Raw genomic sequence first — 72,089 nt, 5'->3', positions numbered from 1 at the left:
CCTGTGCTTTTCGTCCACCAGTATTCTAAGCTTCTTTTCGTCGTCTCGACAGCCTTGAAGTTTACTCCCCATGTGCTACCCTTAGATCCTAGGGCTTCTGGAAGCCGAATATTTCCCTCTAGATTTGGATGGATATCCTCGCATTCTAAAACCATGTGCCGCATAGTTTCCGTTTCTTTTCCGCAGAGAACGATGGATACCCCATCATTTTGTGTGTACTTCCCTACAAAGCTCTTAGTTCGCAAGTAACCTGCTGTAGCCTCAAAAGGCAAACCACTGCCTTTAAAATTATCCTAGAAATTTTCCTTTCTGATGTCTCATTTCTCAGCCCTGTACATCTCTAACGACGTTTTAGCTTTCATTTTTTCTCTCCATTTATTCGTTTCTATCTGCCTTGGTTCTTTTCTGGTTCCCTTGCCTGTCTTTGATTCTGCACTTTTCTTTCCGTATTTCATCGTTAGCCTTCTAGCCCTCCTTAGCCACTGCGTGTCCACTCTTTTCATGTATAGGTACTTAAAAAAATTTAGCTGTCCACCTACGTTGATTCATTGCTCACAACCTCCTCTCAAAACATATTCTGCCCCCCCCCCTCCCCCTGACGCTGCGCAATGCCACGTGCTGTTTGGCGGCCACCGGTGCGGCGAACTATAAGCCTTCGCCATGGTTTACGTAGCCGCGGCGTAATAAAACGCCGTTGCCTCGAACCCACCAATCGTGTATGTCCCTAGTCTGTGGCGTAGAGATGCCGCCGCTGACCCTATCATTCAACATAGAAAATCCTCGATGTAGCTATAGCCCGACATAGCAAATCCTACCAGAGTGCCAGATTCGCTGAACTTCCCTCTCCGCATGGTGGATGGGCTCTGATGTTCTTGCGTGCCCTCTTTCCGGCCGTTCCTGTTGAAGGCGAAACTCCGCAACCGCTCAAGAAAAAAAATTGGGCCCATCTCCCCGCGAGGGGGACTCGAGTAAATGCGTCGCATAGGGGGTGGGTGTATTGCGTTAACGTTTAGTGTTTGGGGAGTTGGTGGTAGTGAATGCGTTGTATCAGCAGCTTCTTGACGTAGTTTGAATGAGTCAAGCATATAAAGCGCGTTCGTAGCCTCCCATTCTGTGTCGGCTTTGTGGCGCAGTTGGTAGAGCACCATGTACATTGCGTTCCGTCCGCAGGGTCGAGGGATCGAAACCAGGCCCCAGATAGTAATTTTTTTATATAGTGTAGGGGGAGGGGTGCGGACTACGACTACGGACGTCAACGCGGGTGACATCGTGAGTTACTGAAATGCTCTGCATTTAAAAGATCGGAAGAAACGAAGGTGGATAGGGAAAATCTTCCTGCGACAAGTAGTGGTCACCGAGCACTAGAGGCGCGTGGGTCGCAATGCTGGCCGAGTTTTATGTATCCTCATGTATTCGACCTACAGTTTTGGTATCTGTGTGTTGAGAGGTAACTGCCTGCTGGCGCAAGGTGACCGGCGCCGTTGCGACATAGGGAAATTCCGTTAATGTCAGTAAACTAATAACTGAAATCAACCATCGTTTTCGGAATTTGGGCTTTGCTCTTTCGCGCGACTATACGCTACTGCTTGGATTAGCTTTGCATTATGGAGTAAATTGCGTGGGAATGACGATCAGAGGGAGCCGAAACAAATTTTACGCTTCGGCGCCGAACACGGACACCTCGTCCTCGTGCAGGCACTCGTGTTGGGCGTAGAAACTTGAAATTTGCGTTTTTATTCGCAGTAATTTGTATGCATTGCCTGTGCGTATGTGCCCGTGGACAATAACCCCTCCTGACCATGCGGGTGTACGCTGGACCATTTATTTCATCCCGTTGTAGTCTCTTGAAGAGCCAAGTATTTCAAAGACACCTCGTGTTTTTTTTATGTAGATAGTATTCCGACCTTACTGTAACTATCTTTCGGTGTCTGAACATAAAGTCGTATGTGACCTGCCCTATGCTAGTTTCTACTACATCCTGCTCACAACACAAGTAGTATCGAAGCTGCTATAGAAAATATACCAGGCAGCACCTGGACTCGCCTTACATTTGAACCCGTCCTAGCACTTTTTTTTAATTTACTGATTTACCAACAAGCCCGAATCAACACACATTGCCTATTTCTTTTGAAACTGAAACTACCTACCATATGTGCCATTTACTGCTTTTCATTTTCTGCAGGCGCACAGATTTCTCTCGTTCTCCAGTGACCAGCGCATAGCTGGAGTAAATATCGGCGTATGCATCACTGACGACTGCGGGAAGCAAGACGTTCAAAAGATTGCCGATGCTCGTGAGTCATCCTACTCTCTCCCCTCTTGATTTAGCCCAAACAAGCACGACGCGGTTCCCCATGTCATGCTTGTTTGGGCTCACTTACTTTTCTAGCTGTGCAAAGCCACAATCCTACTTATGAGACATACGCCAAGAAGCGGTACTGAGGAGTTAAGAAACTGCGGTAGGGTTTAGGGGGGGGGGGGGGGGGCGGAGTTGGAGAAATCATGCTCGTCATCAAAGTTTAGTGTTGGTTTATCGTGAACTTAGGGTATCGGCAGGACTGAAGTGGGGTGGTATTTCCTGACATGTGGCCGCCGTGCCTCCGGAATTCGTCTGTTAAGCATTACAACGGATATTTTCGGGACAAAGTGCGGAGACCTGAATCCGTGACGGTTGCGTTTACGCGAGCAGATTCAGTTGTTACTGAACCCATGTCTGTATAACGAACCTGCAGACGCGTGGCGATGAATATCTTCGGGCTAATTAGTTCGGGCATGCTCGTTATTCATTGAAGTGTGTACGATGTGTCTGTATTGGGCCGTCACTATGAAGGATGGACCCTGACATTCTCTCTCCGGAGTAGAACACATTACCGACAATATCGGAGTTGGATGCTAGGGCGCTTGATTCCGGCTAATTGATCTGATTCAGTTTGTGGCGCAGGTGTATTGGTCAGAGAACGGAATGATTAGAACTAGGGCTTAATACCTGAGAATTTCACTCCTAGTTTCGAAAAAAAAGTATACCATCCAGTTCACATTCGTGACTCCTTTCCCCAAGTGAACTGCCCACTTCTATCGGTAGCATGACAGGGCTACCATGGCATTGTTTGCACCAGTAAACTTGATTTGGTATTCCCATAAGGGGAGGCCGAAAACATTTTAATGGGCTCAAAAGTGAAGGCGTAACTATAGTCCTGGAATCTATGTGTTGCCTTAGTTTTCATCACGCGTGTCACGAGAAGAGTCTGGTCCTCCAGTCGACAGCTGGTCAGCAGTGTCTCCCCCAGCTCAGAAACGGGAAGGGTAGAAAGGGGGGTGGAGGTGGTAAGGCTAGGTTGTGGGCGCATAACGAAGACTAACTGGAGTCCATTTTTGTGGCTTTGCCTGTACATTATTTAATGAAAATGTTCTTTACGGCATGAAGTTTCTCATAGTCCTCCTTTTTTCTCCTCTCAAGTCTCAGGAGGAACAGTCAAAATAAATGTGGAGAATTGCGTGACCAGTCTTCCTCGCCCATTCAGCAAGGTGGAAATAGCAATCATGTGAGTACAAAAATATGCGTACCTCGTATAATTTAGTTGCATCCATTGGCGTTATCGATGATGGTTTCGGCCGTTACTAACCCAAGGTTTCAGCCGCGAGATTTTTTCTGACATGTCTCCATACGCTGAGTGGGCTGTCGCGTACTTACTCTTCCGTCATTTTATTTTGAAGTCCAATCGTGAACGGAGCCTGCGTGTATGTCTTCTCTTAAGCAACTATATAGAAACACTTAACTGTGGAAAGACGGACTCATGCTTTCAGGCAGAAATCAGCCTCTTTATAGGATACGAGTGTTTCTGCTGGATATGTATCAACGCAAGAGCCGTATGTGTCCCATTACAAAAAAAAAAAAAAGAAGAAGGCGGCGTCTTCAAGCGAAGCTTGCAACAACTGACTTGAACGTGTGACTTGTGTATAAGCGACATACACTTAAAGCCCACCTGACGGACCTTTGATGATGATGATGCTGATGACCTGAATTCACGTTCGCAGGTCTATAGGTAGGCCACGGGTGATTCGTTCTGCCGGTGAGCAGGCGGTTTTGGGGGCACGCGCCCGTGAGCGTGATCGTGAGCATGATCGTGAGCGTAATTGCACCCGTGCTCGAGAGCGTCTTGAGGAACCCAAAGTTCGTGAGCTGGAAGTAGAAGCAAACAAGATACAAAGAGTTTCGTTGCAATTGTGCATTGCGTGTTCACTATCAAGCTTCGCGGTTTTACCTTTTCGATGAAAATAGAACGAGTAAGTTTTGCGTTTTTTTTTTTTCTAGCCAGGCTTCTTTTCTGACTGAAAGATGGTAACAAAAACCCGTCATCGAGCGCTCGCGCGCACCTAGAAATAGAAAGAAACGAAGTTTGCATCTGTATTGCTAGGCAACGCCCGGTAATGCGGAGACCCTCGGGGAGGAGCGACGTGTTGCCAGTTGTGGCGGGCGGCAGCCGCACTGCCGCTGTGACTGCGGCTGCCGCTGTCATCGATAGCACCTAGGCCGGTTTGATACGGCTAGGTTGGCACCGTGCTCGATGTCCGACTTTCTTAGTGCTCGCCGGGAATACTCATTACACCGCAGTTGCAGCCGCTTGCGTTTTGGTGGAGACGCCGAGGTCAGCATCCTGGCGGGGGCCTGAGATGGGGTCATGGTGTTGGGGCCGAGACAGCGCGGGTAATCACCATTCACCAACGATTGTTGGTGACGCCTTCAAACTCGGGGGTGGTGCCAAGGCGTAAGTGAGGGGTCCTCGAGCTGCCGAGGATACATGTTGTGACAGGCGTGGCCAGGGTCTGCGATTCATCTGCGTGTTGCAGGGAAGGTGGTGACAATTAATTCACGTGTGGGGGCGCTGATGGGATCGAGTGGGATGCGGAAGCCATGCCTGGCTCACTCCGATGATGGAGTCGAGGCATAATTGGGGATTAGACGATACATACTGGTATTCTCGGGCAGCCGCGGGAGCTGTGGCGCAAAGGGACGACGATGGAATCCGTTGCCCAGGCGCTGAATCGTGCTGAGGAAAGCAGTGGTGTTCGATTCATGGATGGCTCATTTCAAGACCGTGTACTGGAGAGGGATCGAAGCTGCAAGGAATACGCCATAAATGGCGGAGATGGTGCCGCGTGGCAATTCCCCGACTGCCTTGTGGTGCCGTGGGCAAAGAGCTAGGGCAGGGCAAGTCCGACCTACATGTCTGGAGCATATAATTGTGAAAGTTGCGGCAGGGCGTCCTCGGGCATGGTTGTATCTGTTGTAGGTCTAAGTCCGCAATGGGAAGAGGGGCACACGTCGCGTATGGTGACGCGAAGCGAAGTGGAGTGAAGAATGTTTATTCAGAAAAGGAAATGGAAAAGGAGAGAGAAAGGGTTAGGAGCGGTGGGTGGCCATCCTATTCCGGTAGGCCACGCAGAGTGTTCGCTGCCTCCGCCCGAGAGATTAGAGATCAGTGCTTCCAGGTCCTCGAGCTGGAAACTGCGCAACACGCTCTCCCATCGCTCTATAGAAGGCGGATCGGGGGGGGGGGGGGGGGGGGGGGTTCAGTGGGCCCATCCAGACAATGTGCGGGGTCGTGTTGGGGGTGTCTCAACGTGAGAAATTGGGTGCACAGCAGGTGGGGGAGGTGCGGTGGAGGGCTACGTGGTTGTGCTATGAGTGAGTTTGTAGTCTTCGCCAGATGCGGACTTTGAAAACAGAGAGCGAAGGGTGGGGAGGGGAACAGGTGCGTCGGGAGGCCCTGTAGTGGTACAGAATGTCGGTGTAGGTTTGTGGGTACAGGATGTCGGTGTAGGTTTGTGGGAGGGAGTTAAACCCTCTCTCTTATGCACTCGTAGTGCGTTTCCCACGCACGCTGTTGCACCCGACCAGCAAATACAGGACATCTGCGGCCTAAAGTCACCGACCGCGCGGAGTGGACGCACCATCCATTACGTTCAGCGAGCGGCATCTGCACAAACAACAGCCAAGCCGAGGGCCCGGAGCGGTCCTCGCACGGCTGACCTCCCCCCGCGCGACGCCTCCCACGACGTCGGGCGTCTGCGCTCGCGGCGTGACAATGAGGGTTGCTAATTCCCTCCCAGACTAAAGGGGCGCCGCCGGCCACCTGAACAGACCACGGGGAGAGACGCTGCCAGCCGAGGCGACCATCGTCGAGGCGAACGACCCGTCGACGAAGAGCGCCCGCCGCCGGAGTCGAAGATTTTTCAAACTTACACCGCGCGCGCTTTCAACACTAAGAGATACGATCATCTGGCCGCCCGTCAGCCTGTTATGCCGAATGACCCTGCCACCCTCGACGCGACAGAGGCACTCAGGCTAATCGCCCCCATCCTTTGACACACAAAAGGACGGGCACAACAGCTCTCCGCGGCTCCGAACTTGGCGTCCGCGCGGCTACATGAAAGGGACACGGGAAAGTAGCCACCAGCGGAGGCGACGCCAATACATGGGCCACCGGCGGCCTTCATTAATTACATGCGGAGCCCGAACTTAACACCTCCGCACTAAGAATGTTGTCCGTACACTAGCTGTACGTACAACATTAACTCTCACTGCACGTTATGTCTTACTGCAGAGCAAGAACTAAACGAAACGCGCTCAAGCCGTTACGCGGGTACACTACAAAATACAATGCAATACAACAATAAAAAAAATTAACCCGCTACACACCAACCCAACCAGCACAAAGCGCCGGCCAACTGCACTAAAAACGGATACAACACGGCATACTCAGTGCCTTGGCCTAGCCATGGCTTGCGCAACATCAAACAATAAACGAAAGCGCTCAGCTAAAAGGCCCGTTAGAACAAACTCGCGGCACCCTCTACCATTAAAGGCAACAAACCCCACGAAGTGTATACATATTCAAACTTGACAACTGAATGAATGACACCATCCATTCTTAGACGTTAAGCGCATGCAGGAACATTCTTTCAATCTAAGGAAAGAAAAAAAAAAACACCCGAACAAACCCAAACGTACCAAACGAGGCTACTCCTGTACCAATAACAAAACGTTAAAAGAAAGTTCTCTTCACGCACTCGCGGACGCCGGTTCTTTCGGGATGCGACACAGATTGTTCGTCCCTGTTGCGGTTCACCTGCTGTCCACATTCGATGTACTGAAAGTTCATTTTTCAGTACTTCAAACACTAGTTCGCACACAAGCGCCACAAGTGGGCCCTACTTGCACATTCCATGGCCCACCATGACCACATGCCAACAAGCGCAAATAAAGACAGGCACTCGCCATTGTACCCAGACGTAAACTCCCTACCGTGCTGTAACAGCGGCTATAGTCCTCAAGAAGACAGTTAAACCCGCCAAGCTGCGTTACTCGTAAATCACACGCCTTACGACAGCTGAACACAACCAACACATGCACAAAAAAAAAAAAACTAACAACAAGGGGGAGAACTACAGTACAGGGACAACTAAGAATAACGCTCGTCGGAGCGAACCCTACACAAAAAAAACAGCAGAAAAAAAACGCAAAACGCTAACCACTAAGTGTGCGGCAAACAACACTCAACCGTCCCTGTCTCGCACTGCACACTATTCAGCGCCAACGCCCCTTTCCGCGGCGGCACACACCGACCGTCGCACGGAAGCTGATTCCGTGTTGTGCGCCACCAGCTGATTCTACACGAACCCTGGTTTGGCTCGCGGTGTCCTCTGCTCCCAGGAGAAAAGGAACACCCTACCCGGCGGTAACGCGTACGACGATGTCGCACCTGCGCCGCCACACCTGCCCCCGCACTCCGCGTTCTTGGGCCCGTCGGAATCGCCCTACGCGCAAGACGCCGCGGGCCGCCTGCACCTTCATGCTTTGCGCACGGAAGCTCAACAATCAGGCACGCCGTTCCGCTGCCCTTGCATGCCCCTTGCGCTGCCTCGGCGACAGACGGCTGTACATTGCGTGCCTCCACAAAAAGAAGTTCGGCAGCAAAGACATCTGCCTCGCGAGATTCCACGATCTCATCGGCAGCAGTGCGAACGCTACGGTGTCGCTCAACAACTGGAGTGGCTTCGGCCACCTCCACTACATTCCCACTCTCCTCATCCCGTGGCGCTCGAAGCGCCCACGAGGGAACAAACACTGTAAAAACATTGGTATCGTCTTCGAGTCTACCAATCCTGCGAAGCTTCGCTTTTTCGTAAGCGATCTCCGCTCTTCCTTGCGCTAATTGAGCACTGAGCTCCTCAGCCGTCCACACGGACGGGCTACCCGCGCCCCTGCTACCCGCTAGCCTTGCTTTTTCCAAAGCGTGCTGGGCATTTTTGAGAGCTAATTCAGCTCTCAACTCCTCAATTTCGAGCACAATGGCACTAACCTTCTGGTCGGTGCTCCGACATCCCGTTAGCATAGTGGCCATGGTGAACCCGGAGAAAGTAAGTCAGGGCCCACCTGTGCCCGCTCCGGGTTCGGCCGGGTCGCAGTGTCGCTGGTGCAGCAGCTCGTGGACCCGATGCGCCCTCTCGCCGCTGGGATGGGGCCGTGCTCCCTGGGCCAGAGCCCCCGAGGCCTCCCGCTGAGGTGTCGCCCCGTTGAACCGCGGCTTACGCCGCCCTGGGCCGAAGCCCACAAGGCCTCCCGCTGAGGTGTCGCCCCGTTGAACCGCGGCTTACGCCACCCTGGGCCAGGGCCCCCGAGGCCTCCCGCTGAGGTGTCGCTCCGTTGAACCGCGGCTTACGCCGCCCTGGGCCGAAGCCCACGAGGCCTCCCGCTGAGGTGTCGCCCCGTTGAACCGCGGCTTACGCCGCCCTGGGCCGAAGCCCACGAGGCCTCCCGCTGAGGTGTCGCCTCGTTGAACCGCGGCTTACGCCGCCCTGGGCCGAAGCCCACGAGACCTCCCGCTGAGGTGTCGCCCCGTTGAACCGCGGCTTACGCCGCCCTGGGCCAGAGCCCCCGAGGCCTCCCGCTGAGGTGTCGCCCCGTTGAACCGCGGCTTAAGCCGCCCTGGGCCAGAGCCCACGAGGCCTCCCGCTGAGGTGTCGCCCCGTTGCCGTTGAATCGCGGCTGCTGCCGCACTGAGCCGAAGCTCACGAGGCCTCCCGCTGAGGTGTCGCCCCGTCGATGCTTGGAGTCTGGCTCGTCGTTGGTCGGAGCCGAACCTTGCGTTGAAGGAGTCTCTCCGGAATGCCCCACCAGCTCCAGCCCATGGTCGTGGTCATCCTGTCGACTGCGCCAGTTAAATTTCGCCTCTCCATCTTCTTGGCGAACTGATGGAGGCGAAATAGTGATGTTCTTTTGATGTGTGAGCCGAGAGGACGATCTCGACTCGCTCCGATGACCGACGACCGATGCTTGGAGCGGGTGAGGGATGAGGACTGCCTTCCTTGCTGGATATTAGGTTTATTTACATTATTTACATGACTCCACGTTTACATCACGTCAGAGTGACTGCTACATTGTCACTCTGACAGCAGCAGCCTGTTCGGCCAAGATCTATCCTGAACTAGATCCCCTCTCGACCGACCCTCGACAAAACCAAACACTCCGGTTTTGATACGAAAAACCCCGCCTCCAAGAAGGGGGCGTACAAGAAAGAGAGAAAAACCTTTCAACACAATTATTACAAACCATTGATTGGCCACAGCAACCAGCCAATCACACACATGTCCCCACCTGCGGTCACGTGACCCAACCCTCTCTCTTATGCACTCGTAGTGCGTTTCCCACGCACGCTGTTGCACCCGACCAGCAAATACAGGACATCTGCGGCCTAAAGTCACCGACCGCGCGGAGTGGACGCACCATCCATTACGTTCAGCGAGCGGCATCTGCACAAACAACAGCCAAGCCGAGGGCCCGGAGCGGTCCTCGCACGGCTGACCTCCCCCCGCGCGACGCCTCCCACGACGTCGGGCGTCTGCGCTCGCGGCGTGACAATGAGGGTTGCTAATTCCCTCCCAGACTAAAGGGGCGCCGCCGGCCACCTGAACAGACCACGGGGAGAGACGCTGCCAGCCGAGGCGACCATCGTCGAGGCGAACGACCCGTCGACGAAGAGCGCCCGCCGCCGGAGTCGAAGATTTTTCAAACTTACACCGCGCGCGCTTTCAACACTAAGAGATACGATCATCTGGCCGCCCGTCAGCCTGTTATGCCGAATGACCCTGCCACCCTCGACGCGACAGAGGCACTCAGGCTAATCGCCCCCATCCTTTGACACACAAAAGGACGGGCACAACAGCTCTCCGCGGCTCCGAACTTGGCGTCCGCGCGGCTACATGAAAGGGACACGGGAAAGTAGCCACCAGCGGAGGCGACGCCAATACATGGGCCACCGGCGGCCTTCATTAATTACATGCGGAGCCCGAACTTAACAGAGGGGTCAGAGAATGTGGACCGTGGTCGAGGTTGGGGCGGCTGGCCTCGTCTGGGTAAGGAGATTGCGGGCCGTGGTGTAAGCCACTTCATTCCCAGGGAGGGAGGTGTGGCTGCGTGTCCACACGGTGCAGGTAAAGGGAAGGGTGGGACGTTGGGTTAGGATGTGCAGTGCTAGTATAGAAACTCTGGCTTGAGCGTAGCGGCAGCAGGCGGTTTCACAGTCCGTAAGCACCGATGCGCCTTTTTGAGCACCGACGGCGGGTATTACACGGGACGTCCCGAGAAGGACCACCTGTGCCATAACACAAAACAACGCGCAAAACAATGAGCAAGTGACTTTGCAGGTGTCGTTTTTACGACTCAAGCACCATTCGATTTAGACCGTGGCTCGTGGCAACGCTTGTACCGGTTCACGGCGCGCTGCACCACACCCCTCGATAGAATGCTGCATGAGTGCTGCCCTGCACCGCGCGCCCCGCGATTGCTCATGATGACGCCGCGGTACCACCGCGGGGCAGAGAACTGCTGCAACCTCTACGGAGGTGGTGCAGCAATTTGGTTCCGTGTGCACGCGACCTATAGTGGAGGCGTTGGGAGTAGGCAGACGCCCAACGGCAAAAGCGGTTACTGCGTGAAAACACTCGCCAAACTCAAAGACACGGTAGCCGAACTTCACCCTGTCGCCGATGAGCTTCGTGAAATCGAGACAGTCGTCAACTTCGAATTGTACAAGAGGCCAGGTGAGGATTACTAGCAGACGAGAATTCCTGCACCTTGCTCGGTAGTAAACACATGCGGATGCGCAGCGGATGCTGCAGCTGTGGTGCAACGGCACCACAGAATCGCGCCTGTGCACTGCACTGGCACCACCGAAGTCTCTGTGCACTGGCGCCATGAACCGCATCCCAATAGAACGGAGCCATAGTCAAGCGGTTGAGAACAATCCTTCCTGCCTTGCCACAATAGTGTTTTGTTTCAACGCAAGACGAGTTGTTTTCGCTGTCTTTGTCTACTGGACGCAGTCGTTGTACATCAAGCAAGGTTAGCTTGAAACAGTATTCTCCCGCCCACGGCCAATCTCTGCGGGGTGACGGCTAGAGTCCACCACGCTTACATCAGAAATAGCCGCAATCAATAAAACAGACTCGGCGCTCAACTTCGGCTACAAAGTCGAGTTTCATAAAGCATGCACAGCGTAATAGAGGTTTAAGCAAATGCACGAAGGGGCAACATTGAAGTGCGAGTAACGTTTGCATGGCTTGATAAGGCATCTTTTACGTTCTTCGAGGCTGGTCCTTTATTGACTGCATGCCCAGCGTAGCGCGTGCTTGCTCACGTTTCGCTCCTGCCAGACACCGAACGGAGTCCGCAGCCACCGCCCTACTTTCCGCTTTCCACGTTGCTCTGCGCTTGCCCAGGCGTTGCCCGGCAGCGCGCGCTCTTCTATTGTGAAGCACATGCTACGGAACGCGTTGCACTCTCATGGAGCCGTTTTGTCCTGCGTCCGTATATAACCCGAAGGCTATGTACGCACGCCGGACGTCGGCTTTTTCATTCCATGAGTCACTTAAGGCTCCCGCACTTTCAGCTTACAAGCAAGCTTTGTTTTCGTGACACGGCTACTTGTATCTCTACGAAGTACTACTTTCGTTAGTTTTTTTTCTTTCGTTGTAATACATATTGCATCTTGTTATTTTTATAATACAAGTGCACTGTTTGCGGGAGCCGTACTGGTGCTTATTGGCTCAAATATTTCCAGCGCGTGCTTTGGGGTCATCGCAGTCGTCCTTGTCTGCAGCACATTGTACGATTTCCTGCGAAAAAGGAAAGCGGAGGGCAAGGAACTCACAGGTAATTCTTTTATGTCAATTAAAAAAAAAGCCATGACAGCAGGCACCTTCCTGGATGATTGTGAAATTAAACATAGTATCGGAGTTCTCTTTTCAAGGGACCCATGTAGACAACATACAACTTAGGTTGGATCAAAATATTGGCATTGCCGATTTGCAAATATGCAAAGTTGAACGCTAATTGCACTTAACTAGACTAGTTAATTACGACAAACCTAGACATTAATGCGACGCCTGGGTGCATTTACGCACTCAGTGAACACGTCACCGGTTGATGGCATCTTCCGTCGTGAACAGATTAGCCGAATGTGCAAAAAAAAAGAACGCGAGATTTACAGGGATGTTAATTTGCGCCATCTCTGTGTGGTTTCTGTAACAGCAACACTAACTTGGTGTACCCTGGCTTCGCGCGGTAAAAGAATTGAAGGAAGTGTCAGTAACTCCGCTCTAACGTCTTTTTATTGTAATATTGGGCATTCCTTTTCGTTTTGGTTGTCTGATCTTAGCCGCCAGCAAACGTAAGCTCAAAGTCTACCGTCCGAAGCAACCACGATACCCGCAGCCCCATGGCGAAGATAGGTTGCACGTGGCGAAGATAGGTTGCACGTTAAACGCCATAGGTCGATTTTCGGTTCCTGTGAGACTACGTGCCTCCGCTTTTAGTGAACATATTGGGTGTCATTTTCAGTCCTACTTCATGGGCGTCATAGACGTCACAGGGAAGGAGTTGGGATTTGGGGCCGGGGGGGGGGGGGGGGAGGGGGGGGCACTTTTACACCATGTGGTAGGGAGTACATGGCTCTAGGCAGAATTTATAGTTGTTTGGGGATAAATGCGGGTGAATAAAACGTATTAATGTAACGTGTGGAACAAACGCAAATGTTGAGAGAAAAATACACTCGTTCCATCGAGGAATAACAATTGCATTATGATTGGTTGCATGGCCCGGTGGCTGTGCATCCTACAGCGTTAATCGTTTGTACAGAACATATCCCGCTCGAAATCGACCACGAATTGCGTCGTTACTCCAGTCGCTCATTTCTGTGCAAACACGATAACCGGGTATTCCTTAGGAACGGCAACGTAAGTTGCCCATGCGCCTCATCACCGCAACTGGGTGTTCCTCCGCGCGGCACAGAGGGCATTACGGCGAATATTTTTCACGGGACGCGAGTCGTTTCGGTGATTTTTAGCACATAATCTGCTCATAAATTACTGCAGCGACAAGAAACAAACTACGAGAAAAAGCAGACGGTGTCGGCCATTAGGCGCAATCTCCTTTCAAAACGCGCGCGACCGCGTTGACATCCGGGTCCGCCGCTTCGGTGGAGTGATACACAACATGAGCTATTGCCGTTCTAAATTTGTACCCGAGCATTGCATGAACGTTGCGGCCACAAGGAGCCCCTGACATTTCAGGCGGTCGGGAAATGCAGTCCGTCAACCACTGTAAGAAAAAGAACGAGGAAAGAGAGGTGCCTTTGTTCCCTTTTGTTTGTCTTGCTGACTCCCCCAAGTAATGAGGACGCTCGCAGACCATGAGCGAATGCATGCCCAGTTGTGCAGCTCTAAAGCCATCGTTACATTTCGTGAATACTTCAAAGACACAGGGTTGCTCGCTTTGCCCTAGACTTGGCCAGCGTCATTTTCTTTTTACACTGCCTTGCCAGCAGGTCCAAACCAACACCCTGTTTACTTTCAAAGCGCTTTCGGCAACTTTTTTAACCACAAACAGTGGTTTAGTTGTTTGCCTTGTCCAGAAATCAGTTATCATGCTGGCACTTCTCTTTTTTGTTTTCTTCTTACGTTTGCGGGACGCAAAATAGTAAGCCGACCGAGCTTCAAGCGCCGAGCAACACGAATGTACTGCAGTTGAGCTAGCACAAGCGCTTATGCCTACAGCCTGGCCACTGATCTACTACGCGAATAATCTCAAAATTTTGCGGCTCCCTGCCATATTTATAAAAGCTATCACCAAGGCGCCTACCAAGTCGCCCAAAGTTTTACCAAGGCCCCCAAAACCAAGTGATTGCGATGAAAGGAACCAAGCAAGCCAATGAGAATGCCCAAAATAGGATAGGATTTCTCTTGAAAAAAAAAATAACACTCCACAGCTAGGCCCCGACCCCATATTTTTTCTAGAACCGAACTTCAACTGCACAGAACAAATCTACTGATCTACCACACTATTAACCGTCCACCGAGTCACACTTCGCTTTGCACCTCAACAATTAACCATCGATACCCCTAGTCAACTTAAATGGGATTCTAGGCATGCACCTGGACGCCAAAAACATCACGTCCACCTTACAACAGGCTATTAACACCTGCCGCCAATCACATGGATCAATCGAATAACATTGATTAGCCAGGAATGGCTGTAGGCCACATGGGAAAGGAGATGGGTTGGAACTATGGAGGCGTCAGTAATGGCCTATCATGGGAGCATCACGGACAAAGCTCCATAATGAGTTCAAAGTCTGATGCAGTCACTTAGGAGGGACGCAGTCCTCGTAACTAAGGACGAACGCAGGCAGATGTGTGTACCGTGGGCCTGTGAGACCTTTGCAGTGCTCACTAAATGTTCAGTGCTATCAGAGTATCGTGACATGCATATCACCAGTAAGAAGCGAATTGAGATAGTGATGCTGCTGCAGTTGATTTTATGCCATGATTGTCCACCATTGTGGAGCCGCCGCGCCGCCGTTTATCTCCACCGGGCAACGACGTAATCCGTTGAAAATTCATGGATTTGATTTCAGAGTTTACTTCGTGGCGAAATTTGAGGGCTTCTCGAAGCAGGAATGAACCTCTGGTTCGACTGAAAGCTCGACACGCCTACTAAACTTTCGGAGTCAAGTGTTGTGCCAAATGTATATACGCCTCCACCTGAACCCCCCACCCCCACCCCCCTTTCATCCCTTCATTAATTTACTTGGCTTTTATGTCTGCAGGTCTTGAGGCGTTCTTGAGCGCTTTCTCCTTGCGTACGAGTCTTAAGGCCTTTCTGAGCCTGAACAGTGACAAGACGTCCGACTCGCATCGCTACCGCTTTGTCCACGGATTGCGTTTCCTCAGCGCCATGTGGATCGTCATAGGCCACGGCTCTGTCACATTCGGCAGCAACGCCGGTGAGTCTAGGTTTATTGTGGTCTGGCGTCGTGAAGAACGGGGTTTCTGTATACACTCAACGGTGGACGTCATTCATTACACCGAAATTACTTTTACAAGGAGTAATGGAAACTACTCATTAAGGAATAAGAATGCTACATAAGAAGAGGTTGTGTGCTCCTTTCCTCCTAATAGGCACGTCGTCAGTGCACCACGTGGGTGTGGAAACATAGCCGCATTGGACTGGCCGGAATCCAAGGGCGGCCGATTTAATCGAGTCCCTGGCCGGCTGAATCTTGCGAAACTTACGTCAGTTGCCGAGTTCAAACTTTCCCTTTAGTTTGAAGAGAAAGCTTTTCCTCGAGCGTGCCCCTATCGCCTAATTATGCAATACACTCAAGCGAAGCACAATTACCAGTAAACACTCGGCCGGCATTTGGTTCATCTAAAAGAAAGCAGTTAGGTTCCTAGTAAATGGCGAGGGAATAATTTTTCGTTATACGCGTAACTAAAAAACTAATTGAAAATCATCAAAAAAAATAATGACACTACGTGGTATGTCATGAAGAATAATGTTACAGCGCATAAATTTCAGCGGCGATAGCATTGAAAGAGGAGAAAATTGTTCCGTCATGGTACAACAGATGGCACCAGTGTATTGTAACTATTAGGGTAGCCTCCGTAAGCACAACAGTTCGACCGGAAACAAAATCGTCAATCAGCAGATGGTCCGCTGTAACCACCCTAGTAGAGGAAATTTGAAGTTACGTGACAGCTGATGTACATACAGTCGGCAAAAGGCTTGTCTATAACGCCCGAGCAGCGTGCTTCGGACTGCTTGGGAGACATCTAGTGATAACGCCTGGTTTGAGACCGGTAGAATGTGAGCATGCGCGACTTACATCAGCGCGATGGCTGGTTCCCTTGTCACTGTGCCCGACGCCTTGGCTTCCGTACCTCTTTTCGCCGTGATGAAGCGCTCCCTGCGCTGCCGGGTCGGGAAACAATAGGGGAGATTAGCGATTCTTAGTACAGCGTTGTCTTCATTTAATTACGTGCAACGCTTAATTTTCGCGGCACCCTATACGCAATTTAAACAGGAGTTTTTTTTCTGTATGCAAGAAAATGAACAACCATCGCCGAAAACGCATCGCTGCCGGTGTTCTAGAGTGATCGCTTGAACAGTGCCTTAAGTATTGCGGCATTATCCCGTGAGCAGTGACCTGCAAAGCCAAGCACAGAAACCGGATAGTGATGCACGCGGTACTCATGCAGCGTAATGGCGGAACGATGATGCAATGACCAGCTGTGCGCCAAAGCTAATGCAGAGGAAAAAAATGACACCATCTTCCCGTAGGGGAACCCTGAGTAGTATGCAAAGCAGCCATGGGGTCGATTCAAGTGCCCATTAGTTGTCAATTCGTCGTTTCCGTTAGGTTGAGGTACGTAGCTACCGTTATATTTACAGTTTGGTTTCCATGGTAACTACCACACTTTTCACTTACCGGAACTACGAAATGGGAAATTGCGTTGAGCCCATGGCTGTTCCGCATACTACTCAGGGTACCCCTACAGGAATATGGTGTAATTTTATTAGATGCGACGGGGCTATGTCCCTCCCTTGTAGCTGTTGCGCCGTCCACACCCCCACTACGCATGCTCGGCTTGCTGAACGCCCGGTGGTGTCTTACCCTTTAATGGCTCCTGGAGCAACAGTGTTACCGGTGTCTTCCTGGGCCGGCCCGAGATGAGCCGAGCATGCGCAGTGGGGGTGTAGACAGCGCCATAACAAGGGAGGGACATAGCCCCGACCATGAGATGCTGGAGCGACAGTGTTGCCGGTGTCTTCCTGGGCCGGCACGAGACGAGCACGCTTCCCCTTAAAGGGCTTCTGGAGCGGCAGTGTTGCCGGTGTCTTCCTGGGCCGGTGGATGGACGGATGACGGACGACGGACGACGGAGCCGAGAGCAAGAGATGCTTTGCATCTAAAACTCGCACAGCGCGCGCTAAGGCCGGTAATATCCGCTTTTGTTTCCCGGCCCGGCCGCGCAGGCATGGAGCGCTTATTACGGTCAAAGAAGGTGTTGAAGCCAGGGCGACGGGCACAAGGAGGAGGAGCACAGCCATCACGCTGATACGGGCCCCGCATGCTCACGTTCTAACTATCTCAAACCAGGCGTTATCACTAGGTGTCTCCCGCGAAGTCCGGAGCACGCCGCTCCAGCGTTATAGACAAGCCTTTTCCCGACTGTACACAATCTGAACTTTGTAGAGTCGCAAAGCAGCAGCAAACTTAATTTTCCAATTCATGAGATGAGTGCGATGTATAAGGCAAAATATGTAAGTTCTTGATTTTAGTTATGATAATGGCAACGCTTATTTGACGTAGTTGATCGCTAACCTGAAATGCGTGGTACCTCACTCATCGTTGGTGAATTAGTTTTTAGAATACGACCAGTCATGTTCTAAGCGGGTATCTATTTTATTGATTGATTGTAGGGTTTAACGCGCCGACGCAACGCAGGCGATGAGGCGCGCCGTAGTGGAGGGCTCCGGATTAATTTTGACCACCTGGGGATCTTTAACGTGCGCCGAAATCTCGTACACACGGAGGAGGAGGAGGAAATAACTTTATTTAGTCCAAAGAAGAGGCCTATTCAGGCCCGTGGCGCCTTAGACGACGGCCAAGATATCTTGACTCCTGGCGGCGTCTTCGGCCCTTTGGACGGCCCACTGCTGGATGTCAGGGTTTTCGCTGTGTAGCACGGTCTCCCATTGCTCTTTACTATTTATAATAAATGTGCCTTTGGTATTGCTAAAATCTTTCTTCTGGACACTGGGGCATTCCCATAACATGTGAGTCAAGCTCGCAATTTCTGGGCAGTGCTTGCATTTGCCGTCGTGTATATCCGGATGGAAGTGCCTGTAAAGGCCTGGATTAGGATACGTGTTCGTCTGGAGGCGTCTCCACGCGACTTCTTGCTTTTTGCTTTTCGCCTCCATCAGAAAAGCGGCCGCCGCGGCCGGGAACGGGTATCTATTTTAATACCGTGGGTGAACTGTCAGCTTTTTTATGCGTTAAGAAAACTTTTTCACCGCGAACTATAGCTGAGCCTTGATTGCAGAATACTGAAATGCAGATGATTAAATTATACTTTCAAGAATATTATACGTAATAATTTTAGCTGTATAATACAGAAAAGAGAGCTCTTTATTCAAATTAATTGCGATGACATCGAAAAAAGTATCAAACGAGGATAATGCCAAAAGGAACTGATGATGAAACAACATATCAAAGACGTTATTCTGACACAAGTCTGAGCAATGTTTGCCAGGTAAAGAATCCTTAGAACAGCTGTTCCGATGCCAATTCTGAGGATAGCCGTTGTTACACTGGCGAAGGCGTCTCCGAACCAGGCTCCGTGGCCTCCGTCATGTACTGGTAGCGTGGTGTACGAGCGGCCAGCCGAAGCAGCTGACTTGGTGTTGACGACAAAAGCCGAAGGCAAAACGTAACTGGTTTAATTACTGCGTGGCGAGAGATGACCAGCGACGATACAGGAAGAACACGCTTCCGGGCGAGCTCACAGCATGACTCGAACAAAGCAACAGGGGGATCCGATGCCGTTAATCGAATTAATAGTGCGCTAGGAGGAAACGCGTGTATACCCTCGGAAGCGCCAATGGTCAAACACCTTTGCACATGGCTAGAACACACTACAGACACACACTGACACTCCTTCCCGGGTTCATTAGAACCGGCAGTAGCGGCGCACGTAGAGAGGGGGGGGGGTGGGTGGATCTCGGCGACCGGCGTCCTCACGCATATGCACGTCTTTACATGCAGAACAGTTCGTTTTGTATTTTGCAACTGCCGCGGTTTGAGTAATCACTGGCGGGTCCTGAGCGGCGGGTGCTTGTGGGAGACTTGTGGGAGACTTACGCTTTGGCCCAGAGTTTACTCAGCCCTCCATTGTCCACAACACTTCCGAAAGACCCATGGGTATAATATATGTGGCTGCGGCCAGTGAGCACCTATGACGATGAACGTGAGCTTTTCTAGAACCGCTCTCGGCCTCCTTTCCCATGTCTTGCAAGAAGAGAGCACTATTGGCGGTGAGTGCGAACACAGGCGGCGCTGCGAAGCGCGCCTCCGTGACGTCAGCTTAGGGATTCTCCCATTTGTCGTCTGCTTCACTCAGGCTCGCTCTCCCTGCTGTTTCTTTGCGGTCGGTCAACGTCTGATGCTTGTCCTAACCAGAATTGCCGTGTGGGTAACTTTTTTATCATAATAATAGACTTAAAATCGCATACACTAGCTCATGGTGTCAATTAGAGTATAGTTTTGGATACCGCTACGGGAGAAACATTGCCGGCGCCACCCCATTCCTTGCGAAGCCGGTACTGTGCGGAGCGCGAAGAGTCGGAGCTATGCGTCAGCTTCTCATGTAAGCATTCGAACAAAAGGAACAGTCAGGTGCTAATAACCGACAACAGCGAAAATGGAAGACCAAAACAAATTCTAGGCCTTCAGGGCTGTCGGCTTTGGCAGAAGGCATCACGATTCCCGGTAATCATATGTAAGGTAAAACAGTTTTTGCAACCTTGCCGAACGCTCGAACGCGTTTTGTCACATCACTTTACGTTGTCAAGGCATGAAAGTTTGCCGACATGCACTATAGACTGCAAAAACTGTAGGTTGAGTTCCAAATAACCCAGTGTGTATATACGCGCGTGCTGATTCTATACCAGGCATCTAACCAGTATGGAGGTTTATTGAGCAAAACGAGTCACGTCTTCGTTAAATTTATAGTAACACATATCTGTTTGTTAAGACCTGGATGGATATTTCGGAACATTTTGCACAGCCATATCTTCCCGATATTCGGATATGCGTTATAGGAAAACTGGACTCAAGAGGAGGAGGAGGAGTAAGGGGAGGAAGGGAAAACTCTGTTTAACAATTGTAAATCGATCTGGTTAGTGGGCCGGGTCCTCAGTCCAGGACAAGAGAGTAAAAGTAATTTTCTTCAAATCATAGAACGCCATCCCGAGTAGAATAGGATTTGTTCTTCGCGCCTGGAAAGGTTGAAAAGCAATAAAGAGCTACTTGGAATTCTTCTTCGGGTTCGAGTCTTGTAATATATGCAGGTATACTATTTATTACGTTAGTTAGCAAGTATATCATGCCTTCAACACCGTAATCATGTCATCATTGTTCGAGTTGAGAGTTATGATAACGATATAATTACAATAGAAATTCGGAGCACAAAAGCCGCCTTCGAGTACTGTGGACCGCGTTGTTTAGGGCGCGATCGCGGTGGCGTAGCACAAACCTTCTCATTGTATTTGCATGTGAATAAACAAATCACGCTGTGGATATGCACCTTCTTGCACGCAGCCGTAATGAAAGCCAATTTGTGAATAAGGGAATGTATGCCATACAAAATGAAGGAAATATCCACACGACCTTTGTGAGGCTCCCAAACATCCCGAAACCTCCTAATAAGAAGTTGGTGACGGCGCAGAAAAATTAATGCGTTGGGCAGGAAAAAAAAGCAAGAAACATTAATTCGATACAAGACCGCAACGAAAGAAACAGAAGAAAGCCGCTTTATTTCCTGCTGTGCGATGACCGTGTAGAGGCAGCTGCTTGGTACGTGGTATTAGACTGTTGAGTCTTCATAGAAGCATCTCAAAAATACTGCAGGAAAGCCTACGCATTTTGAATACTTATCGAGAAGCTCTGATCGCTGATCCTCGCGAATAAGCAAGAAAGGACGAGTCACACACGATCTCCTGACCGATACTCTGACGAAAGTTGTTCTCTATCTCTTCGTGTGTTGCAAACTTGTGGGGGATACAGCTTCAAATTATTCAGATGCGTCAGAAGCTGGCAAAATAACTGAGTCGCTAGAAATACGCTTTTTAACGCACTACAGCAACGAAGCGGGCGATTTCTAGCCCAGGCACTGTTGCCCCTCACAAGCGGAGTGTAGCAGACGACAGCGGCGCGAATCCCTAAGCCGACGTCAGAGCCAGGGGGCGCCACTCAAAGGTCTCACCGCCAATAGCTGTGCCACCACCCTCATCTCACCCCAGCATGCCACCAATGGCACAGTGAAAGCCGACCTGTCCGTATGCGACAAGCCCTGCAGACCATCACCACCAGCCGTTAAAGCAAAGGTTTACTATTCTCGTCGAATGGTTTCGCCGTGGCGGATGATTTGCCCTTCATTTGACCACAGCTGAGCCGTACCCTTCGCAACGCATCACGTGACTCGCCGGGCCGAGCTCCGCTGTCAGTCGCGATCGCTAGCCGCCCGGCGCCCCCGCCAAGGATATCTCCGGGCGTGCTGGGGCCCTATAACCTTTTCTTTCCTCCATGCGCCCTATTCTCGACTGCACAAATTGCCGGAAATTCGCCCATGTTTCTTTGCGTAAGCACGACGTAAGCAATCAGTGACGTGCTGCACCTATAGCTATGACGACATGCAGTGTAATTTGACGAGTCACTCATAAAGATCGCTACCAAGGTATCCAATATTGTGCAAGAAATATATAAAAACACTTGGCATGTACTATAAAAATTTAGACGGTATCTGAGGCTGACAAGAAAAACACATTTCTGTAGGTCAAATTTGGAGTCAACACCACAAGGCGATCGAGTAACGCTGATCCAAAAGCGAGTCAAAGGCGGATGTCGAGCTAAATAACATCACACATTTTTTTTTACCGTATCTATTTATTTCTTTCAATCGCTTTTATTAGCATAGCTGGGCTCTCTGCTTCAATGCAAGCTTTGTTGCGTTATCACCTTCCCTGCCGCCACCGCCGCCACGCCATCGCCTGCTGCTATGTTACAAGTTTATGGCGTGATCACAGAAAAAGACGGCCGCGACCATCGCTTGTATAACACATAAGAGCAGCGAAGCGCTACGCCTGATAACCGCGGAGCGCACCGATGTCGCCGATTCACTCATTCGTCAAGCTCGACTTCAATCAGCGCTGTAATGAACCAAATAGTCACTTTTCTTTGTTATTTTTCTCTTGAGTTCGATCATGTGACCCAACAGCTTACTAGGACGAGTATGGACAAATGCCATGCATTGGGTTCTCTTTGTCATGGAGAGGCTTGTACTGCCCTCTTATGTTGCGGTTACGCCAAACAAATAATTTTTATTTTATTGCCAAACATAAAAGCAAAATACTGCACGTTATTTGTATGCTCCATAATCGCTGACTTGGAAGCAGTTGAAACTGTAATTTGTTTCGGTAGGAAACATGCTTTAAACAGCGCGCATGCGAAACTGCGCCTGCTGCAAACTGCCGCACATTTCGCAGCGCCGTAAGCCGGGGCAATTTTTTGCCCTATTTTGCTTGTATTTTGCGACAAAAACAGCCGCCATTTTCAAGCTGTTACGTAGCATTGCGTCACTTTTACGCAGGCTGAAGTTGCCAATGTATGACGTAATCGTTCCCGCCAACTGTTTAAATTACGTCACGCCTTCAACAACAAGCAGTAGTGTTGTTGAATAGCAAAGACAGGCTTACGTTGTCATGTCCGCTGCATTTAGTCTGGTTTTTCATTGCCGGCCAAGAATTATGCGCCTTAAGTAACGAGAAATAAGGCAAACTTTAGAACTGGTGTCCGTAAACGACATGAAACGTCAAAATGACGACAGCACACACAACCGCTTTGGCAACCAGAAGCACGTGACCAAAATTAAAAGCCAATCAGAAAAGACTTCCGGCAAATTGCCAGAATTGCCGGCAATTCGTGCAGTCGAGATAGGGCCCCTGCCATGGAGGAAAGAAAGGGTTAGGAGAAACCCTGACGTCACATTTGCGAAGCCGAATCCCGCCATGACTTGAGCCCACGGAGCCCAGCACTCTATCTCATCATCCTTTGCTATCTCCGGTTTGATTTGACTAACATGGCGTCGCCCTGCCCTCCCGCTTCGAAGCGAAAACAGCTTCGTCGCTGATTCCTCGGTGCGATGTCATGTTCTAAGCTGTTGATTTCGCGTTCAATTTGCCCATTCTAACCCTGACCCAAAGTTTCAATTGAAAAACGGCCTTCGTTTTTGAGATAGAAGGATGGTTTAAAACACAAGTTTGGTTCATTCGAAAGATTGCCTCGTTAGAACCATACTGACACCACTTTTAACACAAACTTCGCTCAAATAAGCTACATAATTAGGAAAAAAGGGAATGACCATGCGACCCACCAGCTCATTTCCCCAAACAGAACCTATGATGTCACACGAGAATGCTCTGCGATTGGCGGAGGCCGGCAAAAGCAAACGCAAGTTAGGCAGGGCTTACCAGTTTGCATGGTGAGCTAACCAGTTTGCATAGTGAGCTATATGCCGTTAAACATACTGCACATTCCTTTTATGACACTAAGAACGGTGGAGTAAACGGTTGAAGTTCCGAACGAACGCGCAAACATGTACGCCAATGCGTACGAAACTACCGCAAGCCGAAATCGACATCTCGCCGTCGCCACCGTCGCGCAGACGAATTTTCGGGTTCGAGGCTCTTCGGGGCCAACGAACCGTCCCAGCACGCACAGCCGCGACCTTGGTATCGTAATCCCTTCACAGGAGGTTGGCCGTCATATCGCAAACCAGCAAAGGTAAAAATAGAAACGAGGGGAGTAAGGAACAGCACGCAGCGACGAGATAGTGACAGTCGTCGCAGTTTCGGAATGGTGTTGGCTTGCTGCTATTGTTAGGAGCTCGCTTACAGTTTACAACCATTGAAAACTTCAGTTTGTTCGAGTACTTTGCAATGAAATTTCGTTGCTACGTTTTGAAATGCCCATGTAGTACGCGCAAATCGTCGAGGGAGTGCGACATCCCCGCCGGTGAGGAGATCTACTTTCATGTGCTGCCCAACGACGAACCTCGGCGAAGCAAGTGGCTACGTTTGCTGAACTTTGCAAACGCAGGAGAAAGAGAGCTAAAGGAAGTACGAGTGTGCTCGCTTCATTTCCGAGGAAGTGATTACGGCAGGGACCCTTACGTTAGCTCACTCCTGGGACATGCGGGCGCTCGTCGCCGACTTCGTCAAATCGCCGCCAAAGCGCTCTGACCTTGCGGAAAAAAAATGCCGTACACACCGCGCATTGACGCTCGTATCTTTCTTGTCGAAGCAGAGAGCTCGCGCGAACGGCTTTCCATACACGACACCGGCCAACTGGCATAAGCGATACTGCTACTGAAATTAAACTATTATTAACCATAATAAAAAAAATTCCCCCGCATTTCCCCGAGGGGGAGAATGTGAAAGTGCGAATGCACGGTTGTCGGCCCGCTTGCGGCGCTTGCGCTCGGCCCCCGCAGCCCACCGCCTCGCCGCCTTCTCTTCCATCTCTTCCATCGGGTTTGTAGTATCACGTGTACACCACGCAGTTATCAAGCCGCTATAACGCCGCTGAGTCGCCAACGCACGCCGCTGACGACGTAGTTTGAATGCGTTAAAGATATAAGGCGCGTCTAACACTGATATCACCGTCGCGTCTGTGGCTTGGTCGGTAGCGCGTCGCGCTGCGGCCCGCAAAGTCCTCGGATCGAAACCTGGCGCCGGATGCTGTTTTTTCTTTAAAGAGCACTGCGGACGCCGCCGCCGCCGACGCCGGCGGTGGATGGTTTGGGGTCGCTTATAAAGAGCATTCGCTCTTAAAATACGGCACATACGTACCAGTCTGCATTCGTCCGTCGCGACGGGGTTGACGAGGCAGCGGTGCCGACGGCTGGGCGTTCGTCTGTTGTGGCTATCGCGGAATGGTCGCTTTCCGGTCCATCCGCGTATCCCACAACTCCTGCCGCCCGTGCACTTAGAAGCATTGAGCGTTCAAGTGGTGTGAGGTTGTTAAATGCAAGCCCGAGCTTCTCGGCGAGAGTTTTGTTCTCCGGATCAGGCGATTCCATGACTAGGCCCGGGCTGCGGGTGCACTAGGTTTTACTAGTATTTTTAAAATGGCCGCCGTTCCTGTTTGATTCCCGCGTGTGGGTGCTATATGGAGTCGTCATACTAAGTATCTGTTTCATGGACCGGCTCGTATGACGCCATTGTTCACGTGACGAAATGTGCAATTTAGCGGGAGATTTAAAATTTTGGCTTAAATTGCCTTATTTCTCAGTGAATAAAGCATCATTTGCTTCCGGGAAAGCGCTTAGGGTACTATGAAACGCCTAATCTTTCGAATAAAACAAACTTTTGTGTTCTCTTCATGGCTCCTTTAAGGCTGCCTCCGACGGCGGAGTTTTCAAACTGGCCTAATCTAAAAACGTTTGTCGTAGCGACTGCGCTGGTTTGCAAGCGTAGCGAGGCAGCCACATACCAAGCGCCTTAAAAATTTGTCCGTTTTATTCGCCCAAATTTGGCCGCTGCAGTTGTAAACAAGTAAGCAACATTGTCCATGGGCTCAAGAAAAATGACATCACTTCCTCAACACTTTTCGGAATGCATTGGGATGCTAGGGGCCTCTCCTGAGTATTCTTTCCTCCATGGCCCCTGTTTAACGGGAGAGGCTCGTCGCGACTGAAATTTTAGTGTGGCATTTTGGCTACTTTCTGGATCCATGTTCAGGGCTTTACAGGAGTCGCGATGAAACTGGAAGCTAACCAGAACAAGAGAACAGAGACGATATGGCTGTGCCACTCAGACACAACAACGTACGCCGCTACTTACCGGGACAATGCGAAACTTGTTGTATCGCTTTTTTTAGTATCCGTCACCTACCTTAAGTATCGCGTCAAAGACTTCAAGCCACACCGCCAATTAAAAGTGCGGTGTTCACGGGCGCTTGAGATTCCATGCAGAGCGGTGGGAAGCGTGTATGACGATCTTAATGGACGCGGGAATGTAAGTAGGCAGCGAAAGGGCATGAAACGCTGTGTGCAGCAAACACATGTTCTATGGCCATTCATATTCTTTGAATACTTCTCGTAAACTTAACATAGTTTAGCTTTCTTAGTAGACAAGAATGAACAGCTGTTATTTTTCTGATCCGTAGTACGTAAATAATATTTGTTATTTATTTTCCCTGCTTCTCAAACTTTGTGGCTTTTTTTTATGCACACCATCAAAAAGGAATTTCTAGCATCGTTGCTCTCAAAATTACGATTTTTCTGGCTACTAGTGGCGAATTTCCTGGCTACTTCCGGCAATTTTCAGGCGACTTTTTTGTTCTGAGGACCTGGCAACCCTGGTACGGAGTGCCAAACGCGCGAAGATAGCGTCGGAGACTGCGGAAGAGCGAGCCGTTCTGCTAGGAAAACGCCGGAAGCGGGACCGCAACCGGAGACAAATGCAGGCTTTGGACAAATAGTATCTTAAGCAGGTAAAGAAGACACCCTTTATCTGCCAGCAGATTCACAGCCTCCACAAAACATCAGAGGTAACGATCCGTGTACATTTGCTACAGGGGCACGGTCAGAATATACTGAACCAATTAGCGGACCATCTTTCCCACTCTGCTTCCCCCCTGAATCCTCTCCTAGCCCCCTTCCTTGTGATCCGCGCTACCGTCTTTTAGCCCGGAAATCTCTTCTGAGGAGGGACACACGTGCCCTAATTTCCCCGCGTGTCTGCTCCCTGCCCCCAAATATTTCCCGGCTGGAGGAAGTTTCTCCCAGGAGGCTTCGGGATGGGGTGGCCCCAACACCGCCAGTCACTTCAACTCGGTGGCACTCACAAGACGACCCAGGAACTTGTCCCAAGTGTACGTCTCCGGCGGCTGAGGCTGATGCCAAGCATCTTTTGTGGACGTGCGCGGGAACAAGGACAGCTCGAGGCGACGAGCTCACAAAGGTTGGTCTCCGGTGGGATAAACCGGATGACTAGAACCGCTGGGTGCAGGAAGATAAATACGTCGCTGACGGACTTTCTACACGCTACTGGACTGCATGTATACCTGTAGACTCGAAAACCTATCGGTTTCGTGACCATCTGTGCTTTTGGCAGCCCCCCTCTCTCTCTACTTTCGTCTCTACCTCTTGCCTTTCTACTTTCTTCTCTCTTCCCAGTCTTTAAACCTCCTCTCATATGCCGCGAGGCAAAAGCACGGAGTAAAAAAAATAATTACAGCTAAATCAAGACTTAAACAGGCTGAGCCAAGTTTTGGCTTCGCATATTCAGGGTTGGCTGAGCTATTTTACTGTAAACATAGCGCGGCATAATGAACCTTTGCCGGCGTTGCGTATCAGTGAGCCTGGGTTAGCGACGAGGCCATTGCCATCGTTGGCTCATTCGTTCTGCTTGTCCCTCTTTATAGAACTTCATTCAGCCCTTCCATCTGACATCCTGGTGGAAAACTCAGAACCAGTTCTCTCTGAATCCGTGTGGTTTTATTATAAGCATAAATAGCAAAACAACACAAGTAAAATTCGTAGAACCCGCGGGCCGTTATGTGTGGTGGCATAGTGACGTTAAGCGGATGCATTCTTTGATTTCACCATTCGTCTTATGTCTACAGACCTTTGTTTATGGAACGTTTGTAAGGAGAGAAAGCATCTCGCACCCTTAGCGCTAGCCTCACGAACAACTCCAGTGATGCATGTTCATCTGCAATGGGCTCCAGTCCCTGAAATTTCCAATTTTTCCTATTTTAAATGGCGTTTTTTTTTTGTTAAGTACACGTTTTGCAGGTTACACATGCTGGTGTCGGGAACCGTGGGTTCGCACCGGAGTGCCAGAACAAGAAGACCAGCGTAGCCGGCTTCTGGAACTGAACTGCCCGCGCTATGCTTGTACTCCAAGCTCGCACTGCTTGTCTTTATTCTCGTCGTCTTTTACAGCCGGCATCAATGCGCCGGTTGACAGCGCCAGCACTAGCGGCCGTGCGTTGCGGCATCGGTGGGCGCTACAATGGCAATTCATTCGAATTGCCCTGGAATTTTGGAGTGTGTTTTAATTGCCGCCGTCAGCAAACCATCAAGGGGAACCGTTCGCGAAAAGCGGCGTTTTGAAAGCACATGTAACATTAAAATTTATATTGATGTTTCACTTCGTGAAGGCTGGCTGCGCACAAGCCTATGGGAAATCCTAGCCACCTCCTTTTGCGCTTGCTTTGTGCCCCCGACCGGTGAAAGGGCCCGTGATCGGCCTTGAATCTGAAGTCTATCTCGATGGAGAAAGCGGTGCAACATGACGGAAAAGTAACAAAAAAAAGGGGGGGGGGGGGCGACACGGTCCTTCCTTCTTTTCTCTTTCTTCCTTCGTCCTGTTTGATTCTATTTTTTCACCGAGATGAATACATAACCGCAACTACAAATGTCTAATTCTGCTGCAGTCTTCAGTAATTCGCGTAAGCTTCTTCGGGGAGGGCCGGAAAAGGCGCGATGCTGTGCTTTTCTGTGTTTTATTTTTAGGCGCGTCCGCCTTGACCTGCGTTTAGCGGTTGTTGTAGGCCTTTAATTGCGTTTTGTTTCGAGGAGCTTTCACTTTGACCTATGGCGGCGCGTGTCCTCCGGCCTTCCCCGCTCTGCCGTGCTTTCCTGATCTCACATCTAGGTTTCCTACTTTCGTAGTGCTCGCTTCGCTCTCTCGGCTCGGTGGCCCGCGACATAGTATCGACGATAGCGCCGAAGCAACCCGAAACAAGGCCGGCGGATTGTAGGCTTTATTCTGGGCGGGTAACTAGACAAAATATCCTTTAAAACAAAGAGTACAACAGCCTTACTCCGGCTCCCAATAAGTCCGCCTCACACAACTTATGATCGTAACAAACCCTTCCTTTTGCCAAACGGTAAAAATATATATATTTTTTTCATTCTTCTCCTACGCAAGACATATGCATCACCCGGACATTACTGAACATATTCTTTAAACGCGCCCTCGATTTCAAAACGAAAGACATATTCTCCTTGACGCTGTTCCAACTCACTTAAGACCAGATTCCGTGAATAATCTCCTTCATTTCCCCTACCCACCCAAGCCAGAAAAAGTAGTCTGGAACACTATCCCGAATTTTATATTCCAACCCACAATTTTCCCCGGCTATTTCCCACACATACCCGTGTGAACCTTAGCTTCATGCTTGCCCTACGTGGGTCTCATGGATTATCAACAGACCTCCGGCTTTTTCATTTCAATAAATGTTCAAAAAAGTAGATCAGTGAGTGCTACACACAGTTAAGACTATAAAGAACGTAAAGACATTTTTATGTGATGGGCGTAAGGGTCCAACTGTGGCTATGCCTTTTTGTTGGCGCAGAAAACATAATTTTCCTAAGGCGGCCGATAAGCTTATACCCTTATTGCTCCGGTGTGGTCACCTGTGTCTTGGAGATATAGTTTCCAGGGCAGCGGTGCGGAAAGGTGATTGGAATTAATCAAAATTACGCATATATTGTGTTTGCTTTGTTTCTATTCCCTCTCTAGCCGACCCACTGAGTGATTTCACCAGATCAAAAAATAGAAACAATTTGGCAAATTCTTTGTCGATAGATGCACAGAAGCCGGGGCTTGCCAGAAACCGTGGTTAACAAAATTATTGTTACCCCAGTATACTCAAACTACTCCGCCTCTGAACGCAGCGTGAGCGGACAAAAATCTGCATTATGTATTTCATTAGCAGCATTGTCAGCTTGCATATCTGCCTTAGAGTGTGTTACACTGCTATAAACTCTCGTGGGCCCGTTTCATCACTACCGTTCGAAGCGCAAAACATAAGCGAGGGATGACTAGAGAGCAGAGAGAGCCCAGAAGTCCGCCTTAACCCGTTTCATCACAATTCACAAAAAGTATGGTCACTTTTTCCACCCCGGGTTCATGATGCGCGTGCATATTTCTCCTTAATGGCCACTCCCGGTGAGGGGTGAGAACACTCGTCTTGCCTCTATCGTGATTCCTCTCGTGACTGCATAGAGGCTAGAGGGAGCTGCAGGGGCAGGCGTTCGACACGCGCCCAAATGTGCCTTCGGGAGTAGATGAGCGGCGCGCTCGCAACATCGCCGCCCGTACTTTTTAGCGCAATACCATTGGGGTCTTTGCGATTAGCCGCATTCTCTCCATCGGCGCCGAATTTGTTGCGCGTCTAAAAACAAACTCGAGTTTCCAAAGATGAAGTTATTCCGTCGCTAAGCCCAAAATAACAAAGAAAAAAAATCCTTGTTTCGTGCGATTCCTCGGGGGGAAAATATCCACAGTAGTGCAATATTTTTCGCCTTGTTTGCAGGACGGCGAATGAATGTGCTGCACTACCATGAAAAGATTGAGAACTGTGCAGTCACAGCGGCGTTCTTGAGTGTCGACACGTTTTTCTTTCTCAGGTAAGCCCATTGCAGTATTGTGTTTGTTAGCAGTTTGGTATGTTTTTTCTTGGGAATAATGGCGCGTTACGTCGTTGATTGCTGCAGGAAGTATACCTGACAATGAAAGAACAGACTTTCTGTTGTACCCGCTTGATTCGTTATGGTTAATTACCGTGCAAGAGGACTGTCGCTATTGTTTCAGAGCCCTTACGTCCGTCTCAACCAACGTGGGATGACTCTAACAAACATGGCTTATTAAAACTGCTTACAAACTGCTAACAACATTTCTCGTTAGCGTCAACTAACAGGCTCTCGCAAAAGGAGCCAGGGTAACTGCACCACAGAATGTGAGAAGATGCGAAAATACGTAAATATACTAATGAAAGGTTTGATGTGAGCACAAGGAAAAAAAGAACGCTCTTAATGACGACCGCGTTGTAACAAGTAAATACGTGCCGTCCTCACTCCCCCCTTTTGTGTGTTTCTAGTAAAAAGCAAGAGTATGCTAAAAAAAAAAAGAGCCTGAACAACGCAAATACTAGTTCGAAACGTGCCGCGGGGTAGAAGATAGCGGCGGCTTCTCGTGTCCTTTGAAGCAATAACAAAACATTTTGTGAACGCTTCGTAAATCAAAGTTTCTCTTACAGCGGATTTCTCATGGTCTACGTGATTCATCGGCAAAAAGCAAACAGACTTATGGTCATCCTTATCGCCCTCACCCGGCGGCACATCAGGTACCGTGACACGCGTTATGAACGTTTAACGTTCTTAGGCTACGTGTACAGCATACCGTGCACGCGTGCGTGCGCGCGCGCAAACTGCTTGTGCGCAACCCTCTACGCTGATTTGCTTTCAGACCACGTGAGCACAGGCTCGCCCGGGATCGACGCGCCATTTCCGCACACGTCCACCGTCAAACCAGCCCGGTTCGTGGAAAGTGTTCTACATTTTGGCCGTAGTTTCGACGAAAGAATTTAGATAGCCCCGGAAGGTTCCGCGCCGTGACAGGCGCCAGCGGTGGCGCCTCGTGCTCCTTCAGATTATTAATGTGATTACCTATTATGCAGGGTGGCCGCTCAGTTTAAGGAAACAAGTGGCCGGGTGGCATGTTACCGAGATGTCTATCAGGATATCGCGTCATTCTACTGCTGGTTAGAAGAAGGTCACATGCCCCGTGATGGGCAAATTGTGAGGGAACGGCACGCTCATCTACGCCTAACTGAGAGGACGGGCTAGTCGAGAGGGAAGGAGAAGGGACGGGCATAGGCCGTACATACTGGAATATCTCGACCTTGGGAATATAGAGTAATCCTAGTTGAATAAAACGACGTGTGTGTCTTTAGGCAACCACAAGTATGCGTAGGGTTGGGTCAAGTGTGATAAAGTACGAACGTTTCACGTGCGCAACGCAACTCCCCCAGCAGTTTGCCGCAGATTTCTGTAATCAGTTCTTTTTCTATATGTACATAAAACTAGCAAGAAACGTTCACGTGACGCGGCAGCAGGGAACAAAAGCGGCTATAGAGGGAAAACTCCAGTGCCTCGTGTGCTTCACGTGCCCGGGGGTTTTCCCTGCTTTAAGAAAATAGTCACGAGTTAAGCCGGGTAACGAGATCGCGGCACCTGGCGGGTCCAATCGTCTCAAACGACGTGGAGCAAGATATATGTAACAGTTCATTACTCCAACGTCGAAGGGTTTTTTTGTCTTTTTTGTAGGTTTGTATGGTCTTTCGAACATCCCCATTCCAGAAGAGCTGGAAAAAGTTTTTATCGCTGACGTAATTTCTTACGAGTGGTAAATAGCTAGGTGCAACCAGGTACGCCACCAAAGCCAGGTACGCTACAAAGCATATATGCGCTTTTCTCACTGCACTGGCACGGCTGAAGCGACGCCGCTCTGCTGTCTTTTGAGGTCACGAAACAAAATGTTAGATGTTTCGTAACCTAATCTAAATGTAAATTACTTTTGCTGTTGGGCTTTGTAATTTTGTTGTTCTTCTCTTACTATCCACAAGACCTGCGATTACGCCCGTATGGCTCCCTTTGGCCCAGTCAGCGAAGGAAACGCCTTGAAATACCCCAGCCGGACTGTTGCAAGCAGTATATATACCATGCCCATCCAGGCGCTTCGAGTCTGTTGGAATTAACTTGCACAGGTCCTTAGCATCAACTGTCACCAGCTATCACTGGATTTTTAGAGCGATTGACTATTAATGTGATATGTGGACACAGTTCTCGTTAGTTCTGGTTCCGCTTCGCATGTTGCCCCCTTCTTGCACCCAAAACTTCTGTGCTATGGCGTACTTCGTGTTCATAGTGATCGGGGCAAGGCCTTCCTGTCCAGCATCCTCGCCGACGTACCGGCGTCCAGAAATAAAACGTCCAATCGAGCGGTGCGCGAAAACTATCGGCGGGACGCCTTCCGGCCGAGCGCTTGCTGTCGATATAGCTGAGGGCGCACGCGCGTTGTAGTCTAGTCAATGCATGCCAGTTTTCTCGATTTCGGCCGCCACGCTTTGTTTCCGAATGTGGCACTCGGCGACACCTGGCGTGGTGCTCCGAGAAAGCGGCACGATTCTTGGCAGCGGCCGGAAGGTGGAAAACGCATAGGGTTTCATACTAATGATATGAAGCTCTATGCGCAAACGCTTAAACCACGCACTGGCGCTGTTTATCTTTGAGATACGTTGTCAGGCGCTTTTAACGCGAGAGCGTTATTAGGCTCATTTTTCAATTTTGCCGTGGGGTATGGGAAGACCACAGCTTCTGGCTTGGGCATTGGATTTGTGAAGCGATTTTTGGGATTTGCTTTCTTCACTATGCATTAACTACGAGCCAGGAGGTAGCCGACATCCTCCCTGTTGTGTGATAGCCGTGAGCCGTGGCAACTGCGTGTTTGGTGAAAGGGCAGGCAGCGCGGGATCGCACCTAACGTTAGTCATGCCGGGGTTGAAGGAACGTATGACTTAGCGGGTAATATGCCACCGCGAAAGTTGTAACTGAGAAAAAAAAAAAGAAATCAAACGTACTTCGACGAAGACCAGATACGACAGATACGGGTGCCTGCATCCGTCTATCTTGTCTTCGTTCACGACTGTCTAACGCCACGTCTTCCTTTTTCTTCAAGTATGAACCAACTCGCTCAGCAACAAGTTTTGTTAGACCGTAGCTGACGGTCTGTGCACCGGTTCACCACAAAGGCGACGTATTGATGGGTACGCTCAAAAACTTTTCCAAGCCCTTCAAACAACATATTATTTGAAATAATGGTAACATTATTAAAATAATGGTCTCAGTTTTCCTCGACATATTAACATTGTTGTTAACTACCGGCTTGGTCTGCAGAACAGTAGGCACAACCGTTCCGGCGAAAATACGCTTTACTTCCTTTTTCCTTAGCTTAAAACCGCCTGTTTTATTTTCCACTTATTTAATAACACACCATTCTTTGCGTTTTTGTGCCACTGTGTTCTAACATATGGCCACTAAAACGTTTCAATTCGAGCCATTGATAAAACTGAAGCGAGCACATGGTATAATGGCGGTCCATGATGACACAGACCGCCTTAATGTTAGCCGCATAGGCGCTAGCGCCACATTCCTCTCTAGTGCACATAGTAAGAAACGCTATGCCGTCACTGAGGCACGCAAGTGAGCAACGGCGGCCATTTTGGTGTTTGTCAGTGTTGCGACATGGCTGCTTCTGCGGCCTCACGGCTAACTTGGACGAGGCCATTTGTAAACAACACTGCCGAAGACGCAGCAACACGGCATCTTCGGACACACTTCTGCAGCCGAAATGCTACGAAGCGCGTTTTTTTATTCGCGTTGGGAACGAAGCCATTCGCGCGCAGCCATGCAGAAGGGAGGACAAGCTGACACTACCACAGTTGACTGACATAAAACACGTAAACAACAAAATGGCGGTGCCCATGAACCGTCGCAGTGTGAACAAATGTCACGTGATGCGAACTGACCAATGAACACGGCGGCGGCACGGAACAAGAGGAGAAAAGAGTGACGATAGTCTGTAACCTTGTCTAGTGACACTAGTGCCCAGAACAGACGTCATCATTCCAAAGCGTCTTTCCACTCGGTCCATTCGTTACTAAAAGTGGTGTGCCTGCCAGGATTTGAACCTGGACACATTTAATGATGAGTGGGCCGATAATTACGCAGGAAGACACATGAATGCTGTGTGGACGCACACGGAGGGACTATATTGAACGCGGTTGCAGGTGGCACGCAGAAAACGGCAACATAACGATGAACGACGGGGCGTTAAGGGGACTACGGGGTTGGCTGCAGCGGAAGGCACAAGGCCTGTGGAAGGCTCGCGCAAGTGACAAAATATGGAAGCGGTCTCACGTTCCGTTGTGGAAGAGTGTCCTTGACGAGACCGTAAAAGGGTTCTGCACCAAGGTAAGCCGTCCGGACGAGTGCGCGAACAGCGGTGAAACGTGTGGTTCTGGTACACCTCGAGCCCGGTCACACGAGGAGGTATGCCAGAAGCGGGCAGCAGCACGACAGCATCTGGACCAAGTGAGAGTCGGTGCACCAGCACCACGATGACGCGCCCAATAGCTCTCTCGAGCCTTGGCGGCGGGTGTAGCGACGACCTTGCCAGGAGGTGGACCGCGGACCAGAAGTAGCTGCCGCAGCACCCTGCCCTGTTCCGGCCGCAATGCTGCCGCACGGTCCTCGTTCCCGTTTCTTCCATCGCTCTGCGTGCAGCGCCTCTTCGTTGTCGATGTTTCTTGTGGCTCACTTGCACAGCCATCCTCTTGCGGCGTCACTCATTGCAGGTATGACCATGTACGGTTATGGGAAATATTACCCAAATAATTAACGGAACACACCAAAGTGCTAGCAGAGCCACTTACGAAGTAACTGTAGGAGGAACAACAATGACCTCTATAAAACGACATGAGGGATGTTTTGTTTACGGTAGGAACCCCTAGCCATTTTTGCCGCACATATCAACCTTCAGTACATCTTCCTAAAGCGATTAGTTAACGGAATGATAAATGATTGGGCGCTAATGACATAGACACCTGCAAATACCCTAATACTCGAATCAATACCTCCAGGAATATCGTTAATCTATATAAGAAAGGGTAGAGGTCCCAGTTTCCGTTGTACACCAATACGCCCTTCAGGAAAGCCAACTTTCTCTGACGATGATGAGCAATAATCGTGGGTGAAGTGAAAAAAAAAAAAAAACGCGCTTCCCCTGGCCGGAATCGAACCGGGGTCCTTCGCGTTATGACGCCGGCGTCTGTTCCATCGCTTCATTTCGACATGTTTTTTTTTTCTTTAATACATGGAAATTTTAGAGAGAAGTCAGCCAAGACAATTGACACACAATATAAACACTAACAGACAGCAAAGGGTAAGCACGTCAGTCTAACAAAGGTCGGCACCAATTCAAAACTCAGGCAAGCAAACGCACGCATCCAAAAGATGCAGCCACTCTGGTGGATCACTCTGCGCAACGTAAACGCTCCGTACCAACGCCGCCTGTTCCCGAAAAATGACCTTGGTCGGCCTAGGTGGTTCAGCATGCCGATCAGTCATGCGGCACTTCCACAAGCTAAACAAACCTAGGAGCACAAAAACGTCATACGGCACCCGATTAACGTCCTCAAATGGCAAGAAGCGAATGGTGTATGGGGTGATATCAATGTCCTTTTTTAGTGTCCGTTGCAAAACGTCCCAGAAAAACACCGCGTCACGGCACAGCACAAAACAGTGGTCAATAGTTTCTGGTTGGTTGCACAAGCGGCAATTGTCTGACCAAGGGGTCGACATTCCTTTGTCTCGCAGCCATGTTTTAACTGGAAGCGTTTGCGAATGAAGCTTAAAGAAAAACGTTTTGGCATTTGGCGGCACACACATACGCTTGACACGGTCTAAAACATTATTCGTATGGTCCCGCAAGTATGGCTGGCGATAAAGAGGCACGGGGAATAGATTATGAATTAAAGTGTTCGTCATAGCCTTCCTTGAAAGACTAAACAGGTACTCCAGAGAAAACCGCGCAGTAAGGAAATGAAAAGTATCTACAACTTCTTTTAGAAAACCCCATGGCGGCTTTTGGTTCACCTCACCCGTAGAAACAAGGAGAAACGGCAAATGGTAACTTATGCGCTCTTGAATTACAGTACGTAAAAATGGATGCTCCGCCGACTTGTAGAAGAAAAACCGAGACACAAGTTGGTGCACAAACAAATGCATTAACCCAACACCACCAGACGGTAAAGGAAGAAACAAATTATCTCTCCGCATTGGCTCCCATTCAGATCCCCAAACGAAGGTAGCAAACACTCTGTGTAGAGCCTGGACTTTCGCCCGCGCACAGTGCAGTACCTGAAGCACATAAACAAGCTTTGCTACCAAGAAGACATTGCAGACTTGCGCACGGGCAAATACAGAAAGTTCTCGCCCCATCCATGCCTGCGAGGCACGCTTGACATGCGTGAGTGCTGAAGACCAGTGTGGCCCTGAGTTCCTTATTTGGTGCAAAGGCACGCCAAGGTACTCAAGCGGTGTGCCGTCCCACGTAATACCTGCAAATTTGGAAGGTTGGGTTCCCCACAGGCCAAGCCAAAACCCCTTAGTTTTCTCCATATTCATGACCGCTCCAGACACGTCACAAAACTCCTTAGTCAATGCAAGGGCTTCGTGAACACTACGCTTGTCAACACAAAAATAGGCAATGTCATCAGCATACGCAAGAACTTGGACATATTCAAAGCCGCATACGATCACGGTGTTTTGCCCCCTACCTTTTACTTAGGGCACACAGTGTTAATACCAAAAACTGCGGATGAACACAAGCTGAGATCTGTAGAGGGCTATCGGCCAATATCTCTCTGCAATGTTGACTATAAAATATTCGCCAAAGTTTTATCTAACCGTCTTCAACAGGTAATTTCTAGTTTAGTTGGTTCTCACCAAACGTGCGGTATTCGGAACAGAAGTATTCAAACGAATATACATATTGCCCGTTCTATATTGGAATGCGTGTCTGATTCGGTTGAACAGGTGGCCCTTATCCAAATTGACCTTGCGAAAGCATTTGATCGGGTGTCTCACGACTTTTTATTTGCACTATTGGAAGCGGCTAATGTAGGTGATGTGCTATATAGAGGCATTCAGCTTTGCTACAAGAATTGTAGTACACAACTTGTCGTCAATCGCATCCTCTCGAAGCCAGTTCAGATCAGATCGTCTGTTAGACAGGGCTGTCCTCTATCGCCGCTACTGTTTGCACTGTACATAGAGCCTCTTTGTGTTAGCATACAAAAGAGCCAAAGAGTACGTGGTTTTTCGTTAGCGTCATGTGAAGTTAAAGTTCTTGCGCTTCATTTCGACATGGCCGAAGCGAACGCCAAGCAGCAGGTACCGGATTAGCCCCGTACAATCCAAACCCAAATGTTAGGCCTACCGATTGCACACCCGAAAGTTGCTGTGGGTATTCTATAAAAGTGGCACATACTCACAGTGTGGGATTAGCCAACCAAAGAATCCATCACGAGAAAGCTACGCGTTCCACCATCGTCGTCGTTTGAGAGAGGAGCCTATGATTTATTTAGTTTTATTTATTTATTTATTTATTTATTTATTTATTTATTTATTTATTTATTTATTTATTTATTTATTTATTTATTTATTTATTTATTTATTTATTTATTTATTTATTTATTTATATATAGTGCTCACCAACAGTGCCTCACGTTCTCGGGTAAGGCACTGGTTACATAAGAAATATAAAGCATACAAATAGACAACATACGAGGAAGGGTAGTAAATAAAAAATGGATAATAATAAATGCGCGGAAATGTACAAGCGAGAGTGCGAACAAAGAAGGCAAAAAAAATAGATTTTTGAACAACAAAACCTCGGACGTCGTGTGCAAAGTATGCATGAGTAAGCACAGACAAGCATAAGCAAAATTGTCCTCTCGGTGGAAGACGCACAAGAAGACACGGGAAAAGCGCAGTTGCGACGACCCCACATCAGGCGTATTCAAAATATCATATTTTTCAGAGAGCGCTGCAATAAAACCGTGTCATTACAAAGAAAATGTCAGTCGAATGTAAAAACAGGCTGCTGAAAGCATGTTGACATCGGATAGCTGGTGCAGGCTCAGACTGATGTTCTGTCTACATGAAAGCAGCCATGGGGGCGCAGTGGTCTTCACTCGCAGATGAACTGAGATCACATGACAAGGGCAGTCCAATTTTGAATGAATACGGTTGACGATAAAAATCAAGTCCCGCCTGCAGCGCCTGGTGGATAGCTCGTCCACATCAAGAAACTTGACAGACGCTGGAGATGACGGGAGGCAGATTTATCGATGGCACAGACAAATCGCTGTCGTAGTGAAGGGCCATCCGAAGACATATTTGTCAAGGTTTAAGCACAAAGTTTTGAAGAAAAAACGCCCGTGAGAACTTGTCAAATATACCTTTCTATAATGCGAAAACATTGCCGCATGGTGGTTATTAGAGAAATGAGATAACCGTTTGCTGTCCAGAGACTCGACATGCAAAGGGCGCAATCCCCCCAAAGTGGGTATGTGCCACGGTTGTGGGGGCGGCCTAGCTAGCCGTCGAGGAAGAAGACGCGCTGGTTAACTAGCGTGTGCACGAGCAGAACGACGTAGCTGCCTGAGTGAATCTGCCTTGCAAATTATCTGTAACTATATTATTCCCTGTTTATTACTGTTAAATATATCATTTACCCTGCTCAGCAACAATATCATCGACAACGTTGTTAATATTTCACTAATATTTACGTCGTTTAGGAAGAGGACCATTTGTGTCGTAGAGGAACATTTTTTATGTGAGAAACATGTTGCTTGCGAAAAAGGAGGAGCATGTGGCTTGTGTTCGGGTTGTAACATTTCCTCTTTTCAATCTTGGGGACAGGAACGAGATGAGCGAGACTGCTGAGTATGAATTGGAACGATGCTTCTGCGGTGCTTCGTATTTTAACAGTTTTCGATCTGGCGTTGTGCACGCCTAAAGCAGAGCTCAGTTTCAGGAAATGACTTATGTTTGAGATGCCATGCAGTTCAAATGTAATGCTATGCTGGTGTCGTGTGGGAGCAGAAAGGATACATAGTTTTTATTTTATTTATTTATTTATTTTTGTTCTCACGGCTTACAAGAACCGTTATAGAGGGGAGGGGCTACATCAGTAGTGGAATTTAAGGTACGTAAAAAAAGGCAACTCAAAGAAATAAACCAACAGCAAGAAGGCATGAGCCAAGACACGCGTGTCACGGTACAATAATAAGTATAAAGTGAATACGATCAAAAACTGAAAAACACAGTGCTAAGCAACAATACAAGCATAAAGTGAACATAAGGAAGAACTTAAAAATACAAGCTGTTCAAAAATTCAGAGTTGATTTTAGTGCGCGCGCTTTCAGGTCACCGACATATAGGGAAGAAAGATAACTTGAGCAGATAAGGCGTAGGGGTGTACGTTTTAGATAAGGTTTGTAAGTGCAGCGTGACAGTTGTCATCCAGTTCGCGACTGAATACTGTCAAGAAGAGTGCAGGACTTCTGCAATGCGACAGCCACGCATAGCAGTTCTACAGGAATTGAACAGCAATATGTCCGGGTCGTTTTCTTTAAGGGGGTGGTGGAGCGTCGATAATGGTTTGTAACGATCACAACTGCTAAGGACAGAAAAAGGCGGTTTTGATCTTGGATGAGCGCACGTCAAACATTTTGGAATTTAGGGGATAGATTTATCCATGCCTATAGGTGAAAGAAAACTATGCCATCAGCTTAGTTAATAAATGTCTAGCCATTTATGTCGGCGAACCATTCACGGTTTCTCGAGTGCTGTCGACAGATGCTCCTTTGCTATGTAAGGCCCTATAATGAGATTAATTGTGTGTATGCGTTGGGCCGCCCACTCATGCCACATATATTCGAAGGAATCCCTTCTGTCTCAGTGCTAGCCCTATAGCTAACTTCACCGCACTCAATGCTGAGTAGAAACTCGCAGGCAGAAGCCAGCGCTTTTTTTTTTAAATATAAGCCCGGGAGACGACTCAATCTCTGTTCGTAACTCCTCCACCCCCCCCCCCCCCTTTTCATTATCTTTTCTTCCTTCAGATCCACTGTACCTGTATTCACGGTAATTGGATTCTTTTACTTGCTCCCGCTCATCACGTCCGGCCCAGGGATCGTCGAAATGATGGACAAGTTTTACAACGAAATCGACAGGAACTGGTGGGGCCTTCTCCTACAAGTGCGAAACTTTGGGAAAGGTTTGGACAGCGTAAGTAGCTGGCATTTGCATCTTTGCGTTCTTGGATTTATTAAAAGCAGCCGTTGCGAATTCGGTCATGAAACACGCTAAGCCGACCCGACCCATTGGGCTGTAATAACTAGAGACCGGAACTTTAGGCAAAATGCCTATTTTTTTCTTTGAGTCCATGTCGAGCCTGTTCAGCATATAAGCATGAATTAAGGGAAGGGATCATTTTAGCAATGCTTCGTTGTGCCAATAAGTGCCCATTTTGAGGCTCGTGCCTGCGTGAGCTTTTTAGCGCCTAAAAATGCCTTTTTGGTTTTCGATCTTTTGGTGTCTATGTTCTGCCAATACTCTTCTCGCTTCAGAAGCCCGCAATTTCAGCGTCTGTCGCACACCGTTTGCAAACAGAATGCTTGTGCTGTGCCAAACACGCTGCGACGTGGAAACCCGGGCTGGAGCCGCCGCCACATCGTTCTGATGCATCTCTTGAGGTCACCCTCAGGAACTATACTCGGCCGTCAGAGGCCCGAACGCAGCGACACCGCAGCCAACGTCGCCGCCGGGTGTCAGCACTAGCTCTTTCGCTCCATGTTATTCTGTTGCGCTGCGCCCGCGAATAAACGGCAAAAACCTGCGCCGACAAGTTCACGTCTATTGCTAAAGCAATAAAAACCAAGCAAAGAAGAGTATGAACGCGACAAAACCGTGCATGTGCCGCTCAAACTCAAAGACTCTTCCCGGAGAAAAACAACGTGAACGTGTCACGTATGAAAGTTCAAGGTGACGCTAGTGACGCCACCAACGGCGACGTCAAGGTGATGGGCGGCGGCACAACCAGACGCCGATCACGGGAACACCGCCGGCCACCATGGCGCCGCACGTATAGCACGCAGGAGGAACGATAGGCAGAGGTTATAAAAGTCTGGACGAAAAGCCGTCATCTGCCGTGCCGGCTAACTTTCAAGGTCGTTTGCAACCTAGCTCTAAGGGTTAGTTTCGAAGAATTTTGCGTGCTGTCTAATGTGGTTAATAGCTATATAGAGCATGGCTAGAGCATAGTGGTGTTATTCTTAACAGGTTCAATGGTCATCCACTTCTGTTGGACAGGATTGTCTAGGATTACTGCGTTTTACTGTGCTATTCATGCGATTCATCGGTGTTGTAAAGAGCTGAGAAGGTAGTTCTGTTCTATCAACGAATAAATAGATGCAGTCGAGAAGCCGTTCTTCGAGGCGCATTCATGTCGTCAAGGGGCAGTCACCTATTGCGCCTCTTCCAAAGAGCCTGTTGTTACCCCGCCTAAAAACACTGCTAAGGGCACAAGACTACTCTAACGAACTAATAGACCGGGGGTGCTAATAGCTTTCAGCCCCACTGTTAGCTGTTAGCCCCACTAACAGCTTTTGGTGGGGCTAACAGCTTCGCAGCCGACAAGAGTGTTGCAGCCCAGACATAAAAACTCTCTGATTTTACAGAAGTTCGAGTAACTTGTGTCGTTGGAACCACGCTACATTTGAACGGGACTGCGCACATTCGCGGGCTTATTTGACATTATTAGCAGAACGGATTCAGCAACTGAAAGCTTTGGCTCCACTTTCAGTCCTAATGAGCTTATTTCAGAAACTCAGGACAGGCCTTCCACCATCCCGGAAGGACTGGTTGCTGACAGGGCCATTCCGAAGCGTAAATCTGTCTTGGACGAAAATTCCTGGATTCCCCGTGCAAAAAGAACGGACAAAAGAACTGAGTAACTAACATTCTGCCGTTACGTTCCAGATGGAATTAAATCATCGAGCGCTCCGAAGTAAGCACGCTCTGCCAACTTCAGTGGAAGTTGAGCTTTCTTTTTTCGAAAACAAATATCGACTGACAGTAGGCAAAAAAGCAAACGGACAACGTTGAAGTGCTGCTGGCTTGTCATTTCTTTCACGCAAGAGCCTGTTGAAATTGTAGTACTTCTCCGGCCTATTATCATAAAGGAAGTAAAATTATTTTCCCGGAGCACAAGATTTGTCCGTTTTTTTTAATGACAGCCAAAAATTTGCACTAGAATACGCTGCTGAAATATATATGAATTGGGCGTATATATGCCTAAACGGTGGTAGTTGACGCTTATACGTGCCTAAACAGCACTTTTCAATGCCTATTATAGGCGCCTAAAACATTGATTTTTCTCGCCTAAAGTTCCGGTCTATACCAAGAACCTGTTGCAGTCATCTGTTATAGTTTCGTCACCCCTGAAGCATTCCCAAGCTTTTGTGGTTCTCGTTGTCACATTTCTGAACTTCTTCCTGGTGTCATAAATGGGAGAGGGAAAACCCATTCAAAAACGTAATTGCCGCCCAAGCTGCTGCTGTATATGTATGTGCTTCAGCCAGTTTAACTATTGGTTTGTGCTATTTCAGAAAAATTCTGATTCAGAGCCAAACAAAGCTATCAGGTAAAATGAACTGATTTGAGAACGGACGATTGGAAAGTTATTTACTGCGGCCTTAAATTCTCACCAGAATACTTCTACGAAGCCGTAGAGGATGGCATAGAGGTCGATTTATAGGCGTTTTGAAATAGTAACTTCAGCATGTTTTTAAAAATTATCCTAAAAAATTCCCCGCATTTCCCCGAGGGGAAGAATGTGAAAGTGCGAATGCACGAGTTGAATTTGCGCGGTTCGGTAATGTTCGCGAAAGAGAGATCACACACACACACACAACTACAAAGAAAGGAAGATGCATTTATTCACAGACACCTATTTGTGTTGTCGTTGTACTTGATTGCTAGAGCGGATCTCAGCTTTGAAATTTCGTGTCAGTACTCCTTTAAGCGGGTGCATTAGCCCTTCCCACGCCCGATTCCTGGCCAATCCCCCACGTGGGTATGTGCCATGTCAGCGGCCAGGCAGCGCGCGCCCATCTCCCCCCGTTGCTAGGGAAGACGAGGAGATTCCTGGCCAATCCCCCACGTGGGTATGTGCCATATCCCCCCGTTGCCAAGGAAGACGAGGAGCGCGCGCACCCGCAGCTGTTGCTATGCGGACTACGGCGGCGGACGATTCAGGCTCGCTTAAGAAGTGCATTCGCACTTAAAAGACTTGGTGTATAACAGAGCTGATGGCGACTGCCGCTTTGCGCCGATAAAGCCACCCGTTTATTTCCGTTTTCGTAAACTCCGATATTGATGCTCGACGTGCGGTCAAGTTTTTGGTTTGTTTTGTTTTAAAACGAAGCTGTATTGTCCTCACTGGTGGCGTTGTACGCCAATACGCCCTGGAGAAAAGCCAACTTTCCGTGATGATGATGATGAATGATCGGGGTGAAGTGAAATAAAAACTGGGGTTTATTCATCTGTCATAGGAATCGGCAAAACAGGAAAGTGAAATGTGCTGTGAAATCTGCAGCTGAGCATGATTTACGGGTCGGCGGATGTATTGTGGGTGTGCTTGGCGAGCGACGTCCTGTTGGCGGGTCGCTTCGGCAAAGGTGTACTCGCGTCATTTTCGGGACGGATATGACGTCAGGGAAATTTTGGTGTATCCCGGGATAAAACACTTTCGTGTTAAAATATAAAACCCGAAAACGAACAACCCGAAGTATAACGTACTCTTTAGTACTAAAGGTTGCTTCCCCGCAAGAAGACCCTGTGTGCAGGGGTGCACCCATTACAGGCCGCTTGCTTCGTTGCACTGGCGTCACTTCCGTGACGGATTTGACGTCAGTGAAATCTTCGTGAACCACGGAATAAAACACTTTCGTGTTAAAAAATTCACACCACCTTCCCGCTAGGGGAACCATGGGGTAGATGCAACGCATCGGGGGTTGCCGTTGCGTTTCCGTTATGTTAGCGATGTCGGCATGTGGATTGCTGTTCTTGTGTATCCTATTTACGCAGCACGTTCACCCCCGATGCGTCGCATCTACCCCATGGTTCCCCTAGCGGGAAGATGGTGTAAATTTTTACCCGAGCGCAAGCTGCCCGCTAACGCACAGCTGGCACGGCGACGGGAGCGAGCGCAGCCGAGCGCAAGCTGCACGCTGACCACGCTGACTCACAGATGGCGCTGCGGTGAGAGCGGCGGAGTGCGCAGCTGCCGCGGCGAGGAGAATGGGGGAGGGATGCGGACTACGCCGCGACAACGACGCGGGACAAGGCGAGTTAAAGAGATGCGTTGCATCTAAAAACGTCTCCCATGGCCGGAATCGAACCTGGGCCCCTCGCGTTATGCAGCCGACGTCTATCCGATTGCTCCATTTCGACATGGTCGAAGCGCATGCCAAGCAGAAGGTACCCATTCGGGCCGTATACATCCCGAACACAAACGTCCGGCCTACGGAGTGCACACCCGAGAGTTGCTGTGGGTATTCTAGAAAAGTTGTGCGCACCTCCAGAGTAGCACGTACTCGCAAGTTGGGCTTGGCCAACCAAAGCATCCATCACGAGAAAGCTTCGCATTTAACCATCGTCGTCGTTAGCACGTGCCATCGAGTTGTTTTGTTTTGTTTTGTTTCTCACTTGACGTTATTTTCTCCCCACCAGGGATCCTTCACTCATCTGTGGTATATATCTACGGACTTTCAGCTGTTCCTGGCAGGCATCTGCATCGTGCAGATATTTAAAAGGTAACGTTCCAAGTTTCCTGTAGAATGCGTAGACCGGGCATTGTTTTGTCGCTTTTACCGCTGGAGGATAAACAATGGCCTGCAGCTTGGGTGGCGTCGTCGTCTATGTTCGGCTTTCGACGTCGAACGTTCGAATCATGCACCTGTCGTTCCTCTGAAGGCGTTAAAGTCATCGGCCATGCATGCGTAAATGAGTAGTACTCATATTTTTTTAGGTTAGTTCCGGTGTTCGGTTCCCATCAGTGGCTGTGCTGGAATTTGTTTTTCTGGTCGTTAATTTTCTTTACTTTCTTCGGGTCACTTCGGTGACCAGGTGACAGACAGACACATAGACGGGCCGAATTTCAGCGTTTGCCCAGTCCAGTACACACTACCGCTTCCAAAAGGTCGTCCCAAAAAATGACAAACGTCGCTCTGATATTCCGATTACATACTGCCGCCCGTCAAGCGCTAATACCAGCTGTCAGAGCCGGCGACCAACGGGTTGCAGGGAACCCTCCTGAAAGCTGGAAATTTTTCGTGCGGACAGAAGACAGCATTTGGTTTTTTTCCAATGCAGACAGTGTTCCCAGAGGCAGCCCGAACCTTCCCCTTCCCAAACGCTCATGCGGCATAGACAGCCGGCTTTCGCTGACAAGATAGACAAGATAGACAAGCCTAGTGGAGCAGTGCGCGTTCACCGTGCAGCCGGTTACAACGCCAAAGAGAGCTCCGTGCCTACGGAATTAGTAGGCCCCTTACAGCGAATTCCTGTTCGCTGTAGAAAAGGATCAATCAAAGGAAACGAGGGTAATTTTGAACGAAAAAGTCTCCATACAATGATCGTCAATTGTGAAGACGCATACAAGATGTCACTAACTGGTGCGTGAACAGACGTGTTTATACGGACTCGGCGCAGTATACGCACCCCATCAGGCAGCAGCGATAAATGTCATTGACGGCGCAGGCAATATCGTTACCACCGCGACCATACAAACTAGGAACATCGTTAAGGCCGAAGAAGCGGCCATTGTGCCCTAGCGATGACGTCTGCCACAACGTACAAACCCATCCACCTAATCATGGGCTCTCATCGTGAATAAATTACGGCTCGACGGAAATCAGCGAGCATACGCTATAGTCCGAGCATGCAAACTTTGGGCACCCCACCAGCTCCCCCCCCCCCCCCCCCCCACCGGGGCCCAGAGCCAATCCCACTGCACTGCGTTGCACTTCTACAACACCACCATCTCGCAAAGTGTGCCTGCCCCCACCGCACCAGAAGCTCACCCGAGATCGTCTGGCGGCAGCCATAGATGAACACGTAACCCCACCTTACCTTACTGCATATCTACACTTCACCATTAATCCACTAACATGTCCACACTGTAAACAGCACCCTACCCTGTACTACACCACCTGGGCCTGACAGAACACACCAACAGCCTCAATATCGGCAGCCCATTCCTCGACGAGGGTGCTGGTTTGGGCCTGTTGGTACAACATGACAAATAATTAAAGCGCTAGGACAATGGGACAACAAGCGAGTCAACACACACAAGGCGCTTGTGTGTGTTGACTCGCTTGTCCCATTGTCCTAGCGCTTCAATTCTTTGCCATTCCTTCAGCAGTGGGAGACCACGCTGTCCAGCTCGGACCGAAAGGACAGCAGCGACAGCTGGTGGACCGGACACGCAGGCTGGCAGCAGCCGCTGCAGCCCCGGGTTGCAAGCCTCTCCCGCTTCCGAGCACGAAGCTCCTTTTACTTGGAACAAGTAGTTATCATCCCCGCCACTACCAGACGTGTTTTATAGGATACGAGATACAAGAAAAATACTCACGAGGAGTTAAAATAGAAGGAAATGGGAACTTAAAGGTGCGACAGCAATTTGGACAAAAATTGCGAGAACGCATTAATATCGCAACGTGACGGCAGAGCACATGAGACAAACCACGGTTAAAATTATGAGCGATCTATTTACATTATTTAAAAGGCGGCCATGAGAGAGCCCGCGCTAGCTGCGCCCACACACAGCTCCATGCTCGTCGTCACAGTCATTGATGGTGGGCCATGGCGCCTTGGGGATTGTCCGCCAGGTCCCGTGACAGTTATTAACAACAACAATAATAAACAAAAATGCGGAGGAAGAGAAGGGGAAGGTGTGTATCTTAACAGTGGGATAGTTAAGTTTCTTATTCACCGGCACACACCCCTCCTTTATTTCTGTCCATTGGACACACGCGCGTGCACGTGAGGTTCAACTAGGAACTCGGGAAATACAAATCTAAATCTCGCCGCAAAATTCTTCTCGCGATTGTTTGGCTGTCCATGATGTGGTCGTTTGGGGAACCGGTTCGTACGGGGGAAAGTTTCATTCGCGGCTGCCACGTTGCCGGCAACTAAGGAGGCGAATCACGCGATAAACACACCGATCCACGCAAGGCGCCAGTCCATGATTAATCGCTAACGCTTGCGAGAAGATTTGTGAGTTTTACCTACTGCTCTATTTGTTCTTCTCAAGTTCAATTTCGTATTTTATGTTTTCGCCCACAGGAAACACTGGACAGCGATTACTGTCATGTCCGTGCTTTCCCTGGCATGCTGTGCGTTCTCGGCGTGGCAAATGCACAACAGTGACTACTATCCCTTCCCAGTCATTCTGGGCAAAACCTACTCGTAAGTGCCGAACACGGATCGATCCGCGGCTCGACATTTTCTATCCTCATTCAACTAGACAAGAACATTTTTTTGATAGCGGGTGCGGGTGAAATTGCGGGAAATCAATCAACAGCATGAGGCCGCATTTGCAGAGCTCATTTCTCCTTTGTTGGGATGTTTTTGTATCTAATCACTCACCACAAATTAAGCACTACTTCGGTAGTCGGACCAAATTCTGCTAACAAATTACGGACATAGTAAAATCCATGCAGTTCAATTGGCTCTGGCAATGCATTCGCACCCTAAGGCTTTTTGCAGCATGTCTTTCGTGACGTTCAGCCAGTTTTTACCATAAATTAGAACTTATTTTTTCATTGTAATGCAAGTCTTTTATTATAAAGTGCAATAATTAGAAATCTAGCGTGCTTAGAAATGCCTTGTAACCGCATTGCAATTTCTGCTATTGAGAGCGCAACAAACCACTCTTTTTGCTAAGACATAACAACTCAGCAAATTGAACATCTCTTTTATTCACGGACAAGAACAAGCGCATTCAATGATGCATGGGTGGTTTTATTTAAACCTGAACTCCTACAGCCCCACCAGCGTACTGTAATCCTCTAATTATTGATAATCACGTTCGTCCGCAAATCAACTGCATCCGTTAGGTGTGGGCGATTACAGGAGTTAGCCTTGTTGCTTAATTGCTTCTTTTATTTCTTCCAAACTTATTTTGTACAGCTTTAGATAATGCTAATGCTCAGATAACATGCGAAGAATGGTCATGATACCTGCCTAACCGCAATAAAATCTCTTCCACGCATCGATCTCCTTTGCGAAAAAAAAAAACGATATAGCCTGTATTCAATAGCGAGGCACGCACAACCATGTGAGTGCGCCGACACTGGTTACGTCGGCCTCCGCGGGATGGCGGTACTTACCCGTGCTAAGCCCCTGATATGAGTTGGGCATTTCAAGCTCTAGCTCGCCGAACGCAAAGTAATGCCTTGACTCCGATGTGAGTGCGATTAATAACAACTCTGTTGACACCACCGTTTTGAATCGGGTTGAAATGAAGCAGACGACGCACGCCGATGTTATTTTTTTCTTCGGCGTACGGCCGCAGTGGCACAAGCCGCGCCATGTCCGTGACGCCATGTCCGTGGCCATTTCCAGTGTTGCCAAGCGAACAAATTGACAGCTAAACTGTTCAATGAATACCACCTATAGAGCCCAATAAATTTAGTGTTCTGCTACGTCAGAACACCTGGGGAAGCACTCTCACGTATTGTTCGAGTTCTGGCAAAATGATGTTTTGCACTTCCGTCTGCGTAAATAGTTCTCACTATCACAACATCCACTGCCTTCTCTGAAGTACGCGTGGTGTACGCCAGTATTTGGAGAAAAAAGAAGAGAGTACTTTTGTAGGGTTGCGCCTAAATGTTTTACCTGACGTTTTGTCCTTTCACGTGCATTAATAGGTCATATGTTGTTTCTCTGCCTATAAAGTCAGCAGGGGATGCGGGCCGGCCAAGCTGCACATTCATACACCTACTTTTATTCACCCCTACCACGTCCCTTTATTCTGATTTAATTTGATATTGTTTTATTAAAACCACGCATTCTTAAATACCACTTTTACCTAATATGTTCTATGAATAACACTTAACAGCAAAATAACGATGCTAAACTTCCGCGTCAAGACGTCATCATCAAAATCATCGGACGAGGGGAACAGCTAGGCTGTAGAAAATGTTGAACAGGACGAAAACCTGATGAACCGGCGGGGGGGGGGGGGGGGGGGTCATTTTTTCGTACCGGTAAGACGAGTCCGTGATTTGTCATGAATGCTTATCCATGATGTAAACAAATAATTAACAGCAGGGTTATTAAAGGTGTAGCATAAGTCGAAATCAGAGCTTCATGCGTTTAAAGTGTTTGTTTTCAACCCCCAAAAGAAGGCTCAGGAAAACCATTTCGCATTTTGCCTTGTTGTTGTCAACACAAAAAAGAACTGGGATTTTTAGCAGCTAAAGTATTCCCTTCGTTTCACAGCCATTTTATTTATTTCCCCATCTTTACGAAACGTTGGAATGTATATAGACTGGCTAACAATTGAAACTGACGACGTTTTTAAAGTAATACTTCGTGTTCATTTCGAAGGTCTGCGGCAGCGCAATCTGATAAAAAAAAGTGAAGATAAAGAATTGATGCTGCGTTTGTGATGTGTTGGAGTGGGAAAATATGCGCGCGTGTTTTAGACTTTCATATGACAAATGTCATTGTTTTTGCTGGGCGCGCGTTTTTCTTGATTCCTTTACTTTGAGACGGCCACAAGTATTTCCCATTGCTACTGTCGAAACTTTCCTTCGTTCTCCGTCAGGCAGCAAAATGTACGCATAAGCGGGACGTCGAATAAACTGAAAAAGATAGCTTGCGCAGTAAATTACAGGACCAGTAGGGCTATACGAATTATCCTGGATTTCCTAGTCCCACATTTCTAAATGCAGGCGTGGATGGTTCTTTAATAAATCATTAATGAGTGCCGGTCTGCCGCTACAGACCGCCATACTGCAGAAAAAGAATCTGGCTGCGTCAAACGTTAGCGACCATTCTTGAAAGAGTTTGCAGGAAGTATCCTCTTGGAGGTGAGAAGCGTATCGAGTACCATGCGTGCCTGCTGTTGAGCAGCCTCGCTTCTTGCCGCTGCAGGGCCACGATTAACACCCTAAACGACGTGTACGTGCTGCCAACTTACCACGCCGTTTGCTTCTTCGCTGGCTGTATTACGTTCTACATCCTAGACAAGTACGGGGATTCCTTCATCTCACGGGTGAGTGGCCCCTTCCCTTGGCCGCGAGAAGCGTTTTCGTTTCAAGGGAAACAGATTTCGGGAGCTGTCGACCGGGTCTTTATTGTGTAGAGCAACTCACAGACGCTCCTATTTTCTGATGTAGGGTAGAGCTGAAGCCTAGCACGCAAGTTTGTAAAGCTTTCGAAAAAGGATATAGCACAAGGTTCATTCAGTGTCGGTTCGGGGAACAATCACAGCGACTTAAGTTGCTTTCCAAGGTAATGGGGTGCTACCTCGGCTTTTTTTTATTGTCACACACTGTCATAATAAAACTACTTTTATCGCGGGAGTGTTTACATCAAATTTGGGGGAGGTATGCTTCCAAATTTTACTTAGTTTTCTGTCTGGGACGAGAGGTATCCGAAGCAGCTTCGGGTGCATTTCTTCGCAACTTCCGACTGGTTGGCACTTGTGTTTTACATGGTGGAGCTTCTGTCGAGATGCTGGCTACAGAGAGGGTGGGAATTTCTGCCTGCATCACTCAGAGCTAATTTTTAGTGCGCCACTAGGCCCCAGAGAATACTACACTAAGTCTGCCTCTGCCGTTCGTGCAACATACGACATCTGCTAGACTTTATTTAATCGTTTAAACTCTCAAGTAACTCTGAGTCTTATTCGAGGCTCAATCCCCAACATAATGTTCTTCTCAAGCGGTGACACAACGACAAGGTGCCTTGAGGCATACACGTTCCTTTTTCTGGGTTCGGTACGCATGTGTATAGCAACTTCTTTGATTCGATATTAAAATGCATAACATATAGAGTGCGTCATTTGTAAAGAAGCTACTACAGCATTTACCGGGGTTGCCCTTAACAGCAAAATAACGATGCTAAACTTGCGCGTCAAGACATCATCATCAAAATCATCGGACGAGGGGAACAGCTAGGCTGTTCCGCTCGTCCGATGATTTTGATTGATTTTGATGTGTTGTTGCTATTTTTTTAGCTGTTATATTTTGTTGCTTCCGTGGAGCCGTATCCAAGAAATAATCACAAAAAAGGGAAGCATTAAAGTACTTCTGTATCGTATCGACGCAGTCCTTGCATACAAATATATTCTCCAAAGCTTTCTCCAAGCTCATTGATTCGTCTTAGAGGGACGCGCCAAGCCCTAGGTAACCCATCGGGTCGTACCGCCCCATGCACCCAACTAATTGAACATCTCTTCCTGCTAGGGCCATTAAGAAATAAACGCAGTGAAACTTATGTTGGTCGAGTAACAGCTGGTTAAAAATTGAATGGCATATTACGACGTTACCGATATGTCAAGCTAACTGAAAACAAAGAGAATGACACGTTTCCTTGCATGAAACGAAATAAAAATGCGTCCAAATGCGCGAGCAATCTCGAAATCGAGCTGCAACTTAACATGCGGAACAAATTAGGCGACGTGTACAGTTCTCAGCAGCATTCCCTTTTAATTTATCCACAGTAAAGTGTTTGAATCGTATTAATCACGCAAAATTGCAGATCGTGTTCGTTTCAGGCTAACCCGCCGCGGTGGTTCAGTGGCTAAGGCGTTGTGCTTCTGAGCCCAAGGACACGGGTTGGATCCCGTCCGCGTTGGCTGGTGCTCTGATAGAGGCGAAAAGGGAAAACGCCCGTGTCTCAAAATTTCGGAGCACGTTAAAGATCCCCAGGTGGTCCCCAGGTGCCCAAAAGTAATCCGAAGTCCTCCACAACGTAGCTTCGGCGAGTTAGCTTCGGCGAGTTAAACCCCACAATCAATCATTCCAGGCAGGCTTATGCATTCAATGAGAAGTTAGTCTAAGGACTCGAACTCGAATAAGCTGCAACATGAGCCCTAATTGGTCTCGAACTCGAAGAAGCTGCAACATAAGCCCTAATTATTAGTTAGCGCTTGTCAGTGTAGTTTCTTCTGGTACGTCTTACTAGCCCTCTTTGAATACATACAGGAGCGTTATCAGCTAGAATTAGCAACTGGAATGTTGGTGTGCAGATACGGCTAATGAATCCATTATCTTCAAATGACCAGTGGAAAACGACATGGTGAAGCGGGTACTAAATGAATGTTGATTGTCTTACTGAATGCTTATCGTGATCCCTATTGTCTTGATCAGATAGCTATTGCTATTGTTTACTGTTGCAAAAACAATGGTGAAAATGTAGTGTCACACCAGTCTATAGGTTGTAATACGAGACGCTATAAAAAGGGCACTTAGAGCCAGGACAGGAACGCAGGATTTCTGGTTTTCATCCGAAAAAGGGAAAGGAAAAGCATGATACGAGAAAGAAGTAAAAAAACAACGAAACAAGAAAAAGTGAAAAGCCAAAGCAAAAAATTTGCACAAATTGAAAAGACGACTTCGAGATGACGTCGTACTCCACAAAACGTTCCGATTGTTTGGTTCAATTTACCGCACTGAAAGTAGCAAAATGAATTATCTTCGCGGTGAGAATATGCATCTACGCCGCACCGATAGTCATTATTTGTTGACAGGCAGAGTTCTTTCGTCTGTCCTCCACCTCCCACCCCATGGTTTGAAAATTTCGGGGGTGTCCGTCCGCAACAAACCATCGCCCCCGCTCCCCCTTCCCCCTGCACACGCCAGTGCTTAAGCCCCATTACGTCTACTGAATTCGCACCCTATAGCTTCCAATAACGCAGTGGAATGCTTAGTATTTTACCCACGCACACCGTTAGTCCCGAACAACTCTGCGGCTGCTCATACGCAGGTGTGACGCCTCGTCTCCGTGCCCGAAATTGTCATGCTAATATACCTCGCTTCCCCCGTGCTGTTCATTCCCTGCGACCACCAGAGGGCGACGGCCATCCTGTGGTGCGTGGCGACGGCCTGCTGCCTGGCCTGCGTGTTCAACAAGTACGACTGGAACCGCGGCGAGGCTCCGGAGGGAGAATGGGCCAAGATGGCGTACGCCTTCGGTGACAAGATCGTCTTTTCGATAGCTCTCTCGTGGGGCGTCTTCGCTTGTGCCACAGGCAGAGGTGGTGAGTGAGGGCTTTTATTCGGTGCCTGCAAATGCAACTGCCACGCTGCGTCGCCTGAAAAAATTAGATGGGGGGGACCTGCGCGAAGCATGGCATTATGAATGATGCATTGGGGACAAGAACATACCTTTTACACTTAGCGCTGCAGGGTGTGAAATTGTTTGGCAAACACGTTCGCCACAGTAAGAATATTGGGGATATGGTAGTACGGAAAGCATTAGACTTAGCCTATGACTCTGCGTGCATCGCAGTTTTCAGCGCGAGCGAAGAAGTTCTCTGTAAGGACCCAACAAATTTAGACGAGGCTACTCACATTTAACAGAAAAAGTCGAGGTCTTATTAATACGGAGCAAATATTACAAAAAGCGATACATAAAAACTTTCTAGTATCGTAACAATAAATATTTTCAGTTGAATTGTTATATTGTAGGCCAGAACACCTATGAAGTAACTTTCATGTGTATCGAAGTAGGCAAGTACAAGCCCAGAAAATTGGCATTTTTATGCAAGTAATCACAGAAAAAGACCTAATGATATTTCAATTTCAATAGTTACGAGATGCTTTCAGGCACTGAAATCTTTTCAAGCTGACCTAAAGCAACCCGCGTTTGTACCTGAAATTTTGGTTTGTGTATCAAAATGCGATTAATCTGTTCAATCCAGACAGCGTAACTGAAGACAGAAAAACTCCAAAGCTTCGGGATAACGAAATGACCGACCGAAAATATTGCGAATTTCGCGAAGAAATAAAAAACCTCCGTAGACTCCATCCCAATTTACCCAAACATGAACTCCAAATACGCAGAACCCTATGGTTAAAAATATTTTGAAACACAGAGGTAGCCCGAAACTAAAAATTGACGAACATAAGAGAAGCAACAATATCAATAATTTCAATAGCCTACCTCATTACTCTAAATTTAACTATCCAAATTCAGCGGCTCCAACCTCAGTTATTTTCAAGATGAAGATATTTTTGGTGTGTTTCACGGTGTTGGTAACTTTGAGCAATTAAAGTGGTCAGGCTCAACACAATAGATGGCCATGGTCGAACAACGAAGACGTTACGTTCAATTAGGCTAAGTAATTAGCCAAATCGAAAATAGGATGGTGGACTCTCGAGACCTTACCCTAACCAACATACTGAGGCCATCGGGTGACGTCACCGACCAGCCTGTACGCATTGTCTGACGGTGTTTCAAAAACAGTAGTTCCAGGTGTGTAGAGCCATCTCTGTTCGACTCTTGTAACGGGCTGCAGGAAGGCGCCGCTGAGCCATATTTGGCGCGTGCTGTCACAAGTGAATAAAATCACTGTCAAAGTCGACGCTGTGAGAAACGCCTCAGAAGTGCTAGACTTCATTCAGTCTTATAAGCGGTCTTTTTCTCACATAAATGGTGTTCTGCGGGAAAGTACTACGGCGTGTCGTCGCGTTGTGGGCTACTGACGCCTGCGCGCCGCGTCGACACACGCACCACAGTTGATTTGCCACAGCTTCTCCGCCGGGGGATGCCGATACCGATGGATAAGGGTTATCAACCGGGGTCCGGATGGATGCTCTTGATGAGATGTCCACGGCAGATGCTGATCCTCAGGCCTGGGCCGAAGGACACTGCGCTAGTCTCATGTGACAAGACACCGTGCTGTAGTTCTCTCGCGTCGATCACGGGACGAAGCGTGCCACTGGTACAGCTCTGGCTTTGTCACGCAAGTGACAGAACAACACTTAAAGCACAATCGCATCGCTCGTAAGCGCGAGGACAAATTAACACTGGAGCATTACCAGGCGTTTAGTTGCGACAAAAATACGCGATTAACTTACTACACTAACATTTTAGCACAGCAGTACTTTAGGCAAGCGCACAAATTTGAAAGACTTACATTTCAGACACCTTGTCAACGGAAATGTCAAACACAAAAAGAAACGCAATCGTAGCAGGCCAAGCCTGAGTCAGGAAAACCAAAGCAATCGAGAAAATCAGGCGTCCAGAGGTCACTTCTCGTTTTGAGAATTCTTATTGAGCTCCCGGCATTGCCCCGAACTTTCCCCTTTTTAAATCGCACCTTAGTTGCCCCCGTTCTCGGTAGGCTGCTGCGACCGCGTGAAAGGACAGTGGTCAATATGTCCTGTTTGCCTGCAATTAAAACAAGCAGAAAGTTTCCGCGACTAGAGCGCTCTCTCTGCGACTGACTGCGCTTTTTTTCATTTTCTCGGTCAATTTCGCTTTCCGAGGCTTCACTTTCGCGACTGTTGCCCTTTTTCTGGGAGGCTCCGCCATTAGTCCCTGATCTATCGGGCCTCTGTCTGAAATCTCTCTGACCTCATTCGGCCCCTGCACACCGTGACGTGCGACAAACTCCTTGGCGAGTTCAGCTGCCTATGTATACAGTGTTTACGTTTCCTCTGTGATACCCTTAAATGCTAGGGCTTCTGGAAGCCAAATGTTTCCTCCGTGTAGATTTGGATGGATACCCTCACATTCTAACACTATGTGCCGCATAGTTTCTGTTTCTTTTCCGCAGACCACGCATACCCCATCGCTTTGTGAATACTTCCCCACAAAACTCTTAGTTCGCAGGCAACCTGCTCTAGCCTCAAAAAGCAAAGCACTTCCCTGGAAATTATCGTAGAAATTTTCCTTTCTGATGTTCAATTTCTCAGCCCTGTACATCTCTAACGACGTTTTAGCTTCCATTTTTTTCCTGCATTTATTCGTTTCAATCTGCCTCGCCTCTTTTTTGGTTACCTTGGCTGTTTTGGATTCTCCACTGTTCTTTCCGTATTTCATCGTTAGCCTTCTGGTCTTTCTTAACCACTGCGTGTCCACGCTTTTCAAGTATAGGTACCTAAATACCTTAGCTGCCCACCTTCGTTGATCCATTGCCCTCAACCTCATCTCAAAGCATATTTTACTCTGTGCTTCTCTAACTTCAAACGACGCCCAGCCCATATCTCCCTGAACGGCTTCGTTAGTTGTTTTTCGATGCGCGCCTAAGGCCAAACGTCCTGCCGTTCTCTGGTTTACTTCAAGGCCTGATAGAACGCCTGATTTTAAGCAGAGTACAGCATTCGCAAACGTGAGACCCTGAACCATTACTCCTTTCCACATTCATCTTACTACTTCATATTTGTTATATTCCCACAGAGCTCTATGCTTCATTATAGCTGCGTTTCGCTTTCCCTTAACCTTAATTTGCTCCTCGTGAGTTCTTAAGTAATTATCCCCTTCGTTTATCCACGCTCCCAAATATTTATATTCCTTCACTCTAGGTAATTCGCCTTGCTGGATAGACACTACTTCAGTGGTAGCGTCATTGAAAACCATTATTCCTGATTTTTCTGCAGTGAAATTTAACCCGAAGTCGGTGGCTTCCTGGCCGCTAATATTTATTAGCCATTGCATATTGGTTTGGTTAACTGCTAAAAGAACAATGTCGTCTGCGTATAACATTCCCGGAATATGCTGTTGTACCACTTGCAGCATATGGGTTAGGCTAAACCTTACTTGACTTTCTTCCAGTTTCTTTTCTAACCCTTCCATGTAAAGCATGAACAGTATTGGGCTCAAAGGGCATCCCTGTTTCAGTCCCCGATGGATGTTAACCTGCTGGGCGCATTTCTGTCCTTCCCATGTAAGGTGTACTCTATTGTCTATATAGATCGCCATAAGGAACTGTATTAACTCGTCATCTAATCCCTGGAGTTTCAGCATTCTCCACAGCCGTTCTCTGTTTACGTTGTCATATGCCCCTTTAATGTCCAAGAACGTAATCCATAATGGTCTATTCTGTGCTTTCGCAATTTCAATGCATTGCGTTATCACGAACAAATTGTCATCCAAGCGCCTGTTTTGTCTAAATCCATTCTGCAGTTGCCCAAGTATTTCATTTTCTTCCATCCATGCTTGAATTTCTGATTTTATCGCCTGCATTACGAATCTATACACCACTGACGTTACTGTGAGTGGTCTGTATGAATCAATACTGACTTTGTCGCCTCTGCCTTTATATATTAAATTCATCCTACTTTCTAGCCAGTCCTCTGGTACTTGTTTGGTTTCTATCACCTTATCTATATCTCTCAAAAGCGATTCCTTACTTTTTGGTCAAAGCAGGTTTATCAGTTGCATTGGTATTCCGTCCGGGCCCACTGCTGTCTGGGGGGAAACCTTTTGCTCTGCTTTTTTGCCATCAAGGTTGCTCGAACTTATTTCCCTTTCCGCAGTCTTCTGTGGCGCTGATGTTATCGGTGCAGGTTTTCCTACCCCTATTGCCCTAAAATTCTCACTAATCACTCGATGAATATGCGCCAACGCGTGATCTCCTTCTAAATGTTTCCCCTCCTCATCAATCAGGAATTTTTGATGGTTATCGTTTTTTGAGCTTAGTAATTTTACATGGTTCTAAAACTTCTTGGATGCGCTTTTGTCCTTCTTCCGTATTTCTGCCATCCATTGTTCGCTTTTCTGCTTGATATTTGCTTCACCATTTTCTGCACTTTTAGTTTTTTCCCACAGTAGATATCTCATTTCTCCTTCACTACCTCCGGTTTCATACCAGTTCTTTTTGCTTCTCTATGTTCTCTCGACGCCTTTCATCGCTGGTCAATAGCCTCTTTTATTTCCTTATTCCACCAGCTTCTCGGCTTTCTCTTCTCTTTCCATCGGTTTCGTTGCTTTGCTTCATTCATCTTACCCTTTATGAACGCAATCATTTCGTCGTAATCCCAATTTTGTCTGGGTATTTATTGATTTCATCTTCCAATCTATCAGCGATGATCTTCAACTGCTCATTATTCAAATTAGTTCCTCCTATTGTACCTATTTCTACATTTTTCCGGGTTGCGCCTCCAAAGTGCAAGCTAAACCGCTTGTGGTCGCTTCCTAAGCTGTCTGTTCCATTTTCATCTATCCTCATTTCCCGCAGCCTTCTGTATACTGTCTCGGACACTAAACTGTAGTCTATGCTGGACTGTCTGTTACCGCTTTCCCACGTTATTTGTCCGTCACGCTTGCTTTCTGTGTTTACTATTACAAGCCGGTTTTCCTGACATAGATCTATCACTAGAGAACCGTTGTGGTCTGTGTATCCATCCAAACCTTCTGTATGGGCATTCATATCTCCAACTATGATTATTTCGCCCGAATCTTTGAACTCGTTTATATCTATTCTTATTTTATCCGTTAATTTACGTTTTTGTTTTTGTTTTTTTAAGTCAAGTGAGGGCGCTGGATTCAGTAAATCTTTGTTCTTTTCTTCGTTAAGTTTCAGTTTTCGTAACTTTTATAATTTTGTTTTTCTTTTGATAATCGCTTGATGGTCCTCGATTGCGATTTCGTTACCCATATTTAGGTTTTTAAAATTTTTCTATTTGTTTTTTTTTTAACTTTTCAATTCCGTAGATTAAAGGAAAGCTTGCGTTTGGGGCTGAGAAACACCGATCCAGCAAAGGACGGTAGTTTCAAGGTTTGGCTAGCATTAGCCAGATTGCCAGATATGGGTGTCAGAAGCAAATTTGAATAATTAGGCCAGTCTTTGTTGGGTTGAGTTTTGTTATGATTCGTTTTTCTTGTAATGATCACATAACACTGTCATAACTCAAATGTCATAACTTCATGAATAACTGCATGAACTTCACATTATCGCTTCGCACATTTACAACCATCTTGAGTCAAACCACTTCTTTTTCCGCAACCAACATGGGTTTAGGAAAGGTTGGTCATGCGAGAGACAACTGCTAGAATTCACGACTGACCTTCACTCGAACATGAACGATAACCTCCAAATAGACTGCATTTTTCTCGACTGTTCGAAAGCCTTTGACCGTGTGCCCCACTGCCGCTTAATCTCAAAACTATCTTCTCTTCAATTAGACTCACTAACCTTGTCATGGCTTCGAAATTTTCTTTCTCTCCGGCAACAGCTCGCTGTCATCAATAATGATTCGTCGTCAATGTGCGATGTAACTTCCGGGGTGCCACAAGGCAGCCTGCTCGACCCGCTTCTATTTCTTATCTTTATTAACGACTTGACTGATGGCGTTACATCATTCATACGAATATTTGCCGACGACTGCATAATCTACCATCCTATCAAAAACCTTAACGATCATTACGCACTACAGAAGAATCTTGGCGTAATTGTCAAATGGTGTGAGACTTGGCAAATGGTTCTAAACGCATCGAAATGGAAAACCACCTCATTTAGTCGTAAGCATGACCCCTCCATTTTTTCATATCGTATAAATAACGAACTGCTCTCGCATGTTATCACATACAAATATTTGGGCGTACACTTCACACAAAATCTTTCATGGTCCTCTCACATCACTAATATCAGTACAAACGCCTCGAGATCACTGGGATACCTACGCCGTAACCTACTTTCCTCCCCCGCTAACGTCCGAAAACTAGCTTACGAAACTTTTGTTCGTCCTCAACTCGAATTTGCCTCACCAATCTGGTCCCCCCACCAAAATTACTTAACCAACATGATCGAGGCAGTTCAAAATAGGGAAGTCCTACTCATTTCCCGTAATTATAATTTCTGCTGCAGCGTAACACAACTTAAAATGGATTATTCACTTCAATTAGTATCCACTCACCGCAACATTTCTCTTTTATGCCTCTTTAATAAATACGTCAATAGCACTAAAATGACCAGACTTCCAATTGAATGACCCTCCTATTTATCAACTAGACTACCCAACCAGCTTAGTTTCTCGCGCATGTACGGTAAAACAAACTCTTTTAACGCATCCGCATTGCCTCGAGCCATCACGTTGTGGAATGATCTTCCCGATTACTTAGTATCTGACACTAACCCAGGTTCCTTCCGCAACAAATTAATCGTACATTTCCGGTGATAATTTTATGTTCACTGCTTCGTTCTTGTATGTATATGACATTTATAGTGTTGCGCAAAATAAGTTTTGTGAAGCGAATTGCCCACTCATTTTTTTGCTTTAATTTTTTTTAGACCTATCAGAACGAACTGTTCACACTTCCTGCAAGCGCTGTCATGACTTTCCCTGTATATTATACCACAATATGTGCCAATTTAAGTTACACATACACTTACACTTACAAGTTACACTTTCCTAACTGCTGTGTGCCATGAACTGCATGTTTTTAGTTGTTCGGTAATGATGTATGAAGCCAATTTATACATACGTAGTTCTTGTTTCTTTGTTACTCATGTTTCGCGCTTACTTTTTGGCACCTTTCGCCCATTTACTTGTTGTACATGTCTTTGTTAGCCCCCTTACTCAATGCCCTAACCAAGGGCCTGTAAGGTACCTGTAAATAAATAAAAATTAAGTATTGTTGTGCATATACAAGACATAACACCATTCGTGTTCGGCTATTCATCGAAGAATGCTGACGCAACGTGAGCATCACCTTTTACAATGCGTGATGTCCCAGCGCTAATTTGAAGTTTGCCTTAGCGTAGTTGTATCTCGGCCCCCGTTATTCCTCAGATTTGTTCCCATTTACATCATAATAAAGAAGCATGGTGGGGAAGTGCACCCACTGGTATTTTTCTTTATTGGAATGAAGCCGCGGAATCCTGCGGAGTTACGCCGAGGTCGTTTGAGCAACCAAGCCCGTGTATGGTGGTCGCGTCCCTCGAAGTAACCACCTCCTCCTCTGGGAATAGGGCACACTGGAAGGATACGCAGAAAACTGACGCAGGGGTACGCCGAATTTTCTGCGGGAGTAAGAAGCCATTTCGATAAGGGGCTACATACCTGCCGCAGTTAAGGGAATTCCTGTGGTATAACGCTTGACCGTCACTAAGGAGACTGAAAATGTTCGCTTTCTGCCTCCAGGCATTGTCAATGCGCTGCTGTCTTGGAAGGCGTTCGTGCCGCTTGGACGCCTCTCGCTGGGCGTCTACGTCATCCACGTTCCCTTCCTCAACGTGCACTACAGCGCCTCTCGCGAGAGGCTCTACTACTCCGCGTTTGCACTGGTAAGTTCCCCTCCGGTCTCATTACTGCGTTCACGGAGCCCACATCATACCTGGAAATTTCAACTCTGACTTGGTTTCTCTCGCGGTTCATTTTTCGCAATCAATAGTAATTTTTTCTTCGTTTTTGAGGTACGAAACTACCAACCAACGAACAACCAATTTGTGTGCGCTGGAAGCAAGGAGGTTAAAAAAATTGCTTGGAAGTATACAAATTGCCGTTGCAATCATTCAGATGACTTTGCTGTGATGACTGGTCTGTAAAAAGTGAAGTCACTTCCGACAAAAGTGTATTTTCAAGTATAGGAGAATTTAATTAAAAATAAACACCAAATTCTAGATTAGATGTCCAATTAAGGTACCTACCAAATGTGGCTGTATTGGCGTATTTCACTGCAACATTGCCCATTCCTGTTACAAATAGTAGTGCATTCGGAAATCGCTTTCTCAGAAGCTTTCAGGAAGTTGCTAAGAAATAACGATTTGAAATCGCGGCCGTCCCATGTCCCCTCAGTATAGGAAAGAAAGTCTGTCTTTCCGCAAAATTATTGTCTGGAAAGCCTGGAGAAGTGTGACCTTCCCTGCCGACTACTTACGTTGTCTTTTTTTTAGGAGGTGGCAGTATGAAGGTTGTTGCAGCCGCATCGGACGTACGACATCCGCCGCTATAGTATCTGCGCCGAATCTGCTTAGTGTGCCTAGTACATGGCAGCAATGTTGCTGGAATGGGGGGAGGGGGGGATAATGGAGTGATTAGGAGCGCAGCACTTGTAGCACACAATATTTAGTACGTTTCAGGACACATTGCATTCACTTTGCTTGCCAGTGAGTCAGCTGGGCTGGGCAGAATCGAGAAACGAAATGAATAAAACTTTATTGCAAAGTATGGGGGGGGGGGGAGCGTCTCATTCGTCCAATGAAATCTCTTTCGGGCACAAACTCGTCGAAAGAAATGATTTCGCTTGCCGCACAGGGGTGGGAGTGGCTTTGTCCCTTCCTTCAATGAGGCAACGTGCTTGTTGCTCACCTGTGCAAGGCCGGGACAGTCCCACAACCAGGAGCGGAACAGTCGCAGCGTGCTGGCCGCTCCCCGTCTTGCACGGTGTTGTCTGCGTCTGCTGTAGGCTGAGGGCCTCGCATTCTGTTCGGTGCTGCGTGTGCTCGCCACATGGCCAGTGCATCCTCAGTAAGGGTAGCGCCCATCCAGAACTTGTAAATTAAGACTTCTGCGCCGTGCGGAAGGCCTTCGAGGAGTGGGTGGACATTGTGGGGCACCTTCGCCCTTACCTCCCGTTTTCCTTGCAGTTTTAGTCCTCGGCTTTCTTCGTCTGGGGCAGGGATACCGGACCTCGAGAGAGCATGTCCAGAAGTTACAAGAGGGAAATTCATCAGTTTTCTCCCCGTGTCATGATCTGCACCATTACCGAAGGCCCCCGCGTGCCCGGGCTCAGGGTCTACCCACACCATCACGCCGTAGAGCTCGTGCAGGGCTGCGCAGGCTACTCTCCCGTTATGCGTTCAAGTTCCGGTCTATTCGTCAATTCTTTTAAAACCTGCAATGATCCGGTGAATACGGTAAAGCTTTTGCCTCACACATCAACTCACACAGGCACTATCATTTTGCTGACTGCCTTTTCCAAATCCCAGTCCGGTGTTCGCAGGCCTTCCCTCTTCGCGGAAGCGTCTAGTGTCTTAGGACTTGTTGCTTCGCTTTGTGATCCGGCACCTTATGAATTGTTCAGCCCTTGAAACCTTTCTTGAAAAAAATATCAAGCTGCGTTTCTTTCTATCGGTGCATCTTGATTAGGGTGGATGCTATCAACTTCTTTTTTTCAGCCTCTTATCCCCCCGGTTCCCCTAGATGTTTCGACGACTCATTTTTCCCTAACTTACGTTGTGGATGAATCCGCCCTCGCGCTGCCAACGAATGAACTGCTTGTTAGCTTAGTGAGCAGAACAGCCTTTACGTGTTTTGGCCCCTTGACAATACCAAGATAAATTATTGCACCAATTATCGTTCCAATATCAATAACTGTATCACTTCTGATTTCAGGCCACCCAGTTTTTCGGCGTGCTCATGTGGAGCCTGGTCCTCAGCTTTTTCCTCTTCCTTCTTATCGAAGCCCCTACGGGTCGCCTGGAGAAGATGTTCTTCTCCTACATCGTCCGCGGCTCGTCCAAGCAGTCAGAAAAACCTACTGTCGTCATTTCCTACCTCAAAGATGCCGCGCTGGGAGAAGCAAAGAAACAAACAGAAGAAGACGGAAAAGTCGCGCATAACGGATCGTCGCATCTATGAAGACTGGGGACGGAGACGAATGGGGTTCACCTCCCGTACAGAAGTAGGCTTGTTGCATGGCGAATAACGAATCTTACATCGATTGTGTGCGATGTCCCAGCGGTTGATAAGTATTCAGTCCCCGCTGCATACCAAAACAGCTGAAAACCGTTGAATGCGGGTGTACTTAATATTCCTATGAGATCTCAGAACGGTATTTGACGTAGGCGAAGTAGCTGCATTATTCGCACAGCTTGTGTATTTGTTTCCTAGCCGCCAGCCGGCACAATTGTCGTGTCCCCTACCAAACCAGCAGTCAGAGCGACAGCGTTCATCTATGCAATCATAGCCACGCCTCAGCAGTAGCTTCCCGAGGCAACTAACCGCACGAATAAACTGCGGCGTACATCCTTCACTTACTGTGCCCGGTTAATTTTGGATAATTTAATTAGCATCTGAATACCAATCAAGTGCGTAACGGAAGGTGCTGCGGTGTGTAGCTGTGCTGTGGTGCCACTGTTATGACATCCTTCTGGTTCTAAGATAACTCGTAATTGAAATGTTTTTCTATATCAACCTTAGGCACCCAGACAAAAAACATTAACAGTTGCTGTAATTGCTGTTAGCATAGACACAACAAGTCATGGGGTTCATCAAACCTCGACTAAAATCTTCCCCAGTTTTCGCTGGTAAGCTCTCAGTGAAGTACCTGGTCAAAGTGCATGCTGAAACTGCACGTAGGAAAAAAAAACGTATATCGACTTATGCCAAGAAAAAAAAACATGTATTGTCTTCAGGGAGTGTCGGGAGCAAACACTGCTTCTTACTGTCGGCAGAATTATGCACTGCTTTCTTTATTTTTGTGTTGCTTTTATGGCCATTATGTATTCCACCTTGTATACGCACCCGCAATTGTTGTCGTCCGGGAATAAACTGGTGTGTTATGTTCATGGGTTTCGGTGTTATTTCCTGGCTGGATCGAACTCCCGAACCCTTCACACATGAAGGAGGTTACTTCAACATTTACTTGCTCTGTTTACGTTTTATTTAAAATTCGAGTGTGTTACATGTGCACAGTCTCTTCATTTATGATTTTAGTAATAAATAAACCATATTATAGCAATCTACAAAATTACAGAAAAAATTATTTTGTTGCGTATGCACCACATTGGTAAGGTACCGGTAATAAGCAGCGGTAAAAAAAAACACTTATATCGACTTCAGAGGGCGTCCGCCGCAGCACATGCGCCTTACTCTCTGCACAATTAGTGCACTGTTATCTTTCATGTCGTGTTGCTCCCAGGGTCATTATGTATTTCACTTTGTATATGCAACGGGATAACGCTGCAAAATCAGCAGATATTCCTTCCGATAACACGTTGTCCAATGCTCACTATGGGTATATGTGATACCCTGTGAGTATGTAACACTTTAGTAGGATTCAGAATACGGGCACACATTTTTGGGGGCCGACCCTCTCATTGAATGCGCTCGAAGTGATTGATTGATTGATTGATTGATTGATTGATTGATTGATTGATTGATTGATTGATTGATTGATTGATTGATTGATTGATTGATTGATTGATTGATTGATTGGGGCATGCTCCAGCATGCACCACGGTCGAAAGCGTCTGTGTCAACGAGCACTGCAGCAGCATACATTCGAGTTATACGGCCTTAACCAATGCCCCACGGCCGGTATGTGTTACGTGGTACTATGCCACTTTTAGACGTAACCACTTTAAAGGGTCTCCTAAGCATATTGCCGCAATTTCTAAGGCAAAAGCAGTGTAGTCTCTTTTGCTTTTAGAACTCGCCTACTAACATTTTGCAATAGGCTGCCTTTCTGTGAATAAATAGTGAGGGATACTAAAGTGAACTTTCCTGGCTTGACTGAAACTTTGCATTCAATTGATTGATTGATTGTAGGGTTTAACGCACCGACGCAACGCAGGCGATCAGGCGCGCCGTAGTGGAGGGCTCCGGCTTAATTTTGACCGCCTGGGTATCTTTAACGTGCGCCGAAATCTCGTACAAACGAGAGTTTTTGCTTTTCGCCTCCATCAGAAAAGCGGCCGCCGCGGCCGCAAATCGAACCCGCGACCTCGTGCTCAGCAGCGCAACGCCTTAGCCACTGAGCCACCGCGGCGGGTAACTTTGCATTCAACCTGCTTGATTCAACCCAACAGTTGGCACTGGACGCATTAGCGTTTCGCGCCACGAAACGTCCTACTACTGTCTTCGACGTCATTTAGAGGGGACAAAACGTAAGCGTAATGCGTACGCCCGGCCATGGAGGAAAGCGCCCGGTCAACTAAAGCACTCCGAACAGTGTGATAGGCAGGACGAAATGACAGAGAGCTGCATGCTTTTCCAGGACACGCTTCGGCATTCGGAAGTCATGTTGGGACATATATGAGAGGGTAACAGTGGGGCTCTTCGATTTACAGTCTCGGACTCACCGCGGACAGTCCATGGATAGTCCGAGGATCCCCCACGCCATAGAGATGTATACCAGTGTACGCTCATTTCTTGGCGGGAGGGGAGAGGGAGGCTTGGAGATCTCTAATACTTAGAATTATGTACTCAGAAGGAGGGTATATGTACGGTTGAAAACGAACCCCGGTCATCCCAAGGAACTATATAAACTTTCCCTATCCCTACCAAAGCAACATTCAATCTTCGAGAAATTCTGGTAGGAGCTGTAAACAAAGTGTGGTTTAAATTTAGTCAGCTAAAATATTACTACGTACCCTGCTATTCGCATTTTGCTGCGAGAAGGCCTAAATGTCGAGATCATAAAGAATGAACTGAAGAAAAAGTTATTCCTTCGAGCCGATATTTTATTACTCTTGTAAATTATATTCTTTCGTTAAAGCTAGGAGAAGGCAAAGTACACAGCTTGGCACATAAATTCCCAGTGATTTAGGTAGTTTTTATAATTGTTCCCTGAGTATCGCTAAACTGGTACCAGTACAACAGCGAACTGACTCAGCAACCGACGGTACGCCTTTGTTTTGCGTAAATGGACAACGGCCGCCTCCCTGACTACGTCCAGCTACAGCCACTGCAGCTCTGACGCCAACTCTTCGCCTCCATGCCACGTCGGTATGTGGACCTCGAACCTGGGTTAGAGATGTAAGTTTGCATGAAATTTTGAGGGGCGTAAAAAAAAAAACAGGTTTTTTCGTGATTATTTTTCAAAAAATATGCAAAATTGAAAAAACGATTATCCACAGATCTATGAAACATTCGACATATTTCTTGATGCGGAAGCCTTAGCTGACTCATCAAAAGTGAAAAGTTACCGTAGTTACTGGCGACTACACGAATGGAAGCAAATTACGGCTGCTGTAAAAAGAAAATGAGTAAATAAAATATACATAGAAACTTATTTCGGTTCAAACGGGATTTGAACCCGGCTCGCCAAGAGTCGCAGCCAAGTGTGGTAACTACAGCACTAACTTTTTTTTCTTTATTTTTTTCTTTACACAACACAAAAGTACAAAGGGAAACAAACCGTGAACAATAAAGCTGCCATGCCATGGTGGGCTAGCGTTGTCTCATAAAATTCCCTAGGCGTGGCGAGGGGTTCAACCTTAGTAGCCACTCAGAAACAGTACACTTTGTGCTCTGTACTTCAGTCGACCGGGAAACACTTTCGCGGAAATTCTCTCGCGTCGGCCGCGCATCTACGCCTCAATTAAGCCAGGCCATGCGCGACCGCCACCTGTGCCGGGATGGAACAAGAATTATCCGGACGCATTCCGCATGACGGGTTAAAGTGACGGCACCGCAAACACGATGCACCATTGAAGAAGTCTTTGATAATAGCTGGCTTTCGCCTTCAAATCACTTAATAGACGTGAGTGACCGATGAGTTTTTCCGTTTACACTGAAAAGAATGTAATTATTTCATGCTGCATCACAAACGTCCCAGCAGAGCATCAGCTTTCAAAATCTGAGCACGATTTCGCGTCAGATCATTGATTTCAGAGTTTCCGCCATTGCACATCGGTCGTATCACAACGAATATCCCCGGAGAAGCAGTTCTTTTTCCAATGTTACTCTCGTTAAAGAAGCGAAAGAAACCTGTTTTTTTCTAAGGCTGTTTTGTTTTGTTTTTTCAACCGCTCACATATCTAACCTGAGCACGAGCGACAAGTCTTGCTTCGCGACATGACGAAACACGGACGCCGCTGAAAAAACACCATAAGGCAGTCCAAATCCACGCCATACCACAGCGTTCGCACACTCCATCAAGACCGCGGATAAAAAAATTCCGTTTCGCAGACAACTCAAGACTCCATTAAAGGTAAGTCGAAATTCCTGAACGACGCACGTCAATGATCTCAACTCTGACGTTGATCCTCAGCCAAGGCACCAAGGACAAACCAGACCTCTCAATGTATTGAAACGTCAAGAAACGCATCAAAAGCAAATCCACCGCGCCGAAAAATACGAAGTTTCTGGAAAACGAATTCTAGATTATCTAATGTCCACGCGCGGGGTATACCCCCCAACGTGGTCTGACAAAGTAATCACTCAAACATACGCCACAGGTGGAAAGACACCAACAAGACAGTTATACGCGTAAGTAAGCCACAAAACCACCGGGATCCAATTCTCTTGGCAAGCACCATGAGCAAGAACCTGACGGAAATGTTTAGTACCATCAACCATCTACAAGTCTAAAGCGCAACTTGCGAACTATCGGCGCACACGTTAGGAGTCCTAAACCACCGAATGCATATTCATCCACGGCCTCAAAGCCGGGACGATGGAAGAACTGGCAGCCCTTCTAATCACCACTGAACCTCCGATTTTCCACTACGTTGCTGCTGTTGTCACCTTTGAAGGGCACTACATTCATTTTTACGTCAAAGTAAGCCGCACACTCACCGGCGCTGCCAACCTCGCAAAGGACGCACCAATGCTGCTCTCTCCGAGTGCGGGATCTTTCACCATAGGCAAGACGTTTGCCCAACTCCTGATATCTGTTCGTAGTGTTGCTTGAACAACCCACTGCCTGATCACCCGTTCGTCCTCAGGTGTAACCAGGAAACCGTGAGCAAGAGACGCTGCCTATTACCACGTACCTCTATACAGTGACAAAGCATACGACACTACACAGCGGAAATACACTGGTAGACTAAATTCTCCCTAGGACAGGGAGAAATTCCCCGCACCTCTCACTGCCCACACACAAGCGAAAGAAGCAAGGTATCAAAAGGTAGGCTTGGGGCAGCCGCTCACCAATTCTCCCACTGCTCAACCTCTCCGGCCTTCCCCTACCCCATACAGTCGTGAAGCCTGCAACAAACCCCGTAAGAAACACACCTGCCCACTTGCGGCATTCTTTCACCTCACAAACCACAACAAAGCTTAGCAACGTATGCTGGAAACTCAGAATGCATTTCAATAAGCCAGACTGAGCTAAACGTAAAAACTGTCGCTGCATTTGATTGCGTCCTTACAGCAGACATCACGGCAAACGTACGAGTCGTAATGTCGTTCTGCGAAAGGCAAATGAATGCGTAGCTGGTTAAGAAACCCACCCGACACCTTTAAACAAGCCCTTCAACAACATAGTCTCGCATTCACCAAACACTTCGGCAACAACTAATACACTTCGAATAAACTATACAACAATTAGGCGCACAGCTCGATAGGGCCCATTAACAACTCTTCAACCTTCAAATAAAAAAAATCGATCGAGCCAACAAAAAACACGGCACACGCAAGGAAATGGCTGCTTCCGTTCAGGTGGCCTGTTCCCGGAACAATGTTCCGTTATGCGACGAACTCAAAATCTGGCAGTGGAACTGTTACTTGACTGCACCCGGGTGCCACTGCCACTTAAGAACGAGAAACAGACCCCATTTATCTCAGCTCTTACAAAACGGTACCTTACTACAGGCAAGTAGCCGGAACACTGTCAAGAGACACCCCATAACAAATGTTTTCACCTTCATTGAAATGTACGTTTATTGAGCTCCTGCTAAGAGCCAAAGCTTAAGCAGACCCTTCCACCTTGAATATGTATAGGCCCTGCAGGTATCTCCACCGATATCAATCACCTCATAAACTAGCAAAACACCACTCTTGGGATGCAAACGTCCTGGGCGACTTTAATGTTCCAAAATAGGCCGGGGGTTCCGTATAACCACTGGACAATTGTCCATAACTTCGCGCATCACCGCGGATAACCCCCTCGAACTACCTAATAACCCCATCAAGAGTATAAAAGTGTCTGCACAGCCCCTTACCTGACTTCTCTTACAACGTTAGAGACTTAGAACGGGACCGACTGAATGAAACTTTAGGGAGAGACCACAAATCGCTCAACCCCGCAACGCCTTGGAAACACGAATATGCCTGACTTGAAAGCATTCCAAGTGGACACCAAAACGGCCAACGTAAACGCGCAAACCACCAAACTTACCAGCAGAAATCACCCAATTAGTTACCAAACACACCAAAACAATACAGCTTACCACCAATAATCTTGCCACTGACCTACACCACAATTGGGGGATGTTCTAACAAGCATGATTCAACCCTTATTGAAACGAAAAAGCAACCTTGCCCGTAAAGCCGTATAGCCGAAATTACTGCAGAAGCCACAGCATACGCGGATAACCTCATAAGAAAATAACTGACATCAATTATTTGATCAATCACAAGGCAGGCTGAACACTCGATGAACTTCGCTCATTCGAAGTTCTTATTGGAAAGTCAAAATCTAGGACATGCATCCACCCCCACTCATAGAGACCGTTGTATTCATCAATGCCCAGTACATTTTCAGAGGCCTAGTCGAGTGTCACTTAGGGCTCATCCCCCCCCCCCCCTCCTACTCCCCTAACGCAGACCTCGATATTCGCGAAAAGTGACGCGGCTGTACGCAAGCTTACAAGGAACACAACACCAGACCACGACAAAATCAACAAGACACAGAGGGGCATAAATTTTTATATCGTGCATGTCATACAATCTTAAAACCATCTTTATGCAATACGCCAACGAACATTTGGTTGAGCACCCGTAAACTGAGAGCATGCTGACGCCACCTTAATTCACAAACATGCCAACCCATCAATTTAGTCAACTCACATCCTGCCTCTGTGACATGCGTGGGCAAGCTATTAGAACACATGATAGACAATATTTTACCCTGTATCTCGAAGGAAATGATCCCTGGCGCCACTGAATTTATGGCTTCCGCTCACACCTGTCAATTCGAGATATACTATACTGTAAGTCCAAGGAGATATCTTAGGCAATCTCAGCAACCAAAAAATGCCATATTGGCGCTTGACATCAAAGGGGTCTTTCAGAATGTCATTCACCACGCCATACTGTAAGATCGACAGTCAACCCGCACCCGCGAGCGGACGTAGAACTTCGTTAAAAGCTTCTTAAAGGGACACTGAAGTGAATTTGTCAAGCTCCCGTTTTTGCTTGCACTGTGTAGACCGGCTCAAATTAGCACACTTTTCATCGTTTATCCGGTTGACAAATCGGTAATTATTTTACAAAGCGCGAAAGAAGAAAAACTACCATGCGCGGTTTGCGGCGGCCGCACCAACTAAGGCTGTGACGTTGAGAGGAGGGGCGCCGTGATTGGACGATGCCCAAGGTTAGCAATCACACAAGTTTCGGTTTCGGTTTCGGTTCTGTAAAACATAACCAATGGCTTTGTTGGATGGGCATTCTCAATATCTCAGTAATCATCGTACCGCGCTTCTGCCATGTTGTCGGCTGTAAAATGCACAAGATAAGCCTCCCAGGACGGCTTGTAGTCGTAGCATTCACTAGCCGAGACCTACGCAGTGCATGAACGCCCTCCGCGTACCCGCAGACGCCCAAATGTCATGCGCTTTT

General features: G+C 47.9%; 1 protein-coding gene and 1 long non-coding RNA gene across 2 annotated transcripts; both read left to right on the top strand.

The window, feature by feature from the left end:
• Positions 1–30,481: 30,481 nt before the first annotated feature.
• Positions 30,482–40,864, top strand: LOC144167340 (uncharacterized). The gene is made up of 3 exons (XR_013321960.1): positions 30,482–30,609; positions 31,239–31,325; positions 40,734–40,864. It is a non-coding gene; the product is annotated as an uncharacterized LOC144167340 (long non-coding RNA).
• Positions 40,865–45,411: 4,547 nt separating this feature from the next.
• LOC144155796 (nose resistant to fluoxetine protein 6-like) lies at positions 45,412–65,103 on the top strand. The gene is made up of 6 exons (XM_077687462.1): positions 45,412–45,488; positions 48,022–48,144; positions 50,839–50,959; positions 53,761–53,950; positions 61,782–61,924; positions 63,975–65,103. Exons 2-6 carry the CDS (start codon positions 48,047–48,049, stop codon positions 64,218–64,220), a joined length of 798 nt encoding a protein of 265 aa, XP_077543588.1. The 5' UTR covers positions 45,412–45,488; positions 48,022–48,046; the 3' UTR covers positions 64,221–65,103.
• Positions 65,104–72,089: the final 6,986 nt, after the last annotated feature.

The sequence above is a fragment of the Haemaphysalis longicornis genome, unplaced genomic scaffold (genome assembly GCF_048455015.1).
Source record: "Haemaphysalis longicornis isolate Haplotype H1 unplaced genomic scaffold, Haemaphysalis longicornis Haplotype H1 scaffold_1, whole genome shotgun sequence".
Taxonomy (NCBI): domain Eukaryota; kingdom Metazoa; phylum Arthropoda; class Arachnida; order Ixodida; family Ixodidae; genus Haemaphysalis; species Haemaphysalis longicornis.
The sequence above is the reverse complement of the archived record's forward strand: the minus strand, read 5'-3'. Positions and strand labels throughout refer to the sequence as shown.

Coding starts and splice junctions, on each gene's coding strand:
- LOC144155796 (XM_077687462.1), top strand. CDS start 48,047: ATGTCCGTGCTTTCCCTGGCATGCTGTGCGTTCTCGGCGTGGCAAATG. Junction 48,145..50,838: donor ATTCTGGGCAAAACCTACTC/GTAAGTGCCGAA, acceptor TTGCCGCTGCAG/GGCCACGATTAACACCCTAA. Junction 53,951..61,781: donor TTGTGCCACAGGCAGAGGTG/GTGAGTGAGGGC, acceptor TTCTGCCTCCAG/GCATTGTCAATGCGCTGCTG.